The 70,643-nt window shown below is 50.3% G+C and overlaps 2 protein-coding genes across 2 annotated transcripts; both read right to left on the reverse strand.

Annotated features, from left to right (window-relative positions):
- Positions 1-2,619: 2,619 nt before the first annotated feature.
- Actr5 (actin related protein 5) lies at positions 2,620-19,116 on the reverse strand. Its single transcript, XM_021663792.2, has 9 exons — positions 18,519-19,116; positions 17,501-17,730; positions 15,655-15,824; positions 11,277-11,494; positions 10,464-10,646; positions 7,436-7,552; positions 6,672-6,811; positions 4,864-4,996; positions 2,620-3,190 (listed from the first exon to the last, which is right to left on the reverse strand). Exons 1-9 carry the CDS (start codon positions 18,891-18,893, stop codon positions 2,933-2,935), a joined length of 1,824 nt encoding a protein of 607 aa, XP_021519467.1. The 5' UTR covers positions 18,894-19,116; the 3' UTR covers positions 2,620-2,932.
- A 9,578-nt stretch (positions 19,117-28,694) lies between these two features.
- Slc32a1 (solute carrier family 32 member 1) lies at positions 28,695-33,722 on the reverse strand. Its single transcript, XM_021663654.2, has 2 exons — positions 32,833-33,722; positions 28,695-30,696 (listed from the first exon to the last, which is right to left on the reverse strand). The coding sequence occupies exons 1-2, from the start codon at positions 33,214-33,216 to the stop codon at positions 29,509-29,511; spliced, it is 1,572 nt and encodes a 523-aa protein (XP_021519329.1). The 5' UTR covers positions 33,217-33,722; the 3' UTR covers positions 28,695-29,508.
- Positions 33,723-70,643: the final 36,921 nt, after the last annotated feature.

Here is a 70,643-nt window from a genome sequence, read left to right on the forward strand (position 1 = left end):
CAAGAGCTCACCCTAGAGCTAAGGGCAAAGCTGGGTGGCCAGCCATCTCCACTATGGCTTCATCACACCAGGCTCTTGGAAACAGCTTCAAGAAGCTCTTGGGGGCATTGCTTTTTCAAGCTTGCAGGGAGAAGGGGGACATCTCTTTCTTGACAATCAGCAGGCTCTGCTTTCTGGAGGCCACTTCCGCTGTCCTTGAACTCTTACCTTCCTGGGCCGTCTTCTCCCAAGTACTGGTATTAGAGCCAGAGCTACCAGACTACTTGAAAATCTCCTTGAAGAATCTTCCACCAAAACATTTCTTGTCCCAGAGTATGCCTGAGCTGTAAGTTCCTCATCCAATGCTCTGAGGGAAGCACTCTCAAATTTGGCCCTTTCCCAGATTGTGTGAGGTAGTTCAGCTACTAATCCCAGTACAGAAAGGCTGGGGGGTGGGAGGACCTAGGGTTTGAAGCCAGTTCACCATACGCAGCAAGACCCTGACACAAAAACAAGGGAGCAGGGTGGGTGGTGACAGTGGTAGGACTGAGGCAGCACCATCTTGGTTTCATAGTGGGCCCTGCTTTACAAATAAATTTGGTCCTTTGCAAAAATCAGCCCTGAATTCAGAGAGCCCACTTTGCATCTGTGTCGTGTGGCTCCCCAGGACGCCACTAGGTGGCACCAGAGGACCTTTTGGCTCACCAGCCTATTCCCACAGTGAGGTGCTCTAGGACTGACTGACTGGTATGTTCCCAACTTTGCAGTGAGGCTCAGCAGCACTGTAATGTCTGAGGGCCAGAATGCGGGAAAAGATGTCAAGGACGGGAGGGAAAACTCTGACCAACCATCACCTGTGTTTATGCACCATGCTACTCCAGCATGAGAATGCCTACGCCAGCCTCCAGGGCTGACTGACGCTATCAGCAGAAGCCCCAGTCACAGGAGGATGTTCTGTTCTGTTACTCCGGCCTCAACCCACGGGCTCCTGCATGCAAGGCACTCGCTCTACTACTAAGCCACTCTGTGGACCTGTAATGGTACACCAGTGCCCCTGAGGCATGGGTATGACCAATGCAGCTGTCAGCCTCGCAGATGTCACTCGACGTGTGATGAGTCCAGGGCAAATCACTGCTGGAGTAGTCCGAGGTGCAAAGGAAGAGCAGGGAAAGAGCAGGTGCGCCTACCCACCAAAACTAAAACCAGTCCCCAGGAGTTTGTCTAGATTACAGAATGTCCACCGACCTCAAGCCCCACCAAGGGCCAGGTGATATCCAGGCTGGGATGGCTGACAAAGAAACAAACCCCAGCTTGCGAGGTGTTCACCAACCTCACAGGCTGGCGAGACCCAGGACTTGTTTCCTAGGGCTGCTCTGAAGGGAGGAGAGGGGACAGAACAAGATGTTTCTTCTTTCACAGCTCTGTAGGCCATGCCCACGGCCCCTCTGAACTGCATGAGCTAACCCCTGATGTTGGAGAAACATTGCTGCTTTTAGAAGGGACCAGCTAGGGTCTAGTTGTACATGGAGGATGATTGTGTGAAGGCCTAGAAGGTCGCAGGCAGCAAAGTCCTGGCTAGCTCTGGGAACAGGCAGGATTCCCTGTGGGTCATGTGGAGGCTGAACATAAAAAGTGATGGCATACTTCACAGGAGACAAAACTAGAGAGCTTGCAGCTCAGCCCCTTCATCCTTTCCTTGCCTTGGCTCGTCTCCTCCTGTGTTCATCACCAACCTAAAACCTGAACAGTCCAGATTACTACCTGCTTCACGGTGTGAAGTACGAGGGCCCTTCACCCCACGCCTGACCTCCACGGCAGTCTCATTTAAGCTGCAGACTGAAGATGACTGAAGATGAGACGGCCAGTGGCCAGCAGCATCTTGCCTTGGGTGATGCTATGAACACATCTCTCCTACGAGGATGGTCCAAATTCTTCCTGCCATCTCATTAGCCCCTGGCCCAGCATGGCCGACTCAGCAGGAAATGCCTTAGGAGCTCATGGGTCAGATGTCAGGGTCTTCTACCCCCTACCTACACTGGCCCTTCTGGCTAGCATCGTCTTAGACCCCGAGGACTGGTCTAGACATAGGGATTCTACGCTGCCATTAGCTCTGCAGCCAAAGAACTTAGTTCTTGTGTGTGTCTGAGAGCTAAAATTCTTACCAAGAATCTATAAAAGGGGGTGTTCAGTGTGGTGCATCATCAGGAAGAGTGAGCTGAGCCTGAGCTGTGCTGTGAGACCCTGAGTCCTCAAGCAGCCAGAGAGGAAGAGGGCACCTACCTGTCAAGACCATACTGTAAAGAGAGGTGGCTACACAAAAAGTCCTTAGGATGACCTCCCCTCCATCACTTCTGCAGAGTGGCCTGAAAAGGGCATGGTGCCAACAAATCCACAAAACAGAAAAGTTCTGGGAAGGCCTCATCACGTGGGAGAGTTCCCAGTGGGGTAGCAGTGAAAAGGCTGGGCTGCACCACCATCCATTCGGACTGGGTACCCCAAAGACACAGGGTCGGGGTGCGGGTGTCTTTCCACTCCTGAGACACAGCGGATGACACTCCCATAACTCCACCACCACCTCTGAGCACATCCTGGGCAGTGACGGGCCGGTGATACACGCGGAAGAGTGAACACCACACTGGGAACTTTCGAGCTTTTAAAACAGCAACAACAAAAGCTTTCAAGTGCAAAGAGGAACACTCCGTGCCTGTCCTCTTCCAGGGTCTGCCCGTCTCCCCTCCTTGCTGAGTAGAGCAGGGCCACAGCTTGCCCGTGGGTCTCCACCGGAGGCCACCCTGTGCTTCACTGAGGTAGATCGCCTGCTGTTCTCTGCGTGCTCCCCGGAGGACTCCAGTCAGCAGCCAGACAAGGTAGACAGGCAGCGACATGGGACAATTGTCCCAAATACTGCGTAGATGGCAAGGGTGAAGCACAGGCCCTCTTGGAGTGCCCTTTGCTAGGCCTGCTCACCAGCTGCACTTCCACTGGCCCCCGAGCCTCTCCCAGAAGTCTGGGTCTCTGAGGCACGTGAGGCCTGCTTAGGCAGGCGGATGGGGACGTAGGTGTTGGAGGCACAGTGCTCCTTGAGGTACTCGCCCCCCTTTTCTTCATAGTCCTTCCTGGTGACCCAGGCTCCACTGTCTTCCAGGTGGTCCAAGGCCCAGTCTCGGGCACCGTACCAGGCATCCAGCACAGGGTTCGAGGCAAGCTGAACCTGCAACAAGCAGCAGAGGCACTCTGAAGACAGGTCTCCTTCCTGGGCTCTACAGGCTCGGCCACACCCCATCTCTGCAGCCTCAGAAACACACAGAAGGTGGTGCTGCCCAGGTGATGCCTCTATTTCGAGAGCAGCCATTTGGGAAGAGCACACAGTTGCACAGGGGCGGGTTCACATGCGCGCAGATCTGTGTGTGGGTGTGTGTGCCTGAACAGGTGCCTGTGTACCATGCACATGTCTGTTGAACGTGTATCTCCAGGAACTTGATTTACAGATCAAGACAGTTGTGAGCTACCATTAAACCCAGGTCGTCTGCAAGAGCAGAAAGTGCTCCTAACCACTGAGCCATCGCTCCAGCCCCTCCAATGTTTTCTATTTTTACTCTGGCTCATTTGAGTTGTCTGGGACATGGCTGACTTGGTAGGGTACCTGCACAGCACGTAAGTGGCTCGAAGATCCACTGACAGTATGGTAAAACAATCACAAATACAGTAAAAACAAGCAAAAGAGAAACAATGCAATTTGTCCCGTTTGTATCATAAGGCAGACTGCGCTCAGAGCCTCAGGCATCCAGACAAAGGCTCCACACTAAGCCTGAAACCGTACACGTACATGAGCCACGGCTGTATTCGGCCTGTGGACTTGAAACTGAGGGGCTGCTGCCTTGACACTCATTGTCCTCCCCACTAAAAATGGAGCAGGAGGGTGGGGGTGGGGTATGGGGCAGCACTCTTACAACCAGGGCTCTCCCAGCCATCACAGGAGGCTTCTGGGCTTGCCAAATTGGAGATCTTGCTTCCCTGGCGGCCTCAGGCTCACACTCTGAAATGCCACTCCTTGGTGTCAACACTACTGTTCCCCCTCTCTCGCTGCCTCTCTCCTCGACTCTGCTGCGATGTCCTTCAGCTCCCAAGTGACCTTAAGGCTGTGATTTGGTTCTGGATCCTTGGGGTGACCCACTCTCCCAGGGGGAGCCCTAAGTTGCTCAGACAGCACCTTTCACCTTCTCCAAGCGCACAGCCACGGCTATGGCTTCCTGTGTGCCTCACTGGATGCTCAGCCCATCCGGGGACTTCCTCCACTTCTCTGATCGAGCATTGCTAATCTAGGGAAATCTCCCCCCTACCCCCAGCTTTTTGAGAATTTGTCTATGTAACTTAGGCCGCCTTGAGTTCACTCATTAGTTCAGGCTGATCTCATACCGTCTTCCTAAATGTAAATTAATCACATGACTCATGACTCCTGGCTCCTTCCTGGTCCTGCATGACCTAAAATAACAGCTATGCAGAAAAGAGCCATCAAAGCACCTTCCCGGTTACCAGAATAAGAAGACATGTCGGGAGATAAGCACAACGAGACAACAGCACTGTGGGGAAATGTTCAGATGCTCTGCCTGCGGGAGGGACAGTCCCCTTATGCTAAGGACACTCTTTTGATTTCAGAATATGTTCAACACTGTTAACTAATAGACAAACAGAGCACTAAATAAGCAGGATTCTCATCCTGCATCAGTTGAATGAGGCTGACAGACAAGGCCAGAACTGAACCGCTGCAGTAGATGACGGAATTGCCAAACCCAGCCATTCACACCTTTACATTGGCAGTCACCACTAATCAGCCAGTCCCCGGGATGCCAATCACTAACAGTGGGCGGGAAGAGCAGTCAGTACCTGGAAGGAGGACTGGAAGGGCCTCATCTCCAGCAGCTCCTTCTCCACTCTGGCCTTCATGCCCGGGTACATCACGTTCCCACCAGTCAGGAAAACGTTCTGGACCAGGGTATCCTGAATGGCCTCTGGGTACCTAGGAGAAGATGGATGCTCTGCGTTGGCTACTGGAACACACTGAAGACAGACCTGAAAAGGCAAGCTCTGGGTGCAGCACCTATCCGTGTCTACACGACAAACTAGAAGGGACTAAACAGTATTTTTGTCTTTCATTCACAGCTCTACAGGATGCAGCCCAGAGATTAGAATGTTTCTGCTTCTGTAATACTTTTTTAAAGCTGGAGGATCATTTTATTAAAGCTGAGGAGAAAAATAAAATAAAAATAAAAAAACCCTGGAGGGCAGGCAAGCTGAAAACCCCAGCGGCTGCGTGGAGAAGGGAGACGAAGGAGAGGGAGAAAGCTGTGCCTTTTGGGAGAGAGTTAGCTGTAGAAAGCAGGGACGAGCCTGTGCTGAACAATGAGGAAGCCCAGAGTACCATGGCAACCATGCTTAGGACCAAATGCCCACTGCCCCACCCTGTTATCATCAGGAGCAGCCAGAGAGCTGCAGGCCACTCTCCCCGTTCACCCAACTGGAGAGAAGAGGACTCAGGGTGGAAACACCTGGGTGAGTGGCAGGCACATTCAGAGAGAAATGTAGGCTCTGGAAAAACGGCTGCCTGCAAGAATGGGGATGTCCTTCCTAAGCACTGCAGTGCTGGGGGAGTGATGTGAAACCCACTAGACTCAGTAGGCGCTGGCGGTCCACACCTTTAATCCCAGCACCCAGCAGGCAGAGGCAGGCCGATCTCTGAGCATGAGGGCAGCCTGCTCTACAGAGTATAAGCACTAGAACAGCCAGGGCTACACAGAGAAACCCTGTCTCAAAAAAACAGAAAAGAAAAAAAAAATCAGTAGTCTTGGGGCTGAGAAGATGGCTAACTGGTTAAGAGTGCATACCACAAACACTAGTCGTTCTTCCAGAGGACATGCGTTCAAGTCCCAGCACTCACGTGGTAGCTCACAACCATCTGTAACTCCGGTTCCAGAGAATTCGGCACCCTCTTCTAACTTCCAAGGCACACAAACAGTCCATGTACATGCATGCAGGCAAAACACTCATAATCATACACACAAACACACACACTTTTTTTTTTTTTCAAGAGTATGCACTCCTTTTGCAGGGGACCCAAGAGGTCCCTGTATTCGTGTGTTCATACTGTCCCCATAATTAAAAATAAAATAAAATTTTAAAAAAATACTGGTTTTGCTGGGTATGGTGGTGTACATTTACGATCCCAGCTACTCTGGGAGCTTCAAGTTCAAGGCAACTGAATATACAGGGAGACCCTAACTCAAAAAATACATAAATGATCAATGTTTTGTTTGGTTTTTTTGAGACAGGGTTTCTCTGTGTAGCCTTGGCTGTCCTGGACTCGCTTTGTAAACCAGGCTGGCCTCGAACTCATAGCAGTCCACCTGCCTCTGTGCACCACCACCACCCACCCTCCCCACCCCACCCCCGGCTATGATCACTGGCTTTTAGCAATGTCAAGTTTCATATGAAAGCCGGGGCATATTCCCTGATGCTCAGACTCACAGGTTAAGTCCACAGAGCTCACAAATGAACAGAGCCTGCCCCTGCTCTGCCTGCTGGCCTAGGTCAGGTCGGTGCAGAGAGCTGCAGCCCTCCCCAGTGCCCATCAGCGGCCTTTCCCATGGCACACCCAGGAAGAGACTCACAAGAGGATGGGTGGCGTCACCGCTCACCTGTCCAGGACGTAGTGAAGGGTCTCCGCAATCCCCGCCTGCTCTTCTCCTATGAGAGATGGCTGGAAAATAATCTCAGGAGCACGAATCCTTTCTGTCCCAACAAACAGCTGATGATACGCTGCCAAGTTAAACACGGGCTTCAAACCCAAGGTTTAAAAGATGTTTTTAGACCATGATGACAATTCCTTCAGCTGTCAGTTTTCTCAAACCACATTTCCTCCAGCCCAGCTTCCTGGTTCAGGACAGAACCACCTTTCACCTCTCTTCACTTCGAGGCTCCACCTTCTACCTCTGCTCAAGCTCAGAGGGACAAATCCCCATACAGTGTGCCAGGCCCCAAGTTACAGGAGGGGACTCTGGAGAGCAGCAGTGAAGAGGCCCAAAGGGAAAGACCCTGCCTCTACCCACCCTGGTTTAGCCCCTCCTCCCACCAAGGGCTCAGCTCCACTCAGCTTATCCTGCTGCCACCATCACAACAGGGGCACGGAGCCCAGAGGGATGATGTTGGCTGAAATGTAAGGGAGACCCTGAGAGCCAGCGTGCAGGTCTGGAGATGCCTCTGCCATCAGCGCTCACATCCGGGGTGGTGCCGGCCCCTCAACCCACGGCCAGGGGAAGAGCCTCTGGCTGGGGCCGAGAGTAGCGGTGGCCCTGCCTGAGGCGCAATGGGGCTTCCAACGCTCCCAGAGAAGAAGACCGGGCCAGTCACTTATGCAACCGGCTTCAAAATGTATGTGTGGTCTTGGGGGCGGTAGTCAAACCTGGACTGTGGTGACAGGCTTCTCTGCTTCAGGTGTTTCCTCTGAGAACAAGGGCTCGAAATCATTGATGTTCTCCACATCCTCCAGGGAGGGCTCCAGCTGCTCCAGGTCAGGCGTCTGAGGACAGAACACAGCAGATGAGCAAGCACCAGGGGATCTGATCCAGCAAAGCTCAGTACAATTCTACCCTGAAAATGTTGGCGTCTCACCCAACATTCTAAACACCGTGCAGAAACCAAAAAGCAATTCACACGGGGGGTGGGGGGAGAACAGCACGAGTCAACTTTTAGTAAAGACTAAAAGACACCGGCAGACAGCTTAAAGGGGAGAGCGCTTGTCGCAAAACTGACAACCTGAGTTCAATTCCTGAAACCTACATGGGGGAAGGAGAGAGTTAACTGTCAAAAGTTGTCCTCTGACCTTCATGTTTGTGCGCTACAGCACGCACACGCATACACCAAACTCTTAAAAACAAAAAAAAGCCCAGGTGTGGTGACATACACCCCTAAGCCCAGCATCCAGGACGCAGAGGCAGGTGGAGTTCGAAGCCAGCCAGGGCTATCGAGTGAGACCCTGCCTCAAGAAAAGGGGGAGAGAGAGAGAGAGAGAGAGAGAACTAACAAAGTCTAGCCCCTACAGCATTCTCATGAGAGTAATTCTGCACTTCAGGTCTGTAGGAAAAATGGACACTAGGGGATGCTGGCTCAAACTCCCAGCTACATTACCAACTCGGCCTTTACTCCACAGTTGGGTTTCATATCTATTCTAGAGGGCCCACACCTAGTCACGTCACTCTAATTGAATTACACTGGTGGGAATACTGAAAAGGAAAATAGGTTAGCCGGTATCATGGCGGAGCTTACCCCAGGACGAAGAACTGTAACTCATTCTACTCACCAGCAGTCAGTGTCCAACAACAGAGTACTACAGCAAACTTGCTATACAGAGAGCAACCTGTGTGTGGGTGCAGGCATGCATGCATGGACAGATGACTGCACATACGTGTGGCCAGTGAGAGACTTAAGTCTGGTGTCTTCCCCTACTGCTCTCCATCTTACTCAGATACATAAAAAAATTCTGTGTGTGTACATCTGTGTGGGGCTGTGTGTGTGTGTGTGTGTGTGTGTGTGTGTGTGTGTGCGCATGCGCGTGCATCTGCCCAAAGAGCCCTGAGGCGTCAGGTTTCTGACGCTGGAGACAGAGGTAGTTGTGAGGCACCCAGTGTGGATGTTGAACAATGAATGAACTCAGGTCCTCTGAACGCGCAGTGTATGCTCTCAAACAGCTGAACCAGCTCTCCCGTCCCTCCACCTAACTCTCTGACAGTCTCTCCCTGAACCTGATGCTCACTGGCTGGGCTAGACTGTCTGGCCAGCGAGCTCTGAGATCCTTGGGCTAGGATTTTAGGCATATTCTACCATGCCCAGCTTTTTGCCTGAGTATTGAGGATCCAAAATCAACACTCATGCTTGAGGGGCCAATGCCATGTCTCCAGGCTCCTAAAACAAGTTCTGAAATACACCTAAAGCTTCCCAAGCCCGCAAAGATCTGCTGCATGTCCCCAGAGCACAGACAAGGTAAGGCAATGCTGTGATGAGACAGAGGAAATGGTGAAAGCTTGGCACGTAACTATCTAATGGACAATTAATCTGCACATAATGTAGGAAAAGAAACAGAGAAAAGCAGCTCCCTACTGCTGAGATCCCACCTTCAGCTGCTCCCCAGCAGCCCCAGCTGCTCCCTAGCAGCCTCAGATCCCACCTTCAGCAGCTTGTTTTCACTCTGGATTCAAAAGCCCTCGCCTACATCAGACCTTTTATGTACTTAGGAATATGTTTTGGTACTTTTATGTCTCAAGAATATGTTAATGAGCCTGGTGTGGAGGTGCACACCTGGAATCCCAGCACTCGGGCTGTGAGTTCAAAGTCAGCCGGGTCTACAAAGGGAGTCCAGAACAGCCAAAGCTACACAGAGAAACACTGTGTCTCAGAGAACCAAAAAGAGCATCTTAATGGATCAATGTTCAACAGACAATACGGTTCTGAGTTCCAGAAAGCCAGCTCCGGTCTGAACATTGCATGAAGCCTGGAAAAGCAAATGAAAATGCCCAGGGATTCAGTGGAAGCTGGTCTAGGGTGCCTGGTGACAGTGAGGGGAGCAGAGGTCCCTTCTTTCCTAGACTGAGGTAACCAGAGCATGTATATACATAAACATATACACGAATATACAGATCACACCTAGTCCCACGCTTATGCAAGGTAAAGTTCTCAACACCGACCGCTGTATAATTCGAGCACTGATCAACGAGGAACCACAGAGCTACTGCAGTTCCTCTGCGTCCCACGGTATCCACACTCGGCCAGGATTCAACTCTTACGTCAAAATGAAGACATCCTTCTCGCCGGTGTGCGGCTGTGCTTTCATTCAGTAAACAGCAGCACTGCACCTACACACTGGGGAACACGTCTCTGTGTTCATTGGGGTCCTAAGCAGAAAAGGTTTGAAAAGCAGTCACTGGAGGCTGAGACTGCCTCTGTGGTGAAGCTCCAGCTGTGAGCCTGCACTCCAAGAGCAAGCTCCACACTGACTCAAACAGCTGTGACGTCACTGATGAGCGCTACCCCATACCTAGCATCAATCGCACTGACCGTGACCTTTTCACTGCACCTATCATCCCCAAACGCCGGAAATAAAGAGTTTAAAGCAAGCTGACTAGAGGGCTGGAGAGAGAGCTTGGTTGACAGAGTGCATGCCTAGCATTCATCGAGCTGCCCGGGACAACTCCCAGCATGTCAGTCATACATGGTTGCAGCACACACTTAAAATCCCAGCGCTGGGGAGGTAGAAGCAGGTGGATCAGAAGTTCAAGGTCATTCATGGCTACATACTGGGTTCAAGGCCAGCCTAAGCTGCTGTATGAAACTGGGTCTCAAAAAGAGGAAGTTGAAGGCTGGAAAGATGGCTCAGTGAGAAAGGCACTTGTCATCAAGCTAAGGACCCAGGGTTTCCCTCCCCTGGCTCCAGGCACCTCTGGCTTGCTGTCCACCACATCCACCTCCAGGTTGGCTTCAGCCTGCAGGATTTTCTGTTTAGCCTGCTCCACTGCCAAGGTGAGCTTCTGTATGTAGGACTGCAGTTCTTCCGGGGAGTCCATGTTCAGCTCTATCAGAGCTTTGTGGAACTGATCCATCTGGCCATCCTCGAGGAGCTCCTGAAACCAGAGCAGTCACAGCCTACTCTCAGAGACAGGCTGGGCCATCATCAAGGGGAAAGGAGCTCAAAAGCCAGCAGAGACAAGCGGGGTCAGGGAAGAGGCCCTCAGGGTTCCCGATTCAGCCCCCAGCTCCTACCACAGAGTCACACTGGCCCTCCTCTCCAACTCTGGGCCAGCTAGCATCACATACGGGGCTCAGCACCATCTAACTCGGCAAGACTAATCTGCGGTAACAGACATCACGATGCCGCCACTTTTGAGTGGGAAGGAGTCACTAAGATGTGGTGGCGATGCTGCCTGACAGCAGGGACATGTACTCCTGTCACTTGTGGCACTCACTGAGAGGCCTATCCTAAGATCTGTGCACCGCGCACGCTGCACTTAGTGGAAAAGTTCAAAAACAACAAAATAAGCCAATAAATAGAGCTGGCGTCCACGGCGCTCTACGGACGCCTGCTGCTAATCACCAATCATCTCGATGAGTCTGGTCTCTGGACCCCGATTCCTAAGGTTACTTGCCAGCCAATGCGTGTTATAGCCAAGGGAACCAGAGGGGAGGGCCACTTCCTGGAAGCACCAGGCAGAGGAACGCGGGGGTGGGGGGGGCAAGCACCACGCTGCGGTCACCTGCACATACAGCAGCCGCTCCAGCCGCTCCTGATCCAGCTGCAGCTTCTCCTCCCGCCGCCGGGCGTTGAGCTCTTGCAGCCTTCGAAGCTGCTGCTGTCGCCGCTCCTGCTTCTCCTCCGCCGTCAGCGTGCTACCCAGGAGCTTGCTGGAGAAGGGGAGCTGCATCTTGTGGACATTGTTCTCATAGTAATCAGGACATCGCCACTTCTGCAACTCTTCAAAGAAACAGTTTGGGGGCGTTAGAGAGTGAAAGCCTTGTGAGCAGCAAGGCAGAGGGTCGATGCTAGGCACACGTGATCACACTCAGAACCCAGGCATCACAGACCTGCTCCAACAGGCTCCAGAGAGAAATCACACAAGGAAGCTGGAACAGCCAGAGTGAAGGAAAAACAGGTTTGATAACCTGAACTGAAAATCACATTGCCACCTTGAAGTGATCAACACCGAATCTGCACAGATGAGGAAAAGCTACACTTTGCTGTATTTCCTAGTAATCACCTAAACAATCCAGGCACAAGGGGAGGGAAAAAACAGAAAAAATGAAATGGAATCTAAAGAAGTCTAGCTGAGCGTGGTGATGCTCACCCTTAACCCCACGTATTGGTTCCGGGATCTCGCAGTTCAAGGCAAGCTTGGAGTAGACAGCGAGCCCGAGCCAGCCACAGCACAGAGTGAGAACCTGCTGCAGTGAGATGGAGGGTAAAGCCTCTCTCTCTGGCTTTGAGAGAAATGATTCAGCAAAGCCTTTGCTATGTTTGGGTCAGTCAGTAGAAGCCAGAGAATTTGTTTGGGGACTGTCTGAACCTCGAAGAAATGTCGTCTCTCTGGAAAATCTGTACCTGGTGCTGTGTGAGTTTGCAAACCTGGCAAACCTGGAGCTCTTTTGATTACGGCTAGAGATCTGTACGGGTCGTCTGCCCTCGCAGGCAGCAAGAACAAGAGAACTTCAGTAGCTGGGCCCTTTCTCAGCCCCAAATAACCTTGTAGATGTTTGAATAAAGTAAATGGAGCGAGCTAGCTGGATGTTAGTCTTCCCCCTCTGCTCCTGCAGAAAATGAAGGCTTAGCATCTTGGCGAGCTTTTCTCTCTAGAGAGCTTTACTCTCTACTCCAATACCTATGACCAACATCAAGCAATACCTTGCCTCAAAATAAACCCAAAAAAGGCAAGAAAAAAGGGAAAAAAATAAATAAAATAGCAGTTCTAAATTCAAACACAAATACATGGTCTCAGTACGCACAGGATGCTGCTGAGGAGCACAAGGCCTGACTGCCATCCCCAGTGGAATGAGAGTAATAAACATTTATTATAACTCAACAACTGTAAATGCACCTTAATTACAGAGGCAAAGTGGATTAGAGGTAAAGGGATGCCAGTCAAGAGTGGCAGGGCCTGTCCTTCTAAGCACTGGAGTAGAAGCAGGAGAATTAGGAGTTTAAGGTTATCCGCAGATATCCAGCGAATTTGGAGGCTAGCCTGAGCCACATGAGACCCTATTGCTAAATAAACAAATAGAACGATATGCCAATGTAAATTGTATTAAAGAAAGCTTGGGCTAACTCTTTTCTTTTCTTGAGACAGGTCTCACTATGGATCCCTGGCTAGCCTGGAACTTAACAGACCAGGTTAGCCTCAAAGTCAGAGATCCATCTGCCTCTGCCTCGATCTCCCTAGCCCTGGTACAGTGACTCTGAATGTTCAAGCAGTCTTCAAAGCAAGAATGTACACACACTGCTAAAATAAAAAGGAAGGCCACACAGTGGCAAAAGGTCAACCGACAAGAAGATACAGTGTTAAACATGCAGCTAACAAGACAATGCCAGAAAACTGACAGCATGGGTGACAGATCTGGCCAGGAAACACAGCTCAGAAATGGAGGGTTTACCTCTGTCTTGTCCTTCGTGACAGAACTGAAAGGAGAAATACGGATAGCCACAGTCACTCCCGGTGACAGCGGCATGCGTGTCCTGATTATCAGCAGAACCAGTAGAAAGAAGGTGATCAAGGCTACAGCAGCACTCACCATCATCACCACCAGACACTAAATGATACTTCCACACCTACCCAGGAGAGCACGTGCCCTTCAACTGTGTAAGGAACATCTGCCGAAGATGACTACATGCTGGGTCATACGATAAACAAGGTCAGCCAACGTCAAACACAGTTCTTTCACCACAACGGAATTAAACCAGAGATAAATCACAGAAAGGCATCTCAACATATTTCTAAACAATCATTGAAAGAAGCAGTCTTGGAGAGGTTAGGAAATATTTGTAAACTCAGAAACAATGAAAATGTATCAAAACCCATGGGAAGCAGATACTGCGGCAGTGCTGAAAAGGGAAATTTACAGAATTAAATGCTATTTAGTTTATTTTATGGGCAGGAGTATTTTGCCTGCATATATGTCTGTGTACCACATGCATGTAATGCTCATGGAAGCCACAAGAGGGCATCAGATGCCCTGAACTGGAATTACAGGCGTTTGTGAGTCAGGATTTCATAGTGAGACTGTCTCATAAAAGCAAACAAACAATGAACCTAATACCAAAGTATACCAAAAAAAGAGAGCCCACAAATTTTCTCTCAATTGTCTATTTCCACAACTTCTTTGTGCCTCATAAAATACAGGTGCTTAACAAAGGTGTTCTGAAGACACAGCTTGTAACCACCACTCAGAATGGGGTTAAAATAAACCATGCAATTGGGAAGCTAAGGCAGGAGAGCCAGGAGTCTGATGTCAGTCTCGGTTTACACAGGAAGCCTATCCAAAAAGCAAGTAATAAAAAAGAGAGAGAGCGAAAGAAAGAAAAAAAGGTACACGGTAAATTATATGTTCTGTATTTTTACCACAGTTGGGCTTATTTTTTGCTTGCTTGTTTTGTTGGGTTTTGAGTATACCTGTGTGTGACTGTTTTGAGATTACTTATTTACATTTTTTCTGCATGAGTGTTCTGCCTACCTGTGCATGCCTGATGCCCACGGAGGCCAGAGGAAGGCAGCAGACACCCTGCAACTGGAACTGGGGATGGCAGCAAGCCACTAAGTGGATGCCCCAAACTGAACCTCTGCGGAAGCAGCAAGTGCTCTGAGCCGTTACTCCGCCCTCCAGGTTTGTTTCTTCGAAGCAGGGTCTCATACAGTCTCTGAAGGCCTCAGATTCACCGTGAGGCAAAGGTGACCAACCTTGGATTCTGATCCTTCTACCTCTACCTCCCAAGTTCTGGGACTGAAGTCTGTCAGGTATACCTGGCTCACGTGGAGCTGGGGATGGAACCCAGGGCAGCCACTACTCTACCATCTGAGCTACAACCTCAGCTTCAATCATTTTTTTTTCTTTCACGTGTGTGTGTGTGTGTGTGTGTGTGTGCTTATGTGCATACCATGGGCTACATATGAAGTCAGAGGACAACTTGCTAAAGTTGGTTTGCTCTTTCCAGCATGTGGGTTCTAGAAGCAAGACCATGTGCCTGCTGAGCCATCTCACAGGCCCTTTTTCCCCCAAAGATAGGACATGTGGGTACAGTCTTCATTACCTTCTAGCACCCTGTCCTTGCAGTACACTAAAGAAGCTTTCTGTTGAAAGACTAAAGAGCAAATAAAGGCATTATACTACTTTGTCCTTCCAAAGCTCAGAAGCAGTCAGCTAAAGGCCAGTACCTTTAATGACCACAAGAAAACCCAGTCACACACTGTGGGAAAGAGCTGTCTAATAGTATTGACCATAGTTCTTGGGTTTTATCTGAATTATTTGCATTTGTAAGGAAGACATTATTTTCATCACGGTTGGGTAATAAGGAACATTAACCAAAAGAACATCAATGTAAACTACAACTAAAAGTTCAAGATACTCAGAGGCCAAGGCAGGAAGATGGAAGATGAGGGGCTAAATGGAGATGGAGCAGACCAGGCTTTATAAGGAGGCTCTGACTCAAAAACAAAAGCTCAAAATACGCTGAAAAACTAAGTATCCTGACATCACTCTAAGGATGTAATATAAAGCCATTTCAATTGGTCTCAAAGGTTTTGTTTGTTTATTTTTGAGACATAGTTTCTCTGTGTAGCTCTGGCTGTCCTGGAACTCTGTAGACCAGTTTGACCTTGAACTCAGAGGTCCGCCTACCTCAGCCTCCTCCCCAGCACTGGAATTTAAGGTGTGCACAAGCACTGCCTGGCAAAAAAAAATGTTATCTTTAAAAAAAAACAAAAACAAAAACCTAGCTGGAAGTTGTTCTGGAGGCACAAGTTACCATGTGTGACGGGAACCTGTTTATGACAATTAGTTTGCTGAATAATCTCACAGAGTGAGCACCAAAAGGGGAGAAGGGTGCTGAGCAAACAAGGGTCACACTCGTACCAAGGCCCCCTGAATCACCTGCCCCGTAGTCCTCAGCAATGTAGCTGTGCTCCTGCAGGATTTCCTCCATTCGGCTGAGCGTGATGGCGGCCAGATGCCCCGGATACTTCAGCTGGAGCAGCCGCTGCAGGTAGCCAGCCGCCTGACTTCCTCCAAGATTGATGCGTTTGCAGTTTTTGGCATCCAGCCTACGCCAGAGCAGTAAAGGACAACACTGAGATTCTGTGCAGCATAAAGGACAAAATGTGGGGCGCCTTGGGGAAAGCTGTGGAGAATTTAATGCAGACAGAGAAGCAGACTAGTGGGGGGTGGGCCCACCTAATACCCTACATCGGCAAGACCCCCTTGGTGAAACCTCTTAGCCAAGGCCAGAAGTCCTACTGCACAACCAGACAAATGGCCCTCAACTTCTGGCTGGAGGTAAAAAGGTTCAGACCAGCAGTGGTACATGCCTATAATGGGAGCACCTGGAAGGCAGACACAGGCAGAGGTCAGGCAGAGGTCTATATAGTGAGTCTATATAGACAGACCCTATCTCAGAAAAACAAAAACACCAAGAAAAAAAGACAGTTCAACAGGATGCACACACTCCCCAAAGCCAAACTGTCATGTGACCAGCCTGTACTTCCTGAGGGTCCTAGGGTCAAGTAGCCTGGAAATAATAGGGAAAATGGTCAAGCATGCCAGTTCCAAGGTCTACTTGCTCAAGCTTGCGGAGAACTGCTTCCCTCCACAATTGGATGCATCATCACACACATGCTGGCTACCGGAGGGGCCAGAGCCTCGTCTTAGCAGGACTGCAAATACAGGCGTCCAGCTGCAGAGCCGGGGCTCCTGACTGTGGCACATGCCTCTTCGAGCAATGTGAGGAACCTTCAAGGGCTCACTGCTAGCTTTATCACACGTGAAAAACAAGACTAAACTCTGAGACAGGAACGGACTAAAACTATCTCTGTCTCTGATTCAATTCCATTATTGCCCAGTATGTGTTAGGCAACATAACTGAAAATAAAAGTAGGGACCATATGAGCTTGCAATGCAAAAAACAATCTTAATTAAAAAATTATTCCAGAATACTAAGATGATCTAAATTAAATACATTCAAGCCAGAGAAAGAGAAATGGCTCAGAGGGTAAAGGCGTTCTGTCAAGACTGAGGTCTTTGAGTTCAATCTCTGGGACCCATAGAGTGGAATGACCTGATGTCTTTTTTTCTGTTGTTGTTGTTTGTTTTTCAAGACAAGGTTTCTTTGTGTAGCCATGTCTATCCTGACTCACTCTAAGACCAGGCTGGCCTTGAACTCACAGAGATCTGCCTGCCTCTGCTGGGATTAAAGGCGTGCACCACCCCTGCCCACCCTGACCCAACGTCCTTATACCATCCTCTGACTTCCAGATTCCTGCCAAGCACTCTAAAGTAGATACAGACAGACAGACACACAGACAGACACACACACACACACACACACACACACACACACACACACACGTAGGCGCATGCGCACTCACGCTCACACACAGAAATAGTAAAGATTTTTTTTAAAAAGGGAAATAAATATAGTCAAATGACTTATTAAACATGTTTACTAAAAGTCTTCGAGGGGCAGGTACTATGTTAACAATTCCCCCATAAATCAGAATTATAAAATTTTATAACTGTCAATTAGATTCAAGATCAACTTGAACTCCCTCCAGGAGGGCCCAAAAGATCGGTAAAATGACGTGCAAAGTCACAAGCTGATGTATGTCTGAGCTAGACCCAGCTCAGCCCATTATCTGGAACTTTAGACATTTCCAATAGGCACCTTTGCATTCCATAAGTCCTAAACAATGCTTCTCAAATGCCAGTCACAAGCAGAACTCACCTTCCTTCTAAGATGGGTAAAATGTGTGTGCACTGGTAGCCAGATGAAATGATGAGGCCACTGGAAAGGGCGTTCTTGGGCATGTTGTGGTAGAAACTGAACAGGCTGTCTATCCCATAGGCAACCTTAGGAATCCTGTAGCATTCAAAAAGGAGCTCCGACATCATTTGGCGGGAATAGAGTGGGTTGCACACGGCCTCTGTCAGAACTATGGGGTGATCAACGCAGCCCTACTTTGAAAGAAAAGCACAAATAAGATGAATGAAAACAAAACATGCATGAAACAGAAAAACAACCCCAAATCCTTATTGCAGGGCTGAATTTGCTTCTGATCTCTAATTAAAAACCTGACTGGGGGGTGGGGCAGGGAAGAGCTGGAGAGAGAGCATTACGGCTGAGGAACCAAGTCTTTCCCAGCACCCTCTTCGGGTCTGCTCATAACTACCTCCAGCAGCAGACCTCAGGCCTAAAGTACCTATTGTCTAGTACACAAACACGTCCATACATATAACTCTGAAATAATAAATCTTTAAAAGGGTGATCGAAAGCAATTTTAAAACATACATTTCCCCTCTACTGGATGATATTTTGGAAAGCATTATCACATGGTTAATTCAAGCTTTTTGTCTGTCTGTTTTGTTTTCTACCATAGGGTTTCTCTGCAACAGTCCTGTCTGTTCTGGAACTCACTCTGTAGACCAGGTTGGCCTAGAACTCACAGAGATCTCCCTGCTTCTGGCTTTGGAGTGCTGGGATTAAAGGGGTGTGCCACCACGCCCGGCTCAATTGGCCAAACTGTTAATAAACCACGTTGGTTCTGTCTTCAAAATACTTGCAGGATCGGATCTCACTTGGATTATTGCAAACTGGCCCCTTGTTACCATGGCAGCGTACCCTACGGAAGATGAAGACATCGCAGCTCCTAGCATAGGGCAGGCAGACACACTTGAGGAGCTTAGTTCTCGACTGCCTGGAGTGACGGCTGAAACTGAGTGCGCCCCGCCCCGCCCGGCCTCACCTGCGACGAGACGCCCAGGTGCTGGAAGCTGTAGTCCAGCAGCAGTTCCTGGAGTTCCAGGTTGACCGGTACGTTGCGATCGAAGGGCGAGCGCAGCATCCAGCGCAGAGGCTCCAGGCTGCCCAGTGCGTTGCCCACCTGCGGCCCCGGCCCGCCGCGCGCCCCGCCACGGCCGCGAGCGCACACGGCGCGGAACTGCAGGCGCGGCTCGGGGCCCGGATCCGGCCCGGGGCACGCCCACCCGGCCCGAGCCTGGAAGGACCCGTTGTCCAGCACCAGCGGCACCGGCTGCGAGCCGAAGGCCACCGGCCCGGCTTCCAGCACGGAATCCGGAGCGGCGCGTGCATCTCGGAAGCGGAACACATTCGTCTCCATCTTGGCTGGCGCCGCCCCGCCCCGACGCCGCGTGCGTCACGAAGACACGGTCGGGTCTAAGTCCGGGAGCCCTAAAGCGTCTGGAAGCCTCCTCCTTACCCGAGGACTTGGTTTCCGCACCCGATTCGCTCCCGGTGCTCCCGGGGTGGGTTTCTAGGCCCCGCCGGGCGTCCTAAGGCTGCTCTAGCCGGTCCCCAACAGCCTCCGTGTGGCCACGCCTCTTCGCGCTAACTGGCTGGGCAGGAGCCCCACCCCCAGTTCTGTGCCGGGAGCGAGGCCACGAAGCCCCGCCCCCCGCTAACTGGCGGCCCAAAGGCTCCACCCCCACCGGGCTGGACTCCGCCCCGCCCTGTCTCCTAGCCCGGTTTGGTCTCTGCTTGTCTATACCTCACCTTGGAGATCTAGTTCTTAGTTTTGTGACCACGTGAAGCTAATGTCCTTCCGCTTTGACTCTTCTTTTTCTGTTCATTTATTTACTGCATGATGGGTGTGGGAGCGTGCCAAGATGCACGTGTGGAAGTCGGTTATCTTCACCCAATAGGTTCCAGGGACGTTTGAACTCAGGACGTTCAAAGGCTGAGTCAAACTGCAGGACTCTGGGGTACTAACCAACTTAGTTTCTGGGCGTAGCGGCTCAGTATACACATTCATTGACCTTGGAAAAATTCATCAAGCTGTTTACTTGAGTACATTCAGCCGAGCGTGGTGGCACACTCCTTTAATCCCAGCCCTTGGGAGGCAGAGGCAGGCGGATCACTGGGCTCAAGGCCAGCCTGGTCTACAAAGCGAGTTCCAGGACAGCCAGAGCTACTCACAAAGAAACCCTGTGTCAAAAAACAAAATCAAAAGAGTGCACGTTTCAGTATGTGTATTACTGAACAAAATCCACAAATATATTTTTTCAATTCCCACGGGCTGTCCTCTCAGGAAATCTCTAATACTGAGAGAAGGACTGTTAATTGTTGATTGACGTGTGGTACATATAAATACATATTTTCCTTTCTTCCTCTTACTGATCTAACTGCCTCACGTGGTCATCTTGTTAGATGTAACCATGTCACCAAGTTCTGGCAGGTAGTGTGGGAGTGGAGGTGGTGAGCCATGAGTTTTAACAGAAAAGCGTGCTCTTCTTTACCTGTGTTCTTCTTTCTCCAAGTTATGGACACAGTAGTTGATGCATGCCTGCAATCCCAGCACTTGGGAGGCAGAGGTAAGAGGTGAAGAGTTCCAGGCCAGCCTCATCTGTCCATCGAGTTCGAAGCCAGCCTCCACTACATAATACCCTGCTTTAAACAAATATTAAATATACAACAACACACAGCACAGTATTGTTTCTGCTTCCTTGTTAGAGGCCCCTGTGGCTATAGCACAGCTGTCACGCTGAATTCTTGCTTTCCCATCAGTTCACAGTTCATTGACTATTTGTCCCGTCTCCTGACTATATGTGATTTCTCTTCATTACACCCTTTGTTTCCTAACTTGTTTTGGTTTGGGTTTTTTTTTTTTGACAGGGTTGCTTTGGTTGTTGTAGGTTTTATGGCAAATTAGGGGTCGATTAGTTTTCCATCTTTTTGTTGTTGTTGTTTTATTTAATCAGGTCTTACTTTGTATCTCATGCTGGCCTGAAACTCCTAGTCATCCTCCTGCCTCAGCCTCCTAAGTATCAAGGTTATAGACATCACACACACACACACCAGTTCACTTGTTTTGGAGTGCATTCTAAAGCAGCTTCTGGAACACAGTTGAGGGTAAGAGGGTAATTTTTTGAGACTAGATCAAGTGTCTTTATTTTATCCCGTTGCCTGACTGAACATTTGACTGGATTCCACCAGGAACACTCCATCCTAGAAGATTGCCCTGAAAGGCTGCTGACCCGCCTCTCTCTCCTCTGTTTTCTGGTCTTTGCAGCTGTTGTTTGGCGGTTGAAAACCCTGCTCCAGCCTCCAGTGCTTATGTGACAACTGCTCTAGTTTTCAGTTTGTTTTCTTTTCGTTTCTTTCTTTCTATCTGGAACTTGCTTTACAGACCAGGCTGTCCTGGAACTCAGGGATCTCTGTCTGCCCCTGCCTCCTGAGTGCTGGGACTAAAAGCATGCCCACCACCCGGCTGTTTTCAGTTTTCTTGACTGCTGTATTTTCTTTCTATCTTTTTTCCTTCCTTCTTTCTCTTCCTTCTTCCTTCCTTTCTTTCTTTCTAAAGCTTGGCTCCACATTTTATAGGCTGTTTATTTTGCATAATGTTTTAAGAAACTGGTAGCAGCCCACTGTGGTGGCACAAACCTGTGATCCCAGCACCTTTTGGGGTCAAAAGGATCCAGACTTTAGATCCCAGAGTTCATGACCAGCCTGGGCTACACAGTGAGTTGGAGGCCAGCCAGGTTACCTGAGATCCTGTCCCTGCCAAAAAAAAAAAAAAAATTAGCATTTTTTTCCTAAAAGGATTTGTTTATTTATTTTTATGTGCATTGGCATTTTGCCTGCATGTACGTCTATGAAGGCTCCAGATGCCCTGGAATTGGAGCCACAGGCAGTTGTAAGCTGCCATGTGGGTGCTGGGAATTGAACCTGGGTCCTCAGGAAGAACAGACAGTATACTTAACCACCGAGCCATCTCTCCAGCTCCCCCACCCCTTTTAAAGCACTTTTTAAAGAAAAAAAAAAGATAAATAAAAAGAGCCAGAAAGATGATGAGAATCATAATATAGATATCTGATATGTAGTATATCTGATAGCAACCCCTGTGAAAGCATAGCTAGGCTTCCCAGGGGGTCACGACCCACTTGTGGGGAACCACTGCCTTATGGAGTCCTTCAGTGGAGGCAGAACTCCACGGTTCTGTGTCAGCACTGCTGTCCTGGCAGACAGGTGTTCTTTCCTCTTTGTGTTCATTGTTCGGAGACCCTGGCCAGCATGACTGGGCATTACTGTATGGCATGGACTAATGTTTATAGATTTGCGTTTTTCTAAATAGCCCTTCTTCCTAGGGCCAGCCACTAACTCCATCTTCTAGAGCAAATATACCATCAGATACCATGTCTGTCTCAGAATGTTCCCACTCCACACCTTTGTCTCTGCCAAGGGGCTCCCCACGACCTCATGCAAATCAACTACATGGCCACACCACCAGAATTCTTAGCCGGAAGCCAGGACCCGGTGTGTACTCCCTCTGCGGGAGATGGGCTGGGAGATCAGCAGCACCTTCAAAGGTTCACAGGGTGTGAGGTTAGATGGCAGGCTGCCTCCCTAGAGGACATCAGCCACACCTTCTAGCCTTATGTTCTAGAACCTTGCCTAAAGCTTCTTAACTTCTAGCATACAGCAAGCCCCTAAATTACCACCTTATACATCAGCACCTCCACTGACTTTAGTACCTAAACTCAGAGGCCACCCCCTCCTCTAAAGTAAGGGATTTCCTTTGTTCTGTGGACTGCGGTTGGATCTCCCATCCCAGCTTCCCCCATGCTGAGTGGCTAGTGCTGCTAAAAGCCACTTAACTTGAGCTCTCAGTTACCACTGAGAACCTCATGAGCTTGTGGCCAACTGGTCTGGTTCTCATTTTAGTGTCTGGGGGCCTGTGTGAAGGCCTCTGTAACAAATGACGCGGGAGCCTGTGAACATTCTACTAGGCGTGGCTACGGGCACGCTTTGGCTCCTAACTGTCGGTGCCTGTGCTGTGCCTGTGCTGTGCCTAACAGCAATCTGTGACCACGGGAACACTTTGAGGGCTGGAAGGGCCCGCAACCTCCAGCTGGTGGAGGTGCAAGGCTAACAGTCCATACCCCGTGCTCCTCGAAAATAGGCTCACTGTGGAACCTCCGTAGCTTCTGGTGGACTGAGCTCCAGGTTCCCAAAGGAGTATACCTGCCGGCGTTGTCCTGTGAGCTTCCCTTTCCGTCGCTTACTTCTCTGCTGTGGCTCAAGTCTTCCTAGTATTGGCCCCCATATGTGCTGCCCTATCAAAAACTTCGGATGCGACGCCTGTGTGCTGGTCTGTGGCAGGGAAACCCCCACTGCAGGCAGCCAAGATCCCCGTGCACTTGAGCCGCCCTTCTCTCTCCCTGTCCCCTTCTGCTTCATTTCTGTGTAGTCTCTGACTGCCCCCTTCAGAGCCTTCTACAGAGATGGGCCCCCATCAGAACGCTTTTCAAGAACTTGCTCCACTGCTCCTTGTGAAGCTTCTCCCGTGTCTTTGCCTCTGGGACTCATGGAGGTGTGGATGTCCACACCTCCATGCCTGTTCCAGAAAAAAAAAAAATCTTTCCATTTCTTCCTTGAAGCCTGTTTTTCAATTCCAGCACACCAGCCTGTTTTCATTCCACCTCCCAGGCTACCTTTCACCTAGCTCGACTCTTCCTTTGCCTGATCTTTAAATATTGTTATTACCCAAGGGCCAAGATTTGGGATTTTTTTTTTCACATACTTCATTGGCTGACCACATGCTTGCTTTCCTGTGGTTTCAATATTTCAATGTCCTGATAATCTTTTTGTAAATATATGAATCTATTATAAAACACACTTAGGTAAGTTCTGCATATAAGATCTTTGTTAATGAAGACATATAAGAGAGCTATCTGCCTGGAAGTTTGCTATGCCTAAAGATTGTCACTGCGAGCCAAGTGTGTCGGCATGGACCTGTAACCAGAGTATTTAAGATGTGGAGGCAGGGGGAGCTCAAGGCTAGCTTTGGCTACATAGCAAGTTTAAGCCAGCCTGGACTAGGTGAGATTCTGCTTCAGATACTAAACAATCTAGGTATGATGGTGCATGCATTTAACCCTAGCACTCTGGAGGCAGAAGTATGGGGATTTCTGTGAGTTCAGAGCTAGCCTTGTCTACATGAGTTCCAGGCTAGCCAGGGCTACATAGTGAAACCTTGTTAAACAAAAACAGAAAATGATCGTTGCTATGAACACATTTATCCTTTGTTTTCATCCATTGATCTAGACACTGATCATTTCCTCCACTCCTCCACTGACTCATTTATCTATCTGTCCGTCTTTTTTTTTTCCATCCACTCATCTCCCTACCCATTTTTCATTCATCCAAGCACATTCACAACAGCACCCACCCACTGGTCTGTCCATCATCCATCTGTCCGCCAACTCGTTGCCTCAGTCTTCTTCATATCAGTAGTACCAAGTCAGTGGCACATAAGGAAGAGGAGGGAAATGAGGTTATTATATCTGAGTTTATGGGTGGAATAGGGGGAAAGCCTCTAAAGTACTTCCTGTTTGGTTCCACTTCTTCCAGCCTCCCAGAGGCGCCCAGGCAGTGCAGTGAGGAAACAGGGAAGGCAGAGGGAATCAGATAAAACATGTCTGATGAGCCAGCAGACCCCTCAGAATCCTTACGGGATGGAGCTCAAGTCATCCCACCAGAGGACCTGAGACCTCAGGGGACCAGGGATCACTAACTGCCTCAGGATTGGGGGATAACTGCTCCACTCCAAATTGTGTCTCAAGGTATCCTGGAAACCTTCAGGGAGGTGAGATAGGAGCTCGGGGGGCTTGGAGGAAGCAGAGTTCTAAATATGCACAGCTTCTGGGGCACTTGGATGCATCCAGGAGAGGATGGGGTGATGCTGACGATTGCTGCAGAGACCGTATCTGTGTGAGCTACTGCTGTACCCTCAGGGATAACACTGTAGTTAGGTCTCCATAGCCAGCAAGTGGTCCCCTGGCAACCCCTGAAGCAGGAGATATACAGCCCCAGCAATCATGTACCCACCCCCACCCCGCCATGCTTCCGTCCCTAGCCCAAGGCCTGCACCTGCCATCCCTTTTACAGCACCCTCAGTTTCCACCATGTTCCCACCCCAGCCCTTATAGCTGGGGTCTCAGCACTGCGGATTATCTTCCTGGGTACCTCTGGATGGAAGCTCATCCCTATTACCCCCTTTGGGACCCCACAGGGGGCAGGGGCACCCACAGCATCACTGTGGAGTCCCTTGTTGACTCTTGAACTCTCTGGAGGGCTTGTGCCTCTCTCAGGCTTTACTTCACACCCAGGGCTAAGAAGAGCCTAAGGCAAGGTAAAAGCATTGGCCTCAGGGGTAAAATTGAAGACGATGTTAAAAAAAAAATTGCAGGAAGCAAGTTGAATAGGTTTTTTTTAATTGATATTTTTTTGTTGTTATAGCTTTCTTTCTTTCTTTCTTTCTTTCTTTTTTTCTTTCATTCTTTCTTTTTTTCTTTCTTTATTTCTTTATTGAGGTAGAATCTTGCTCTGTAGGCCATGCTGGCCTAGAACTTGAGATTTTCCTGTGTCTGCCTCCTAAGCTGCAGGATCACAGATGTGCACCAACACTCCTGAGTTTCCGGTAGTTGCGGATGGAGGGTTAACATCAAGTATCTTCCTCAATCAATTCCCACCATATTTTATTCTTGTTTGCTTGCTTTGTTTTTGTTTTTCCAGACAGGTTTCCTCTGTGTAGCTCTAGCTGTCCTGGAATTCTCTCTGTAGACCAGGCTGGCCTCAACCCAAGATATCCTCCTGCTTCTAACCGCCCAAGTACTGAGATTAAAGGTGTGTGCCACCACCTCCTGGCTCACCTTATTCTTTCTATGGATTTATTATTATTTATGTAGAGGGTATTGGGTCCCATAGAGCTTACAGGTGGTTGGTTATGAGCCTTCCCACCATGGGTGCTGGGAATTGAACTTAGGTCCTCTAGAAGAGCAGTCTAAGCTCTTTACCACTGAGCCATCTCTCCAGCCTCATCCCTTTTTTTTTTTTCCTTAATTTTCTAAAAGGTCACTCACTGAACCTAAAGATCACCAGCTCAGCTCTGCTGGCTAGCCAGCAAGCCCTAGGGATCCTCAAGTCTCTGCCTCCGCAGTACTGGGAATTACAGGAGTGAGCCACCATGCCCCGCTTTTTATGTTGGAGACAGAATTCTGAGCTCAAGTCTGCCTGTCTTCACACTGAGAATTCTGTTGACTAAGCCATCTCCTTATCCCTTTTTAATATTTTTAAAATCTAAATCAATACAAAACGAAGCATGATATTCAAAATAATCTGGTGGACACAACAGTGAAATTTGGAATGAAGACAGAACCAACCATGGTTGTTTTCTTTTGCCTCAGGCTCCGGGACAGTTTGACTTAGTACTGTCCCTAAGCCCCCACCCCCTCCCCGTGTCACATCATTGTCCTCCTACTTAAGAACCAGACTGGTTTGTAAGCTTGGAGGGCATCGCTTTCAAAGGGGAGGGGTTGTTGTACAGAGAGAGATGCGTGGTAGGTAGTGTTGAAAATGGCCATCTTTCCATCTAGGTGATGGGTACCAACATGTTGAGAGAGTAAAATTTTTCTTTTCTTTTTAAAATTTTAGAAATTGCATAATATTTAACAGGGGGAAATAAAAGAACCCTGGGTTGCGGGGAGGTGGGGTCAGTATCAAGGCTAGTTCCCTGATGTCAATCCGGCCCCAGCTGGAATGCCTGGATGTCTGGCCTGCCCCACCCCCACTCATTTCCAGAACTAAGCTTTCTCCATCAAAGCCCCTCTCTGAGTCTTGTCTCTAATCTACCTCCCAACAGCAAGGCCTGGATCCTGTCCACTGCTTAATGGTTCCCCCTGTTTGGCTTCCTTCATCCCTTTAACGTCCCTGAGCAAGGATCATGTCAGTCTCTGGGATATGGTGCATCCTGTAACAAAATATAGCATATTAGAGCATCAACTCAGTTTGGCAAAAGTCACGTCACCAAAGGCCCACTATTGAAAACTGATACTGGAACAAAGCATTGGGAGATGGTGAGGGAGAGCAGTAATGAACTCCAGGGCTGGGGGTGGGGAAAGAGGCAGAGAGAACTCTGAGGCACGTGCCAAAACAAGTCACCCAAGCCATAAAGGGGAAAGCCTCCTTGAGGGGCGACAGCTGTGAGCTGGTCCCTGGGGAGGTCAGGTAGGGACACGTTCAGACCCTGTGGCTGGCAGGCATGGCTCTTGGTGGTTCTTCAAGGGCACAAGAATGGTACACCAACCTATCTCTGCTGCGGGGTGTGGGGGCGGCTTATTAGAGTCAACAGAGAATGGAGTTTGGATGCACTGTAAGAACTGATGGGAACCCTGAGTGTGTGGGGGTGGGGAGTGCTGATGCAGAGTCCTCATCTTCAATTCAGTTCAGAGTCTGAGCTCTCCTGGGGTCCAGATGCCCGAGGCTTCATGCACCTTGCAGAGAAGTGAGGGAATGTGGAGATGGGCCCCGCCTGGCCAGCATTTCTCCCAGGAGACCTACTCACTAAGGTGTAGAGAGTTCCACTTGCGACTCTAGGGGGCTCTCTGCCACTGCCGCTGTCAGGATTTGCCCTTGGGAACCTGGGCTCTAGCAAATTGAGCCCAAAGATGGCCAAAACCTACCGGAGGAAATGCAAGCTAAGCCCAGAGCCAGCAGCCGCTGTCCACAACCTGCCGCTACTCTCACTTGTCCTTCTGAAGAAGGGCAGAGCTGGCACGGAGGAACAGGACTACCACCCCTTTCTAGCTTTCTCTCAAGGCTGCAATGTGTGGGTCTGAGCACCCTCCTGGTCCACCGAGAAGCAGACACAGGCGGGAGGATGGGCAGGCAGTGCCTTCCTCCCTGGATTTGAGAGACAGGAACAGAATTCTTTGGTTTGTCCTGGGGCCTGAACACACAGCAATAGCGACAAAGGGAAATAAAGCAACGGCTGGGGAGGGGGACAGGCATCTCAAATGGCCTTCAGAGAGCTGCTTGGTAGCCTACTCCCTCCTACCCCTGTGCTGTAGCTGCAGAACCCCGGTGATAGGAGCTCACCTCTGTCACAAGTGCATCACAGCCAGAGCTCACCACCATCATGTTTACCAAGGTTTTTGTGAGGCAGATAACACCTCTCTCCCTCCTCCTCTCCTCTCCTCTTCTTCCCTCCCCTCCTTCCTCCTCTTCTCTCCTCTCCCTTTTTCCCTCCCCTCTCCCCCAATGCAGAGAATGACACCCAGCTTAGACACTAGATTCACTCTAAAAGCCTGTGCCCACAGTGAGGAGAGACCCTAGAGACCCCTGGGAAAGTTTCCCCAGATCTTTCCTAGCAGTCCCAGGCAGCCGCCCCTGAAGGCAGGCGGTACTGGAAAACAAACAAACAAACAAACAAACAAACAAACGAAAAACACCCAAACCAGTCCCAACCCTGATTCCTTGGATAAACCAGACAATCACAGTCCCAAGCGGAGCAAAGAAAACAACGATGCTCCAATGGCTTGTTGTAAACAGCCCTTGCAGCGGCTGAGTCAACCTCAGCTGGGGTTTGGGGCTTTGGGGTATGAGGTGCCTGCAAGGCAGTGGGTTTGGTGCCTGGTCCGGGGGTTGAGGGAGAGGCTGGAAAATTCCACAACCCGCTCCTTTACGGTTCTTGGCTCAGTTTGCAGTCCCACCTAGGGGTTCGTGCCTCCCCGGTCGTCTGCTGCCTAGCTTTCTCCTCTCCCTGAAATCCACCCCGGCCCCGCCCCTCACTGTAAGCTAGGAGTTCGCTCTTTCACCCAATTTAACCCTAGCCCCAACAGGCATTTGTTCCGTAAGCTCGGCACGCTATCCCCTTTAGGGTTGGAAGCTGAAAGCACCCACCACATTCTCCGTGGATTCTCCGAATCCTAGCCGTGAGGGGCCCCTGTTAGCTCCTGCATCCCGACAGCCCGGTGTGAACTTACTTACTCCCTTATTCCTGGACCCTTTATCCACAGTGGCTCCTTCCCTCCTCCCTTTTCTACTTGGCTCCAGCTCGGTGGTCCCCCACCACCTGCCTCCCACTTACCACCGCGCTGGGCAGCTGTGAACAGGAGGCCAGAAACGCCTTTGTTTCTTCTTTATTTGCGGATATAATTATTATGCACCGCACTCTAAATTAGAGATAGATTTTTTTTTCTGATATACATTTCATCTTATTCACCACGAGCACACCACACGCACAGAATACAGTTCCACAACCAGATACATTGCACAAGATGAGTTTTGGGTTCCTGAAAACTGGCAGGCAAAAAAAACGGCCCCTGCCGCGGCTTCTCCGGATGGAAGTCGCCCGCACGAAATGGATTTCCCGGTCAGCCTTTCAGGCCGCAAAGTTGAAAATGTCTAGGGCATGGGGAGCGCTCTTGCTGGAGATGGGCTGGGCGCTGTAGATTCCGAGCGCTGAATGGCTGTGAAATGTCCCCCACCCCAACCCCAGGGGAAGTTTCCGAGCCTGCGAGCTGCGTGCGCCCCTTTCCCCGCCCCTCCCACCCCCATCGGGTGTTTGGAGCCAAAGCTTCGAGGTGGAGGTGCTCCGGGGGGGACAGAGAATACCCTCCCTTCACAAATACGCTCCGCTCCCTACCCCTTCCCCCAAACCGGGGTGGCGTGGAATCGAAAGGACGACAGAAACGCAGACGCGGTGGCCCTTGGGCGTCTATCCCCTCCCCCACCCCCACCCCCACCCCATCCCCGAAGAATCAGCCACTAGGAACCGGAGGTGGTGAAAGCTCGGCCTCCCTAGCGCGGCGGCGCACGGGGCTGGGGGAGGTGGGCTCCGGAGGTGGGGAGGGGAGAGGGGGCGGAGATGAGGGGGAAGAGGGGCGGGCTGGGGCCGGAGCTGGGGGAGAGGGAGGGAGGGGGCAGGGCCCCGCCCCCTAGTCCTCGGCGTTGGTTCGGTAGGCCTCGATGAGGCCCTCGAGTGAATGCACGAAGCCGGACACGCTGCAGATGCCGCCGATGACGAAGATGGCCACGTCGAAGAAGACCTGGTGCCACAGCAGCTTGCGCCAGAGCAGGCGCAGGTGGAAGAGGCTGGGCAGCAGGAAGCAGAGGCCGGCTCCGGTGAGGCTGCCCGTGAGGCCCATGAGCAGGGCGAAGTGCGGCACGTAGATGGCCATGAGCAGCGTGAAGACGACCAGCGCGCAGCGCAGCGTCAGCCCCCAGGACTTGAGGCGCCCGTCGCCCCCGTAGCAGGCGGGGAAGAAGGCGCGGCTGCCCTCCTGGAAGAGCGACTTCTCCAGCACCTCCACGGCCGCGAAGAAGGGCAGCGGGTAGGAGAGCAGCGCCTTGGCCACCAGGAAGAGGTTGACGACGGCGCGGATGGAGCCGGGCAGGTTATCCGTGATCACCTCCTTGGTCTCGTCGGCCCAGGTGAGGTAGGCGACGAGCGCGAAGAGGCCCTTGAGCACGCAGGCGGCGATGTGCGTCCAGTTCATCATGCAGTGGAACTCGCTGGGCTGCTGCATGTTGCCTTCGAGCGAGGGCAGGAAGATCTGCGACGTGTAGCTGAACACGATGATGCCGATGGAGATGGGGAACTTCTTGACGTCGATGTAGAACTTCACCTTCTCCCAGGCCCAGTCGCGCGCGCGAGAGAGGCAGTAGGCGATGACCAGGATGTTGATAACGAAGTGGGCCAGCGTGCACAGCAGGCTGAACTTGGACACGGCCTTGAGGTTCTTCAGGAAGGCACAGGGCAGCAGCACCGCCGTGGCGATGATGGACCAGGACTTCTGCGACACGGGCAGCCCCGGGAAGCTGTTGTACATGAGGTTGCCGCTCACCACCACGTACAGGATGCACGTCATCACCAGCTCGATGATCTGCGCCACGTTGACCACGCGGCCGCCCAGCGTGGGGAAGCGAGGGGCGCAGCAGGCGTTCGCAATGGCCACGTACGAGTCCCTCACGCGCACCACCTCGCCGTCTTCGTTCTCCTCGTACAGGCACGCGATGAGGATCTTGCCCGTGTAGCAGCACACCACCGCTGCGAAGATGATGAGGAACAGGCCCAGGTAGCCGCCGTGGAGGATGGCGTAGGGGAGGCCGAGCACGAACATGCCCTGTGGTGCAAAGAGGCAACCAGACCCTGGGGCTCAGACGATGCGGCCTTCGAGGGGGACCCGGAGGAGGGGGAGGGGGGACAGCCCAAAACTATCGCTAGGGGGCGCTAGGGGAGAAAGCCATTCCTAAACCGGCAGGAGAGAACGAGGGTGAACGGTCGTGCAAGGGGCCCTCAGGCAGGATCCGGGTGTTAGGTCAGAAGGAAGGCCGGCGCCTGGGGAGTACGGAGGAGGCTGAGGGTAGAGAGGGAAATAGAGATGGTTTCTGTGGCTGCGTATAGATGGCGATGCAACCAGAAGGGATGGAGCACAGGGACTAGGGACTAGGTGCATGGACCCAGAAGGGCGCTTTGGGAAGCTCTGGGGAACTGGACGCTAGAATCGCCGTGGCCTGGAATGGGATGCTTATTAACGAGAGAAATCCGAGTATCTAAGGGCCAAACCAGGAGAGTCGAGGTCGGGTAGGGAGGAGCAGGCTGAAAACGGAAGGAGGCCAGAAAGGAAGAGACACGCAGACGCTTTGGGCAGGCACAGGTCTTGGGGGGACCGAGAGGGAGCGGGGATGCTGGCTTGGAAATAACAAACCCAGGGGCAAGGCTGGAGTTGGGACGAGGGCGAGCCCTAAAAATGGTATTAAGCGGGGTACGCTGGGGGGGGGGGTGTCACAGTAGGGACCCTTCCAAGCCGGGTAGCCCTGCCGCTGCGGAGAAGCCTAAGCCAGAAGCTCTGTAGCACCCGAGGAGATGGAAACGCCAAAGCTGCGCAGTGTGCTTTATAATTGACACGGAGAAGAAAAGCTAACGAAATCCAGGGCTCCCGACGTCTGCCAGCCTCCTGCCTACCTTCCGGCCTCTCTCCAGCTACAGACAGACCCCTGAAAGACCCGGGGAGAAGCTACCCCGCCGCAGCAAAGGCCCCGCGGACTCCAACCCAGTCCTGTGTTCTGTCAAGCCTGTCTTGTCTGTAGCTGGTGCGGTAGAGTATCCTCCGTACCCCGCCGAGCCTACGGTCCAGGGAAACCCAGCTGTTGCCTGCCATCCTCCCCCCCAAAAACCCTGTGTTCTCTGTCTCAACGATTCCACACTCAGTAGATGCGAGGCAGCCGAGACCCAGAGCCCAGGGGCGTCCAGAATCGAAGCCTCCTCCCTCCCCGAAGCTGGGACCCGCCAACCCCCGCCAGCCCCCAGGGTCGTTTTGCGAACTCCAAATCCTTTAGCTGCGGAGCCCGGTGCCCCCGGTGGGAACAGGGTTGGGCTCGGGGTCGGCAATAGGGGTCACAGATGGCGGGTTTCTCGGGCCCTGGAGCAGCCTGGCCGGCCCACGGGGGAGGCGCTCAGGCTTCTGCGGCGCAGCCGGGATTTCGCGCGAGAGGAGCTGGTCCTCGCGGCCTCACGGCGCAAACACCGTAGGGGCCCGCGCACACCGGCCTGCAAGTCTCCGACAGCGCTGCAGGAGCTCGGAGGTGCCGCCTGCCCTAATGTGCGCTGTGCGTGGATAATTGCTGCTGTTGCGGGGCGTCTCGGGGTACAGGCAAGTGTGTTTGGGGTGACTGCGAAATATAAACAGATGCGCGTCCTAGGCCTTTTTGCGGGCAGGGTAGGATGCTGATGGCGCGTGTCTGCCTCTGTACCTGTGCAGGACTTCTGCGCGCGTCGGGAGGAGGAGACTCCCAGCTCAGCCCCCACCCCCACCCCCCACCCCCGTCCTCTGGAAAACGCAGCTGTGACTCCATTCCAGAGCCCCAAGGCAAACTCCTTCCTTCGGATCCTGATTTTCTGTCTCCCTCATTCCCCTCCCTCCCTTAGGCCCTTCCCCACGGTCTCCAGCGTCTGCAGGATTTCTGGATTTGTGTTCCCCACCACCACCTCCCCCAAACCCCAGCCGGGCTGTCCTGCAAAGGGAGGGGGCGCAGCAAGAGGAGGAGAGTGAGGAGAGTGTGTGGATCTGTGCAAGACACCAGCCGGGGGGCGGAGATCCCCGCACAGCTAGGAAGGTCGGAGAAGGGGAGCCCTGCCCGAGGGGAGGGGGCACGGCAGCCCAGAACTCCGCAGGACTCCTGCGGGGGCAGCGCCTGGCGAGCAAAGCGAGGGTGGGGGCGAGGGTGGGGGCCGGCGGAGCCGGGAATCCCGCGCTCACCTGAATGGCGTTCGTCACGTTCCAGCCCGCCTCCCACGCCGTGATCTTGGGCTTGTCGTGACCCCCGAACTCGCCACCCACGGCCTGGTCCTTGGAGCCGGAGGGCGGCAGAGGAGCGCCGCCGCGCTGGTAATGGATGTCTCCCTCGACGGGAGGCTCGGCGCCCTCGTCCCCGCAGGGCTCGCCCTCGGACTTCAGGATGTCCATCTGCAGGCCCTGGCGGTGCTCGAAGTCCAGGTCGTCGCAGTGAGCGAAGCCCACCGCCTCCTCATCCGTGGCCGCCTGAAAGCCCATCCTGGCAAACATGCCGCTCACCTTGGCCTGGGACTTGTTGGACACGGACGTGGCCACGTTGGTCAGCTTGCTGCGGAGCAGGGTGGCCATGGCGGCGACCGGACGGGAGGAAAGGACAGGAAGGTCTGGGGACGCGGCGGGCGCGCGTCAGGGCAGCTTGGGCCGCTACCTCCGCTGGCTCTCGGCGCGGCGCCCCGGGGCGCTCTGGCTCATGACCCTCGTGCAGGGCGTTCGAGGCGGGCTCCTCCCGGCGCGCTAGGCTGACTCTCGGTGGGACCGGCCCGGGAGGCGACGAGTGCACTGCAGAGCTGGCGCGGGTGCCGGCTGGGCTGCGGAGGGCGGCGGCGACGGCGGCGTCAGAACGGCGACGCGAGGCTGGCGCGGCGCCCCCACGCGGGCGCAGCCCAATGCGCCCGCGCCCCTCGGAGTCAGGCGGTGCGTGGGCGGAGGGCAGCTAGGGGATGCTGCCCGAGCCAGGGGTGGGAGTGGGGGTCCGGACGAGGGGGGGGCACGGAAGGTTTCGGAAGCGCGACAACGGCTGGAGAAGGGCATCCCTTGGGGAGGCGGCGGGAAGGGGCACGCGAAGGCCGGGATGGGGGCCCCCCAAGTGCTGCATTTCTGGAGGAGGTGCTAAGCGGGCGTCCTGGCCCGTCCCACCTCGCCGCCGCCGCAAGGAGGGAGGAGTTCGTTGTGGGCTGGTTCTCAAGGTTCCCCCACCCCCGGACCAACCCTCTAGAGTCCCCAAGCTGTACGGGCCCCAGATCCTTTAGCTAACCGTCGGGATAACCAACAGGACAGTTGCGGGTCTCTAGAGGAGCCAGCCGGGCGGGCCGCTGTTTGCCTCCCTGCCATCTATCATCCGCTCTTAAATCTGGCTGCCAAGTCCATCTTGATGACAGAAGTGACCGTCTTGGATCACTTTTAAAGACGCTCGGCGCCAGACTGGACCACCTGAGCTGTTTCTGCCGTCCAGGGGTGCCGGGATGAAAGCGGGTGGCTTGCCACCAATTGCTCTCCAGATGCACGCAGAGTGGAGGGCTGGCTGTTGGTCTTTTTTCCCCTTTCTTTTTTTTCTTTCATCTGAGGGGAGGACCGGGGAGGAACTCTTGAGGATGCCTCTCCGTAGCCAGTGCTTACGCTGAGAAGGGCAGGGTAGAGGAAAGGCGGGCTTACGACCCTGCGGACCAGGGCGCAGAGACGTGGGCGCTCTCCGCCAGGCTCGGATCACCGCCCCCCGGACTGTGAGAGTTCGGATATTTCTGTTGCGTGTGCGCGCGCGAGCACGAAGACGAAAGAGATCCAGAGACAAAGACATCGCATCAGATACGGCTGTGGGTTGGCGCTGTGTGAACTCTGAGCGTGAGGTTTGGAAACCGTGCGTATTCCGTGTGGGGTTTTGTGCGCAGTGGATTCTCCGGGCGGAGATGGTGCTGCTGAATAGAGTTGCCTGCGTGGGTGCGGGCGAGAGCCCCTTTGTAGTCCCCAGGAGGTGCGGGTCGGCTGCGGCTGCTTCGCTGCTCCGTGAGGGTCCCTACCTAGGTCCCTAGCTGGGTTCTCTCTCTAACTCCCGAGCCCTAAACCACCGGATGGGACCTGCCCAGATAAAGGAGGAGTGGCGTCGTCCCGGGCCAAAGAAAGCTGAAGGAAATGAAAATGACTCCCACCCCTCTTCCTCCCTCTCTCCCTGGGAACCCGGTCTCCACTTCCCCTGTCGTATTTTTAGATTAGCTCAGGTCAGCGCACAAGTAGGTCGGCCTGAGGGCTTTGACCAGCGAGTAGAAGCTGCCAGGACCGGACGGGCTACCCCTAGCCCCTCCCCCTTCGACTCAAACACCTCACATTCTCTGGAAGAGGTCTGCGTCCCGGGTAGGGGACCTCCACACATCGGACAGAATGCTCCCCATCTCTCCCCAGGCGCCCCTGCCCTCACGAGCTCACTGCAAAACCTTGACCGTCTGCCAAACCAAGACCCAAACCCTTCCTGCTAGCATGGCGAGTTCTGCTCATCCCGCGCCACTTGATAGAAGCAAAGACAGAACAGAGAGACTCTTTGACTGTAAGGAGTAAGCACAGGCACCTCACCTTCCCAAAAGGCTTTGAACAGAAGACCCTCCCTCCCATAGGTTCCCCCAGATAAGGGTTTCATCGCCCTGACCCCTTTCCTGAAGGAATTCCTTTGGCCCACCCCACCTGGAATATCTGTGCAGAGAGACCTAGAGCCTTTGTAGTGACCTCCTATGCCCCTCAGCTTACACCTTAAGAGGCCCATGGATCCCTTCTTTGACAAGCAGGTCCAAAGTCCGTAAGTTCGCTTTCATTGTTTTCCTAAGGTGTTTTTGTTAGAGCACCCAGGGTGGCATGGAGGATTCTTTCATCGTGAGAAATGGAGCCATTTATTTAGTCACTTGTTCATTGCACTTTTTTTTTTAACCACCCTCACTGTGCATGGCTACTCTGTTGAAATTACCAGAGCAAATGGTCCCCCCCCCTACTCCTCACCCCCAGTTCTTGGCTCTGAGACCCAATTGTGAGACAGCACTTGACTTATCCTGTCTTTCATCTTGACAGGGCCTCTTTTCATTCCTAATTGTACAGATAAACACACCCATGTCCCTGTTATGCAATGAAATGTCCTGCTCAAGGTCATCCAAGAGAAATCCAAGAGAATCCAAGAGAAAGCCAGGAAGGTAGGACCCAGGAAGTTAGATGATCTCTCCAGAATACCTTACCGTATGTAAACTCCACCTCATCCCCACCCTGGCTGTTGCTTGGTCTTTGATCCTTCACTGCTCAGAGAGATGAAATCCAAAATCAGATCTCAGATCCTCTGGCTAAAACGAGCTGCCTGCAGTTGGGGAAGGAACTTCTTTTCCTGCTGTTTGCAATAAATGGTTCTTCCCAGGCAGGAAGTGGCTGTGGCAAGCTCCCAAGCATCCCAGTCACTTACAGGATAATCCTGCTTCATCGTATCCCAGCTCTGGGTGTTGGACTATCTCCCTAATTCCTCTTATCCTCATTTTCTCATCCCTAATGGGTGAGGGCAGCTTCATATAATTACTCAGAGAATAAAAAAAAACAAAAACAAAAACAACCTCTTGTATACAAAATGCTTAATGTATTTTGTAGCTAATATGTGGCCTCTGGTTGTTACCATACCCAGTTGCCACTTATTTTTCTGTGGGGGAGGGGGAACGTTAGGTGTACAGAAAGCATGCGGCTGGGTCTGAGAGTCTGAGCAAACAGGACTAGAACATTTTTTGTCTTAGTCCCACCTGCCTCCTGTCCCTGCCCTTACTAGTTCTGAGTTGATCTGGAGATAGATCAGGGAATGGTGGTAAGAAAGAGGGCTGGGAACGTGAGACTTGGCAGGTGACCTCAGGAGGCCAAAAGACTAAGCTAATGGATGATGAGTTGGGCTGTGCTCTAATGAAACCAACTCTGTGATCCTTAGTAGAAACACAGCATATATGCATACATGCTCTCACATACATACTCATACATATACTCATGCACACACATACAATGATAAACCAAGTGATAGAGACAGGGAGAAATGAGGACCAACCTATAGATTCAAATACATTGAGAGATTCATGCCGATTGACAGAACTACATACAGATCAAGGACAGCCCAGCACACAGACAATACAAGATTTGTACCAAGACTGGCCACCATACAAAGAAACAAAGAGGACTCCTTGTCATAGGCAGATAACGGGATCAGACACACGTCAACACAAGGGTAGAAAAACACATGGAGAATCATACACAGGAAGGCTCCCAGACATGAGGTCATGAACATACAGAGAGACACATGATTCACACTGAGAACAACACTCAGGAACACCCTTACATGATCACTGATTGTGAAGAAGTGAGAACAAAGGAGGAGAGGGGAAGGAAGACAAAAGGAAACAAGAAGTCAAAGAGACTGCCAGGCAGAGCTGTTAGCCAGCAGGGCACAGAAGAGGCAAAGGTGCCACAGTTTTTCCCTCTGACCTCAAATCCTGTGACTAGGAAATGGGGAGGGAGGGCTTGTGGGGGAGAGCTGGAGTGTTCGCTGCCCTGTCTGAAAGCTGGTAACTTCTCTTAAGTCCACCATGGCTTCCCACTGCCGTGGGGGAACCTGGGTTTACTGACAGAGTATACATGAGGATTCCCAGGACTCCTGAGAAGCCTAGCAATTCAGGGACTATGGATCAAGATTCTGGGGTCCAAGTGAAATGTGCCTCCTCTCCTGATGCATGGGCACCATCCATCATTAAAGCCTTTTGGTACCCAGGGAGTTAAAGGTCTGCCTGTTTCCCCAGCAGAGATGAAGACACTTTGGGGGAATAGGTAGGGTTAAATAGAACTGGGCTTATCTCCCAGAGCAGGCAGTGACATGGGGGAGGGGGGCCTGGAGCCCTTGAATTAATGGCCTGGAAAGCCGTCATCATGAGCATCATTTCGGGGCTGAATGGTCACAGACAGAGCCCCCTTTCCCAGCCCCCATTGTGGTGCAGAGCCCTGCTTTGCCTTTTCTGTCCATGAGCCTTTCCCTGCTGAGGGGACAGGCTCTGACACCCTGGGGTTGAAGCATTTTAAGGTTTTTCCAATGGCAGCGAGGAGCCATGTGTTCTTGCCCAAAAGCAGAACCTAATTTCCTCCTGTTATGTCCACAGATACAAAGGAGGGGGGCAGACAGCCAGGCACAGTACACACATGGAACAAAGATCTGACTCTGTCTTCTGAGAGACAGATAGAGGGTGTACGGGCCGGCTGCCTTTGCTGGTTCAGGATGAGATGCAGTCAAGTACATTAGCGACCGTAAACCTAGAAGGTTTCCTTGCTGAAGGAGAGATATATCCTTTCCCAGGGACAGCCAGACAGAAGCTGAATGTTGTATCAGGGACAATGCCCAAGAGGGACTAGATTTCATGACCACTGGGCTTCTATGTTCCTGCTTCCTGTGATGGGAACTCTGGGAAGCCACAGAGGGGCAGTGGGAGCAAGGAACAGGTGGGCACAGTCCTTGCTCTTGGCAGTCCTTAAAGCCACAGGAAGCTGCCCAGAATTGAAGGAAGAGCCCTGGACCTGACTGGTGGGTAAAACCAATGGTGCTCTCGTTTGTGAAAACACAGCCTTCCTGTCATGTGGGGGCAGGGGCAGGTAGAATGAAAACATGTCAGTTTTATTTCTCACTGTCTCCCACACTCAGCATAAATACTTATTTCGGGTTGATTTAAATCATCAAGGAAACAATGTAACCTAAAGGTTTAAGTCTGGTCCTAATTTCTGACTTTTCTAACTCTTCAAAGTAGATGTGGCTTTCTATCCTCACATTATCTTCTGTGTGGCTGAAAACTAGTCACCCCCCCCCACACACACACACAGATGTGGTTTTTGTTTAGACAAGCTTGGGGACCACGCTCAGGTACAGGGAATTCCTTATGTGTCTGGGTGCCACCAGACACCTGAGAGAGTACGACCCAGGAGGTCATGTGACACGGACCCTAGACTCCTAGAGTTCAAAAGTACTGTGGTTTAGCATCTTACAACCCTGGGCCTGTTGGGGGCAGAGCTATCAGGGCTTTGGGTGTGTTTGATGCCACTGAAGGACTCTCCGAGGATTGTTCCTTTACTGTTTCTCGTTGAGACGTATTCAAATACATCTGTGACCACCAATATCTTCATGTCCTTTTGCCACCACAGGTGATTTCAAAGCAGAGCCTGCAGAGATGATGTTGGAGAGCTAGTTAGTGGCACAAACAGGGAAGGGGAAGGCTGAGAGAGAAAGTGATGGGGGCGTGAGGTGCGTTGGATTACCAAGGCTAAAGGAGTGGGCCTTGCTTTAGCTAGAAGTTTCTTTGGTCAGCTTTTACTGGGCAAAACCTACACTCAAGTTGGGTCTGATGACAAAGGCGATTGGGATAGGGACTTGGAGGCTAGTCTGAGTTACATAGTGAAATTTTCCCTCAAAAAAAAAAAAGAAAAGAAAAGAAAAAATCGGGCCAGTGAGCTGGCTCAGCAAATCTCTCTCTCTCTCTCTCTCTCTCTCTCTCTCTCTCTCTCTCTCTCTGTATCTGTGTACATCCACAATGAACAAGACAAACATGGTGAGGCTGTAGCTAGCCTAGCATGCACAAAGCCCTGGGCTCCATCTCCACCTCTGATAAACTGGGCAGGCCAAGATCTGCCTCTGCCAGACCCTGGCAGCTCAGGGACCAGAGGTTTTCCTCAAAAACAGTCCTTGTGGACACCTGACAGGGCCCTATTCCCCTATCTAGACTCAACCCTGGTGGGTCCATGCTCTGAGGACTCACTCTGAAAGCTTCTACCAGAAGCTTCTTCCAGTTCTGCTGAAATCTGGAGTTAGCTGATATATCAAAAGAAACATTTAGGGCTGATGAGGTGGCTTTGCGGGTACTTGCTGTGCAAGCCTGGTGACCCGAGTTCAGTTCCTGGAACCCACAGTGGAAGAAGAGACGCCACTTTTGAGTTTTCCTCTGGCCTCCACACATTCACTGTGACATGTGTGGACTGTCTCTCTGTCTCTGTCTCTGTCTCTCTGTCTCTGTCTCTCACAGACACAAAAAAATATTACTAATAAAAAATTTTATCCAGCCTGGTCTACAGAGTGAGTTCCAAGAGAGCTGGGGCTACATAGAGAAACCCTGTCTCAGAAAAAAAAAAATAATAATAAGATTTATTTTATGTGTTTGGGTGTTTTGCCTGGATGCATGTCTGTGCACCACATGCATGCCTAGTGCCGGCAGAGCTCAGAAGACACACACTGGACAAGATTAGGTAACTTTCCCAGTGCCTCATTGCAAGGCGGTGGTGGATGCAAGATCCAAACCCAAGACCAGAATAGCTCTCACGGTTTCAGTACGCAGGCCAGTCTGGCAGGAAGGACTTTGGTTTCATCTGGTATGATTCCCTCTGGCCACACACATCAACTCTTGAGCATTCTGCCTACGCGGACTGTACGATGCTCAGAGGAGCTTGAGGACATCTGGCCTCAGTGGCCGTCTTACGTCCTGGGCTTTCCAACTTAAGAACCCATAGCTCTTCCCACAGGGTAACTTAGACTCACGTACCTGATAAAGGGTCCTGGGATACTTGCTGTGTCCTAGAATGGCGTGTGTGAGCTCAGTCTGAGAACTGCCTAAGCTCCTATTGTATGAATTTATATCTAAAGCATCTACAGCAGATTCTAAGTCTCTTGGAGGACCCAATCCTGCTGTAATTGCCATGGGTCTTAGAATAAAAGAAACAGCGTGGGGTAAATGCTGAAGCAGAGGGGGCCATAGTCACCCAGTGAGTGTGCAATTTAATTCCAGCATCACCCCCATCCATCACATTGCATTAATTGTGTTACTTCAAATTTTCTAATTTCATAGCCCTATACTGAAGTATTATATTGTATCTGCATTTCCAGTTGTATGTTGCTAAAAGAATGAGACATCTCTTACCTAGCTTTCCACGTGTGCCTATTCCGGTAACATTAAAATGAAGATAATGTGTCAGCTGCTGGGAATCAGCTGTGGATTGTTCTCCCATCCTCCCCTTAAAACTGGCTTATGTGTTCCCCGAGTGTGAGGAGCATGCGTTTAATTCAGTCTGACCAAGTAGAAAATAAGCTCCGCACACTGGTGCCCCCCACCACAGCCCCTGCCACCTGGACGGGCCTCCATCCTCCATTCGTCTCCCCGACTGCTGCCTTCGAGGGGAAATATGACAGCATAATGAACAGTTGTACGACGTGCTATAAAAAGGCAATTAAGGGAACTATCAGACTGGGACAAGCCAGCGTGACCTGGTTAATAGCTCTGAGCTCTGAGTGGGGCCGTGGGGAGGTAGGGCTGAAGGAGGGGGGGAGGGGGCTTGCTGTTTACTGTGAGGGGCTGAAGTTATTCTAGTGACTGTCAGGTAGCAAAGGGCACCTAGCTGCCCTCATGACCTCTGGGTTTGGCGACAACCCTAGGGTCATGTTGGTTGAGAGTAAAGCTCTCCAGTCAACCCGTTGCTGGTGGCCTTCTCCTAGACAAGTGACCCCCAGTCTCTTGGCTACAGTTCCCTCTTTTGTTAAAATGGGATGGCCACCCTGGAACTGTGCTCCAGCAGTGGAGAAAGGACGCATTCATTGTTTCTGTTTAGCATTGATGAGTGTGTATACATGCACATAAAGGGCATTTATTAGAATCACTTACGGGTTACAGTCTAGCTAATCCAACAATGGCGGGTTATGAACAGAGGTTCATATATAGAAAGGGGATTTATTAGTATCACGTACAGGATAGCTAATCTAACAATGGCAGGTTATGAACAGAAGGTCCAAGAATGCAGAAGTTCCTTAGTCCACAAGGCTGGCCTTGTCAGCTGGTTTTTCAGTAGATGCTGGAATTCCAACAGAGTAGGCTTTAGTGCAGTGGTCCCCAACCTTCCTGATGCTGGGACCCTTTAATACAGTTCCTCATGTTGTGGTGACCCCAACCACGAAGTTATTTTGTTGCTACCTCATAACTGTAATTATGCTACTGCTATGAATTATAATGTAAATAACCAGAGTATCTTATATACAACACCAAAGATGTCACGACCCACAGAACTGCTGCTTTGATGCCAGCAAAGGAATGGCTTTGTTAGCAAGGGGAGAGCAAGCAGACAAAGAACAAAAATGTCCTTTTTCCATGTACTTACACAGGCTTCCAGAAGGAGGTATGGCCCACATTAAAGGTGTGTCTTCCTGCCTCAAAGATCCAAACTAGAAGTGGATTCAGAAATAATCTGTGTGTAGACTCATTCTCCCCACAGAAGCTCAGTTTCCAAAGTGCGTCCTCCTCTTCTGCACTGTAGTTGATTCCAGACGTAGTCAAGTTAATAACCACGAACAGCCATGCTAAGGCTCTCAGTGAGCTAGCTCGCCTGCCCGGCCAGCTCTGGAATCTACCTGCCTCTGCTCCTCAGCACAGGGTTAAGGTGTGAGACGCCACTCCCAGCTTTAAAAGATTTATTTATTTATTATTTCTTTATACAGTGTTCTGCATGTATGTATGCCAGCAGGCCGGAAGAGGGCACCAGATCTCATTATAGATGGTTGTGAGCCACCATGTGATTGCTGGGAACTGAACTTGGGACCTTCGGAAGAACAGTCAGTGTTCTTCACCTCTGAGCCATCTCTCCAAACTCAGGTGCTTTGCTCAGCAAACACTCTACCCAGGGAGCCATCTCCCAGCCCTGACGGGGAGGTTTTCATTGTTGAATGTCAGTGCAGGGAGTTGCCTTTAGCATCCAAAGGATTTTAGGTGGAGGCTATATGTGGTGTTCCAGTAGAGATTTCCAGCTCCAGAGTCTCTACTGGTGATGAGTATTAGAGGCCGATCTGCTCGCCTGGCCCCTTCACCCTCCACAGGATGCCAGCTCTCTGAGAAGATCTCTTATAGTCGCCCGAGGGTCATTTATTCCCCCCTTAGGACACTTTCTCTCACCCCCTCAACCCCTCAGTCTCTGCTGCCTTCCCACTTCCGGTTTGTCATTCACGTTCAACATAAATGACCTGCAGGATGGGAGCCGAGGGAAACACTCTTGCTTGCCCCAGTGCCTGCCCCACTTGGCTTCACAGTGCTTGTGGGAAGAGTGACAGGCCTTCATCCTAAGGAGGTGGGGAGTCACCACCCGGCCCAGGGGAAAGGCTCAACAAGAGCTCATTATTAGATCACGAGGCTTTAGTACACATGCTGGCCAGAGAGTAAGTGCTTGGTAGCTGTCTGTTGTCTATCAGGTCTCTGAACCCATTGTCCATCAGTCCCCTAGGGAAAGGACCTTGCCCAGTGCTTAGAGAAGTGTACCATCCACGGAGTGGTTCCTACACATCCCCACACCCATCCCGGGTCTGAATTTCTCAGAGCTTAGGGGGCATTCAGCTCCCCCACCACACGTGTTTATCTTAAAATAGGAAACAAGTGTGCTCAGGGGTCTGCACAGACCGCATCCCCACCCCCACCCCTGCTGCTGCCTACGGAAGTGGGTCTGACAGCCAGCCCAGTGACAAAGGAGCAATCAGCAGTCATTAGGGCTTATTTAAGGACAGCTCAAGGATTGCTTGAAAATCCCAGCATGCTCCTCACTCCAGATGAAGAGGGGCTGAGTCCCTGGGCTCTTTCTCTGTAACACCCACCCCCGAGGAGGGCTGTGCAGGCAAGTGGCCCAGGACTGTGCCACCTGCAGGCCCTTGTGCTGGCATCCCCTACCACTGCAGGCTGCCTCTGAGGGTACAATGTCACTCAGAGTCATTTGGTCCTCCTCATCAAGCCTTCTTCATTTCAAGAGCAAACTTGATCCCCATCCCCAGAGCAGAGCAGAGGCCGAATCTCATTTCCATGTGGCAGGGAGACTCATTCTACCCACAGAACCTCAGTTTCCTTACCTGTTCACTGGGCATAATTAGACCTCCCTCTCACAGTGACCAAGAGGATTAAAGGAAACACACATCTTTTGGGTTTATAGGTAATATGAGCATATATACGTATTCCACAGGGTCCCTACTTAGAGGCTACCCCCACCTTGCATGTAAGCTCTGATTCTTCAAGTTTCAAGTATGCATTCTATTCTGAAGTATTTTGTCACCCTCTGTGTATTTCCCTGGCAAGTTGAACATACGTGGGGTGGGGGCAGGGGGGCTGGGCCTGAATCCAGGTGCTCAGCATGAAGCTATCAATGAGGAGGCTCTCCACAGAACTTCAGAGAACCCACTTTGCAGACAGCCAGGCAAGGACTGGATGGGGTTGCTGAGCAGTCATTGGAAGCAGATTTCACATTAGCCTGGACGTGGGGAGGTAGGAATATACTTCAGCAAGGCTTGCCTTTTTATTCTCACTCCTGCTGGGATTCTTTCCCGTCTCTTTGGAACCCCTGTGCTTGTCCTCGGTGTCTTGCTGGGTCATCAGATACAGTGGTCTATAGAAAAGAAACCTGCCTTTCTCCAGCCATAGACTGCCTCTCAGGGGATACAGAAGGGCCTACTCTGTGTTCTCTTCCCTGTCTTTACCATAGATTGTTCTCATGGATCAAGGGTTCTTTTCATCTAGTGTGCTGTGTCCCCCATGTGTCCCCTCCTTGTAACCTCAACTTCAGCCACTAACTCCAGCCCAAGGGAGCCTTCCTGGAAGGACCCTGAGGTTTCAGGGCACTCCAGGAAAGGTAAGCTTGGCTTCAGGAGAGCTGGGACCAGGGCCCCTCTCTGCTTCTCTCAGACTACAAGTCTCTTGGACCAGAGTTAGATGCTTGCTGCCAGCTGGCCAAACTCCTTAAAACAAGGAGAAAGCCCCCCTCCCCAAGGGAAGCCATCTTTGAGATGGGAAGTTCAGGAGCAGTTAGCACTGGCTTTAAAGATGCCTTGCTAAGGCAACTGGAAAGAACTCACCCCCGGTACCTGCTGCACCGTACATCAGTACTCACAGTGTCACAGTTGCCAGAGCATGACCCCTGAAGGACTGCTGGGTGTCTCTTGACAAGACATCGGGTCTGCCTTTGCTTCCCCAGGTGGGCGTAGGTAGGCAACAGAAGCAGAAACAGGGTTGTCTCTTTTTGCCACTGAGCCTCCGGGGTGTGTTCGGGCCTTCCCACTTCTCCTCTTCACCCTCCTTCCCAGCTTGGCCTCTGCCCTCACCCCGGAGGTTTTTCTTGATGTCTTTATTGCTGGCAGCCATGCCCAGCTCTGCCCCTCAGCCACTACGGGAGCACACGCAGGGACCACAGGAGACACACGACAGAGATGTGTAGTTTAAGGAAATGACTTTGAAAAGCCCGAGGCTCCTGGGAATCCATCCAATGCTTCTGGCCTAAGATCAATAGGTGAGGAGACCCCCAAGCTCATAATTAGCTTGAGTCATTGAGGAGAGGGGCTGGAAGGAGGTATCATTCAGCATCCCCGGTCAGCAGGCGAGGGACACAGCCTCTTATTTAGTCTTTTCCCAGAGCAGAAAGTTCCTATGTTTCCTCCTTTTCCAAATTCACTTTTATTTCATATGACTCAGAAATGCACGTGTCTGTGTGTCCTTGGTATAAAATGCATGCTATGAAAAGCTTTCCTCTAACTCCCGTTTTCTGCACGCCTGATTCGAACTGCTTGTGGCGTTTTCTGGGGGGGTGACATTTGCCCCTGAACACAGAGTGAACCATGCAGACAGATGTCCCATTTGCCCCTTTGGTTGCTTATTTACTCGCTTGTTTGTTTATAATCCCTTTGCTTCTTCTTCTTTTTCTATATTAAAACAATTTTCTAAAAAAGTGTTTCATGCGTATGTGCATTTGCGTGCACAGGCCATGGCGTGAGCGTGGCGGTCAGAGGACAACTTGTGGGAACAGCTTCTCTCTTTGCCAAACATCAAAGTCAGGTAGCATCGGGTTTGGCAGCAAATGCCTCTATCTGTTGACCCATCTTTGCGGGCTCTTAGTGCTTTTATTAGCATGTATTAATTATACATAATAATGTGACTTATATAATGTATTTTATCTACTCACTTCCCCATTGTTTCTCTCTCTTGTCCCCATCCCATTGATTTTTTTGTCCCCCTTTGACACTGGTATCTTTTTAAATTTTGTTTTGTAACCTGAAGAGTTTCATTACAATTGCTTACAGGGGCATCAGTGAGAGCAGCTTACCACTGGCTACACCACTGAAGAAAATGTCCCTTCTCCCATAGCCATTAACTGGTGTAGGTCCTCACGGAGGGATGGAGTCTTATGCTATCTGACAGGAAGTTGATGGGACTGATGTTCTGCTGGCTCTTTCATCTATTTAATTGTTATGTAAAACGCAGAGAACTCTCCACTCTTTGTGCACCTTGCTTTTTATAAGTCATCATTGGAGTTCTTTAATGAAGAATGCAGGCATTGGGGTAGGGGCAGGGCTCAGAGGTTAGAGCACTTGCTGTTCTTCAGAGGGCCTGGGTTTGATTCTCAGCACTAAAGTGTCCATAAGCCAAGGTCCAGGGAATTGAGCAGGAATCCTTTCCTGGGCTCTGTGGGCACCAGGCATGCATACAGTGCACACATATACACATAGGCAAACATTCAGACACACAAAATAAAAATAAGAAATCTTTCAAAGCAAAAGTTTCAAAAATGTGGAAATCATTCAACATTTTTAAGGAGCTGAGAATAAACAGTGGTCTTTATTTTTCCTTCCCTTCCCTTTCCTTTGGAAAGCTTTGTATTCTATAGTCCCCAAATAGATTTTTTTTTTCTTCCTCCTCTTCCCCCACTTTCTTTTTCCAGTCTCTAATGCCCTACCCTGCACCAATCCCTTAAAGATGGGCTATAAAAATGAGCTTACTCACCTTCATTCCTCGGAGAAAATGGAGCAGACACAGCAGCCTTAGCGAGCTGTGACAGAGGGAATGGAAGCCTTCACCTTCTTTCATATCTGTGCCTGTGTGTTTTATGCCACTGATGTGACTGGAGTTCTCTCTTTTCTTCACTCTGTTGAGCCTTAATCCTTAGGTGCCAATCTGCCCATCTAAATGTCCAGGGCTATCAACTGTCGCTATTCGGAGGCAGTAATGGTTCAGCCAGGCTGAAAGATTTCTAAGGATCTCTAACAGGAGGGTAGGTCTAAGATTATTTTAAGTTAATTTTTTTTAGGGTACTGGAAACTTAGGCTTTAATGCAGGAGAAAATGCAGACAGTGGAATAGGGGGAAAGGAACACAGAAAAGATGGCTTCTGTCCAAGCAGCAAAGCTCCCTTTCCAACAATCCAAGCCCACCTGTGGGAACCTTGGGGGCACTGTACAGTGTGGCGTAAGTTTATCACAAGACTTTCTCTTTCTTTCCTTTCTGTTTTTGACAGTTCCATGGAACACAGGCAGTATAAGCTGGCTTTTGCATCCCTTTGTTCTAGTGTGGGCACGCATGCATGTGCACAGCCATGTGTGTTCCCTGCTGTGCACGTGAAGGTCAGAGGACACCTGAACTACGTCATCATGCCTGTCTAGCAAACACTTTTATCTGCTGAGCTGTCTCTCTTGACCTCTGTCGTGTTCCTAATACACAGAACAGAAAATTATGTCCAACCAAAGCTTGCTAGCTGGGGGAGGGATGCAAAGGTCAGGGTGAGAGAGTCCTGTGGGCCTGAAATTGCCTGAATGACATCGTTTAATTGCGTGTGATGGCCGTGTCCCCGGCTGGGAGCGCCTGACACTTCGAGTCCTCCTATGCTAGCTAGAACAGGCCTACAGCAGCACCTACCCGCCAGACACACAGTCACTGTTTATCAACCGCAGTCAATCACTGTCCCAGCAATTATCCAAGGTGGGTGTCCTGCCACTCCCACTGTGTAGATGAGGAAGTTGAGGCACAGACAGTGAGTGGCATGAGCAGGAGCGGGTCTCCGTGGTTCCAGAGTCTGTCTTTTCACCACTGTGTAACACCATCCCCTAGGGACTGCCTCACCTCTCTGGGTCCCAGTGCTTCTTATCTGCATAATAGGTTTCACAGGACATCAAAGTCCTGCTCTGAGGATTTAAAGAGACAGTGCTTATGGAGTGTCTTGCCTAATGACTGCTATTAATATGATCTGAGGCTATTATCAGCAATGCCGCCATTTTCAGGCTGCTGGGAAGGGGTCACTTCAGGGCAGAGCCTTGAAAAGACTGTCTGTTTTGCTGCCAGGAGGTGGGGAAGGTGAGGATCAAAGAAAGCTCATTGTTTTAATAAACTCACTCTCTGTCTCAATCCCCCTTCCTGCTTCTCCCCAAAGCTGGTCCTCTGCTGGCATGCGAGGCTCCCTCTGGGCAGGGGAGTCTGTTCTGCTCCCATTTCCATTACACACTCCATTGAGCATAGGAGAAGGGGAGCCAGCGGCCAGCCGGCAGTAATTAATTGCCTATTTGGACTCCTGCTGTGGCCTGGAAGGGAGGATGCTGGAAGCCCCCTCCTGGCCTGGGCCATTCAATATGAGAGCAAGGGTCCCTGTGAATCTCATCACAACCATCCACTCTGAATCCATGCCCAGGCTGGGAGGGACCTGAACAGCATGGAGGCCACATCTGTTCACTTGGGGCAAAGTCAACAAAGCTCTCACTAGTGTTGCTTCCATTACCTCCTCAGAGAGTTTCACTCACCCTGGGGCTTTCTCAAAGGCTAAGAGGGTGCCTCTCAGTCTGAGGAAAGGGGCACCCCAAACCCAAAGTTTGGAATCCCTGGGTCTCAGTCTTGGTTTTTCCATACTTTGGCTGTGTGACTTTGGGCAGAAGACCAGCCATCTCTGGATGGCCACTGTCCCACGTCCCCTTAGAAATAGGGACAGCAATGACAGCAGGCCCCCTTACCAATCATTTCACTCTCTGGGGTGTAGTTGCCTGAAGACCACTGAACTCTGAAAATCTTTTTTGTTTTGACTCTCTCAAGAGAGGAGAGCACACTCCCTTTACTGCGGTATGCATTAGAACGCTCAGGTTGATCGCTATTGTAACTAATCCTTGTGTTTCATTTGTAAACTAAGCTGTCCCATATCATGTATGCACACCGAGAGACCTTGCACATGAATCGGAGGCTCAAGGCTGATGTTTTAAGTAGCCACTGGGGGCTTGGAACATCTCCCTCACAAACAGGGCTATTGACTCTCTGTTTTGTGTCACTCCAGAGTCTGTTCTCTTGGAGCACTTCACACTAATTCCCCTCCATCCGTGTTGTCTAGGTGAGGTCCACCCTGTAGGCTTTAGGGACAGATGTATGCTGGCTTAGACACCAACAGGGATTTTTCTGTAAAACTAAAGAGGGTGTGTGGGGGGGAACTACTGTTACTTTCAAGTTACAAAGGACTGACCTAAGTTTGATGCCAATTACCCACATCAAGAGGTTCATAACGGTTGTAATTATAGTTCCAGGGCATGAGGGTATGAGGTGCCCCCTTCTGATTTCCAAGAGCATTGCTCTCTCTCTCTCTCTCTCTCTCTCTCTCTCTCTCTCTGTCTCTGTCTCTCTCTTTCTCTCTCTCTGTCTCTCTCTCTCTCTCACATACACACACACACACAGACAGACACGCGCATACACACACCACCCAAAAAATTAAACATAACACAAACAATTCTTAGAAACAACAAAGGCAAAGCATATGGGTTATGGCAGCACATATGTTTAATCCCAGTACTTGGGAGGGAGAGGCAGGCAGATTTCTGAGTTCGAGGCTAGCCTGGTCTACAGAGTGAATTTCAAGACAGCCAGAACTACACAGAGAAACCCTGTATTGAAAAAAAAAAACAAAACCAAAACAACAAAGTCCTTAGCAATACCTGACCTTGATGAAAATTAGGATAAGCTGTGGAAAAAGATAAGCATAACTATAGTTGTGATCGTTGTCATCGTCATCATCATCATTTGCTGAATTACAGATGTATCTCTCAGTCTTTTGGCAGCATCCTGCAGGCACCCAGGAGTCTGAAGGCAAGTTTACCTGGGTGGGAAGAATTACCACAATTAGAAATGGCAGCCCTGGGTACATGATGGGGTGGGGACTCATGCAGTAGAATACTGTAAAAATAATAATTATAGGGGCTAGAGAGATGGCTCTGTGGTTAAGGGCACTGTCTGTTTTTCAAAAGGACCTGGGTTCAATTTCCAGCATCCACAAAGCAACTCACAACTGTCTGTACCACCAATTCCAAGGGCTCTGACACCTTTACACATAAAATAAAATTAAATAAATTAAAATAATAATAATAATAATAATAATAAATGCTCGGGGAGCTAAGCAGTGGCGGTGCACACCCTTGATCCCAGCACTCAGGAGGCAGAGGCAGAGGCAGGTGGATCTCTGAGTTTGAGGATAGCCTGGTCTACAGCACAAGCTTCAGAACAGCCATTGATACACATAGAAACCTTGTCAGGGGTAGAGGCAGAGCTCGGGGATAAAGACTGGAGAGAGAGCTCAGTGCAGAACCCATGTTTAGTTCCCAGAACCTATCTAGGGTGGCTCATGAGCATCGATGACTCCGGCTCCAGGGGATCTGATACTTCTGGCCTCCATGGACTCACACACACACACACACACACACACACACACACACACACACTTATGAATAGAATGAGTCTTTCAGCAACACTTTCTGTATTAGAAGTAAAGGCGGAACCCCAAACTAGAGAGCAATAGGGCTCACTGGATGCAGGCCTGCGTTTATCCATCCCAAGCCAGAGTTCATTAGAGTCCTTCCTTTCCAAAGGTGGGGTGGAGGCTTGTTCTTCTTGTTTTGTTTCTGTTTGAGACAGGGTCTGTCTGTGTAGCCATGGCTGTTGGGACTCACTGTGTAGATCAGGCTGGCCTCAGACTCACAGAGATCCACCTGCCTCTGCCTCCTGAGTGCTAGGATTGGAGGCATGTGCCACCACACCTGGCCTCAGGTGCTATGCTCTTAACATCTGGAGTAATCCTGGATGGAAGAATGAGCAAGAGGCCCACAGGAGGATAGCCAGAGGTCTGTGGCTGAGCCTTCTAGCCCAGGTGGGAATACTTTTATCCTGCCATTGATGGCGGATGGCTCCACATCCTCCCTCCTCACAATGGGGCCTGTGATTTGGCTCTATCATCCACTTTGTGTTACTGTCAGCTGACTTCTTGCCAAAGGCTCCACTCTAGGCTCTCCTTTGCCCCACCGCAGTTATCACCCCACACAGAATTCAGGATGGCTCCAGGTAAGGCTGATCCCATCTCATCCTGTGGCTGCCCTCTCATTCACAGCAATGGCTGAAAATTTTCCTGAGGACCTCAAGGTCCTGTGCAATCCCCCAGCTCCTCTGGTGTCTTCCGCAGTCTCTATTACACGAAGCCCGATTATACTTGTTTCTCATGTTCTCTCTTGCTCCATGGATTGGCAGTATCTGTGCCCCACACCTACAGTATTCTCTCTTCCACTGTCCACTGGATTGCCTCTGACCCTCCTTAGCTTTCACTCAAAGGCTGCACTTTAGCACTTCCATGCATCTAATGAATGAATGGCCCCGACCAGCTTTCAGGAGCAGAGGAAGCCTCAGCCTGAGAAGTGTGAACTGGGCACCCGAGGCAGCCATTGATCAATGGAACTGTCCACCAAGGCTTGAGATCAGCTAAGAGGGGGGAATGTGTGGGCAGGCCTCAAGAGCCTGGCTGAGGATACCACGGAACCACTCCATGACCCTACCTTCCAGACAGCTTCAGGGTCCTGGTCATTGTGGTGCTTGAGACAGCCACACGTTCACCGAGGACATTCAAAATGAAGTCTGTTTGAGGCTCTATGTCCCTATCTCTGTGTGGACGAGCCTCCGGGGCAACGAGGCTGGGAGGGGGTGGGGAGCAGGCTAGAATGGTGACCGATGCTATATGTAGTGAGACAAACTGGGTCCTGTCAGGAGCTGTCTAGAGCTGACCCTGAGACAAAGCCTGACCTCCCAGCACAGGGGCTGACCTTCAGGCAGCTGGGTCCCATCAAAGAGGGGTCTTTTTTTCCGCCATAAGTTCTTGCAGAAAACTGCCAAAGCAGATGGCAGGGCTGCCCGAGGGAGGCAGGCAGGGTTTAACGGAGAGCAGGGCCATCTGATGGCGTCCACAATGCTTTCCGCCCAGCCTGAGCGGAGGAATCCTGTCCAGATGGAGCCGCCAGCCCTGCAGCTGCTTGAGGCCTGGGCAGGGTGTGCCAGGTCTGCTGCTCCCCAGCCTTGGGTCTTCATGGGTGGCCGCAGCAGGATGGTGACTGCGGGAGGAAGTGCTCGCTGCTAAGAGGTGGGGGCGGCGGCACAGCCTGTGGCCTCTACAACAAAGCTTCGGAGATGGAGACTTCAATAGGTTAAATGAATCAGGCACCTCAGAGGTCAAAGGCCAGATGTGCTGGCGTCTATCTGTAATCACAGAACTCAGGAGGTCCAGGCGGGAGGATCAGGAGTTCAAGGCCAGCCTTGGCTACATAATGAGTTTTAGACTAGCCTGGGTTACAGAAGACCCTGTTTTTGTTTTGATTTGTTGTTGTTTCATTTTGTTTGTTTTGTTGTATGCGCACACACATTTAAGGACACAGATACACAGAAAGGACATTTACCATTCAGTCTCCTCTTGTCCTCTTCCACAGTGGGGAGGGGTCTCTGGCGTCAGGGTGGAAAGGAGTGTCGCTCCCTCCGACGACCTCCTTCCCTCTCACAGCTTCACCCAGCAATCCTTGAGCCTCCAGGCTAAGGGGACTTATGAGTTCATCTATTCCCCTGTCTTAGGATCAAGCCTCTGCATCTGCTACCTCCTGGGTGTGTCACCTCTGCCCTAGATGGCCTGTGCTAGCCTTGCCCCCTCACCCTGTTCTTGTTAACTAAGTTATGTCAACTCCGGACATTTGGGGGGGGGGTGCTTAAACACTCACCCCCAGGAAGACTGGGAGCTACATTTAGAGGCCTTCCCAGAACTTATTACATCTTTGTTTTCATTTTAGTGGTGCTGTCTACATGCTGAGTTTTACAGCCTGAATGGCACTTGATGACATGGAGTCAGACACACACACACACACACACACACACACACACGCACGCACAGTAACTAAGCCCATGGGAGCATGCAGACTCCTACACACTAGCAAGAAGAAATCCACCCTAATCATAGCCTCCACGAACATGCATAGTCAAAGACATGACATAAAAAAACAATACATCATTTTCAGTGGCATGCTATCTTTATAGCCTAGGGTAGAAAGCAGGAGTAACTTACAGCCCGGACTTAGCCCACAGAATTTAGCCCACAGAAGCTGAAGTAAGTATGGGGAGTGGATAGAAACTGATGTGAGGGCAAAGAGCGGCTTTGTTTGAACAGATGTCTCATAAAAAAGCCCCATATTATTTAGCTTCTTTACTGAGCTAATGGATTCCAGTAGCTCAGGAGTCTGGGGGATTCATTAGTGGCCCCAAGAGCAATTGCTTCCACCCTCACTGATTTCTTATTTCCTTATACTAGCAGCAACCTCCACCCCCAAAGTGATGCCCTGTTTGAAGAAGAAGGGCAGAAGCCGAGCAAATATTTGTGCCTCCAGGCCTCGCTTGGCACCCGCTGCATTGGAGTTTTCTGCTGGGACTGACAGCAAGCCCTTGCAGGCAGATTCTGCTTGGCATGGCCTGGGAGAGATGCCAGGCCCCTGGCTGGGGTCTGTCCTGCACCATTCATGGACTGCTGGGATGGTCTCTCTCTCTGCCTCCCTCACTACACCGCCTCCTCTTTGTTCACAGCACGCTTCTTCTTCAAAGAATGGTCCGTACTCAAGGCTGCTCCCCGCCCGCGGCGAGGCCGCTGTAATGTAACTGCCGCTCCATCCTCCCACGCTGTTTCCCTATGGATCTCTGATGTCATCCTCATTCCCTTCCCCTCATAGTCTTTTCTGCTTGTAACTAAATTCTTTCCTCTCTGACTTCCGGTGTATACCAACTCCTGTTGCTTTTTCTGCCTCTCAGACCACCTCTCCCATCTTTTCCTGAACTTTTCTTCGGTTCTAACCTACACCCTCTAGACATCAGCATCGCTCAGCAGGCTTGAGCCAAGGAAAAGACTAGAACTCGGACATCTTGGTTCCCGACTTTATGACCCTTGACTTTATGACTACAGAAAGGGGGGAGGGAAAGAGCATCCATGCAGAGAGGGTGCCAGGGGCAACAAGCCGCATCTCAAAACTAGGGCTCTAGTGTGGGCTCAGAAGCTTTGCCCCATGGGCAGTAGACAGGTGTTAATAGCCAGGCAGCAGTGGCACACGTCTCTAATCCCAGCACTTGGGAGGCATGGGCAGGCAGATCTCTATGAGTTCAAAGCCAGCCTAGTCTACAAAGTGAGTACTAGGACAGCCAGAGCTATACAGAGTAACTTGCCTCCAAAAACCAAAAAGGAAAAAAAAGAAAAAGAAAAAGTGCTAATGGGGAGAATCTAGAAAATTCAGCTTGCAAGAGCCAGGGTATGTTATGTTCTAGTTAGCATTTCTATTGCTGTGACAAAGCACCATGACATAAGCAACTTGGGGAGGAAAGAATTTATTTCACTTCCACTTCCACATTACAGTCCATTACTGAAAGAAGGCAGGGCAGAAACTCATGCAGGGCAAGAACTGGAAGCAGGAGCTGGCGCAGAGGCCATGAGGAGTGCTGCCTAATGGCTTGCTCAGCCTGCTTTCTTATAGTACCCAGGATCACCAGGCCCAAGGGTGCCATCACTCCCTCATCCTCCGTCAATCAATAAAAGGAACCACAGGCTTGTCCACAATCAATCTGTTGAGAGCATTTTTCTTAATTGAGGTTCCCTCTTTTAAACCTACTCTAGCTTGTGTCAAATTTACAGAACACTATCTAAATGCAGGGTACTTGCTTAGCACACACAGGAACCTGGGTTCAATCCTTAGTACCTGGAAACACAATTTGAATCACTCAGACGCTGCTGAGGTGAGTGGGTTGCTGAAAGTTTGAGGTCAGCCTTGGATGTGTAGTAAGTTCCAGGACATACAGTGTGAGACCCTAGAGTGGAGAGAAGGAGAAGGAAAAAGAAGAGGAGGAGGAGGAGGAAGAAGAAGAGGAAGAGAAGGAGGAAGAAGAAAAGAAGAAAAAAAGAGAGATGAGAGGAAGGAAGGAAGGTAGGAAAAGGAAAGAAAAGATGAGAGGAAGGAAGGAAGGAAGGAAGGAAGGAAGGAAGGAAAACAAAAGAAAGAAAGAAAGAAAGAAAGAAAGAAAGAAAGAAAGAAAGAAAGAAAGAAAGAAAGAAAAAGAAAGAAGGAAGACATTGATTGTCGTAGCTCCTCTCTGGGCATCCTTCTGCCTGTTCATGACCCTGGAGAGGCTGTCGAGGCTTAGTCCCTGGCTTAGATAGACCCCTTGGTTTATCCTGCTTGTTCCACTCTATTTTCTGGGCAGGCTCTGTGGGGCAGAGATATGGGGAGGAAACCTCTTGTCTGCTATCATTCATTAACACCTGTGCTCTAGAGATAACATGATTAATCTCTAAGAATAGAGGCAAGAAGATTTGGCTGTGTAATTGGTCAAAGGGCCCCAGAGTGGCAGGAGGCAGCTCTGGAGGACCTCAGGGAGGATGGGGTCCTGGCAGCTGTACCGGGTCAAAGACCAGCTTAACTTCTGCTGTTCCTCTTTCCCTAGGTAGAGGGGCAGCTCTTTGTTCCCTTATCTCTTGGAGCCAGTGACAGTCTGTCCTCTAAGGCTGCTGATCACATGACATGTTATCACTCGAGCCTGTCATCGCCAGGGCTGTGGGGCTGTTGATGCCTGATGAACAGCACCTGAGTGCCAAAGGGACCCTGTTCTTGGCCTTATCTCTGGCGTCTGTATCCTGCTTGGGTTCCACGTTCTGGTCCCTATGGGGCAGTCACTGAACCCACAGCATTCCCTGAGGTACTTAGATAAGGCACTGTCTGAACACTGGAGCTCTGAAGTCAGTGTCTGGGGGAGGAGCAGTGACCAGCTGGCATCGCTGGTCCAGGCCATTGTCTTTTGGGGCACTGTGGCTGCTCTGGCCACATCAGAGGTAGAGAACTCAGTTTTCAGGATGTTCCGGGATTCAATGCTCAGCCCCTTTGGCAGCCCATGCCTTTCCATTGTAAACTGTTTTCTCCCCCAGCCGAAGGGAAGAAATGTGGGTCAGGACCAAGGACAGCACTCTGGGAGAGAATGAATGGAGGGAAAGCTGGGGGGGGGGGAGAAGAGGGCAAAGGAGGTGAGAAGGGGAGGGTGTGGTGAGGGAAGGGAGGAAGAGTCTCTCCAAAGGTCAAATGGTGGTGAGTCATTTATGAGTCTCTACTTTAAGCTTACCCAGTGGTTGAAGAAAAGACATTTCAGCTAAGACAAGGAGAGACTAAAGGAGTCAGGGGCACTTAGACACACCAGTGGACACTGAAAAAGGTATAACTGAATGCCACAGATTTACACCATGAATGAAAGCTCAAAAATAGCTCTCTGAGAAATAAAAGAATAGCAAAAAAAATTTTTTTAAAGAACAGAGAAATATTTATTAGCTGTAGTGAGCAAGGAGAACACAGAGTTATTTCCAAAATGACCCTCCCACACACACAAAATGTGACTGTTATGGTCATAGCTAAAAGACAGTGTGCTTAACTCAGGGTCAAGGAGTTCGTGTTCACAAGGCTAAAATGATGGATGGGAGAACGTTGGGGCATGCCTTTGATTGTGAAGATGGAAGGCAGGAACACCTCTGGGCTTGTTTCGTTACAAAGTTACAAAAAAGGAAAGGACACCTTAACAGTATACCAATGCAGGAGACGTCCCTAAAGGCACCTGCCTCACTTGGCAGCTAGTAAAAGGACTGTGGGAAGCAAGGACGATAAAGCAAGTGCTTACTCTGCCTTGCCCAGGGATAAAGTATTTGTCGGTTGTGTTCTTCGATTCACTTAGCCCATCACTAACCTTGTGGAGTAGGTGCTGTCAAAGCTCTCATAAACAGAGAAATGGGTACCAGGGATATTTAATACTTTGCCTGGACAGGACATCGAATGGCAGCAGCATCTGTGACTTTTCGAGGAAGTAGTTTCCTGCTTAGCCCCCTCTTCACCCCGCTGCCTGCCTATTATTTATTTTGACTGTATGATATCTTTAATTGGTGTATGTGTGTTTATGTCTCTGTGTGCTGAATGTCCATGAGTGTGTGTGTGTGTGTGTGTGTGTGTGTGTGTGTGTGTTGAATGTCCATGAGTGTGTGCACTCAGAGGCCAGAACAAGGTATCAGGTGTCTTTCTGTATCATTCCCCACCTTGTTCCTTTTGAGGCAGGGTCTTTCACTGTCCCTGATGCTCACTAACTTACGTAGGGCTTCGCTGCTGTGAAGAGAAACCATGAGGCAGCTCTTATAATAAAAACATTGAATTGGGGCTGGCTTACAGTTTCAGAGGTTTAGTCCACTATCCTCATGGCAGGAAGCATGGGCAGAATGCAGGCAGACATGGTGCTGGAGAAGGAGCTGAGAGGTCTACCTCTTGATCCGCAGGCAGCAGAACAGGACTGTGTTACCTTGGCCAGACCTGAGCATACATCAGACCAAAAAGCCCGCCTCCACAGTGACACACTTCTTCCAATAAGACCACACCTACCCCAGAAAGGCCACACCTCCTAATAGTGGTGTGGGTCTATGAGAGCCAATGACATACAAACTACCACGCTCACATTTTCAACCAGGCTGGAGTTACAGGCATACATGGATGAGCTTGTAGAGCAGCTGCTGGGATTCAAACTCTGGTCCTCACGCTTGTCCCAACAAGTGCTTTTACATACTGAATCATCTCTCCATCCCTCTTTTTGAACTCTAATACAGAGTTCCCTCCTTTAACGCACCAACTGAACCCTGTTTGTTAAAACAGAATCATGTTTTCTGTTCGTTGGCTTACAAAGCTCTGGGGTTTCCCTGAGCTCGAGTCATCCGGTGCGTGGTGTGGCTCCCTAAGGCAAAGAAGTTGCTGTTGAGAGACTGACCAAGGTCCATTGTCAAACTGCAGCTGATTCCCAAGGAGCAGGGAAGACATACATCCATGCAAATGGACCTATCTTGGTTATCTCAGCGATAGCTAATATACATCTGGCCATTCCAAGGTGCAGAGAATAAGTCACAAAGTGGTGGGATCAAGTCCCAGCTGGCTGTGAACCTGCCATAGTCCTGGGGAAACATCCCTTCACTCCAGGCTGCAGAGGCCCCAGCCACAGACTGGAAATCGGTACACATTACTACTTTTCTTAGGAGAGCAGAAAGGGCCTTGTCACTCTGTAGCCTGGCTCCATCTCGTCTCCTGAGCCTGTATTCCACTCTAACACTGGGCCTCAGGAGGGTGGGTAGGAGGAAGCCTGGTGGCTTCAATAAGTGAGAGTTGCTACATCCTAACTCCTGGGGGTAAAATTGGAGCTCATGGCTGGTAATCCTCACACACTGAATCCTTGGGGACATTCATTCCTGAGCCACGGGAATTAAGAGGGACCTAGAACTTTGGGGGGAAGAGAAGATACCCCACAGTGCTCTCTAATCAACCCTGTCTGCCCCCACCTCACCCTGCTAGCGGCTTCTTTCTTGGCTGTGGGGGCCCAGGCTCTCTCCAGGACAGGGAAGAGTTTGTGTGGCTCTGTGGGAGTCACAGTGGTCCAGAAGTGAGAGGGGGAGGGGCTGGCAGAACTGTGTGAGCAGAGGCTGTAGAGGGGATTTTTAAATTAATTTTATTTGTGTATGTGTACTTACGTGTCCCATATATAAGCACATGCGGGGTGTAAGTGCCCACGCTTGGCAAAGAGGCCAGAGGAGGGTATTGGTGTCCTGCCCTACCCTCTCCATCTTATTCCTATGAGGCTGAGTCTTTCTTTCCTGAACCTGGAGCAAAGCTGGAGGCCAGAAAAGCCCAACAATTCTCCTGGCTATAGACATTACTGTAAGCCATGGGAGTGTATGGCTTTCTGTGGGGACGGAGGGTCAGTTGGGAAAAGGACACAAGTCACTTTGAACAAGCCGATTGAGGTGTGCCTCGGTTTTCTCACCCGCAAGATAGAGGCGCCAGTAACACTTATCCCCACCATTCTGAGAATAAGATTGACATTTCTGGGCTTTACCTGTTCAAGGTCTGGAAAACGCTCCACAAATGAGGAGTGCCCCATCAATCCTTAGCAGAACTTCAAGGCATTTCCTCATATATATATATGCATCTGCTGGAGATATTAAGCAGTTAAGAGCATTGAGTACTCTGCCAGAGGACTGGGGTTCAATTCCCAACCCCCAAATGGCATCTCATACCTCTCTGTAACTCCAGTTCCAAGGGATTCAGCATCTGTCTCCGGCTTCCCTGAGTATTACATGCACACAGACACACAGGCACACAAAACACCCATATACATGAACATAAATCTTAAAAACATAAAATCACATGCAGTTTCATTTTATTCACGTTTCCTCCAGTGCTAGGCTTCTAACCCAGGGCTTTGGCCATGCCAAGCAAATGTTCTACTACTGAACTCAGCCATCTGCATTTCAGATGTGGGGAGCTTGAGGCTAGAGCCAAACAGTTCATTGCTGTACAAGCAAACTCCAAGCCACATTTCCTGGCCTCCTGGAGCAGTACTAAACAGACACTTTCATTTAAAACTCAGAAAGGGAGCATATGAGTGTGGCCAGAAGAGACAAGGCTAATTCTCAAAATGACACTATTAAGGGCTACGGACTCAACAGTCATGTCTGGCAGAAACTAGTTCCCAGAACCGAGCCTGACTATAGTTCCCAGAACCGAGCCTGACTATGGACACACTAGCTCCCCATGTCATGTGTATGGAAACCTTCTAGGTGGGCAATGATGCCCCAGCTCCTTCCAAGTCCCTGAAGCCAATAAGAGCAAGTCTGTGCCAGACATTTGCTTCCTCAGATGAACCAGTGAGGCAGAAAATGCAGATAATAAAGGGAGCTAATGACAGGCTTCCCCAGCTGCTGGAGCTGGCCCCTGGGGAGGGAGGAGTCAATGAGCTCTTAAGCTGGGAGTCTCAATTTCTTCATCTTGCACAGACCCCATCCTGGGCTGGCTTTCTGCCTGGGACAATGAATGTGGAAATCCGTGCAATGAAACTAGCCCCACCAGGCTCTGGGAATATCTGTGGCGCTGTGGTGGGAGGTGGGGGTTGGGCAGGGGAACTTGGTTCCATTGAAGGAGGTGACATAGCATGACCAGCGGCTTCCCAGAAGGAACAACCATGGTAGCCCTCTATGGAGGTGGTGAGCATGCAGCAGAGTCCTGCTCTGAACCTCATGGTTAACAGCAGCACTAACAGGAAGTCACAGCAAGGAGGAGGATGCGTGTCAAGCACCGTACCGAGCGCATTGTATATGACGACCCAGTCAGCCCCAATAGCAATCTCTTCTTTTAAAGAATTCTTTTAAATTTGTTTCATTTTATGTATATAGGTGGTTTGCCTGCATGTGTGTGTTTGTGTATGTGTGTGTGTGGTGCTCAAGGAGGTCAGGAGAGGGCTTTGGATCTCCTGGGGCTGGAGTTAGAGCCATTTGTGAATTGGCATGTGGGTGCTGAAATCAAACCTAGATCCTCTACAAGAGCACCCAGGGCTCTTAACTGATGAGCCATCTCATGAGCCTTTTAGTCTCGGTGCTATTCGCATTCCCGTCTCACTGTCGGGGTTAAGCTCAGAAGCGATGTTATTTCAGTGGGAGAGAGCCTGCCTGGCACAAGGCCTTAAGTTCAATCCCCATTACTTCCGAGAGAGGTTATTCTGTATGCTCCTGGTTGATGGTGTCTTCCATTAACTAAGAATTTAGTCCTTGACAATTGAAGTTCACGGAAGTCTTCCACCGCACAAAATCAACTCTGAGATTCACTGCGAGATCAATGAGTTGGGGTTCATTTCAAGATCGATGATTTTGGGCGGACTTCCTTTCCGTTTTCGGAGGTGTGGTGGCGCCTGCCTGCCATCCCAGTGCTCTGGAGGCAGATCTGGTTAGATTGCCAGCTCAAGGTTAGCCTGAGCTAAAGGGAGGCTGTCTCACAAAGCTGAAACCAAACCAAATCAGAGGAGCAGGCATTGCTGTGCGTGGAAAGGACCATTAGCTTTAACAACACGGTATGGCACCTGCTGGTGTGTTTCTCCTGGGCCAGAAAAGAACCTGTGAAAGACGCCAGGCCACCGGAGACCTCAGGCTTCAGGCCTCTGCCTCTGGGAGGGGTTGATTCGACCAAGAGAGCCTCTCACCCAGCCGTCAGCACTTCGGACAGCTCAACCGCAGTCACAGGGGCCTCCGAGGAAATCTAACTAAACAGAACCGCATTTTTACATTATCTTTTCTCCACTTCGTTATTTAAACAAGCGCCCCAGTGCACACACGCGCCTTCTCTTTACACTCTTAAGCCTCGCTCTCAGACTGTTTGCCTCCCAGTCTGCAATTCCCCAGCAAAACGACCAGCTACCATCCAAGCTCCAGAAATGCCAATTTTAATTAAAAGTGCAATTTTCAAATCTACCCAAGGCCCAGACAGGATAGGGAACGTTTGCCGCCCTGTGATCTTTCCGGCTTCTTTGTTGATTAAAACAGGTGCTGTGCTAACTGCTTTGTCAGATCTTCACCAAAAAGGGGGTAGGAAGTTGACATTTACACCTTTATACTGCAAGACAAGTGATATATTAGATTCACCCCTATTGCTACAAACTCAAGTATGGCTTAAAGAAGGTATTAGGCCAAAAGGTCCACAGTGACAGCTCTGTTTTGATGCTTCAGCCTTTAGAGCTCTTGTTTGGCTGCTGCTGCTGCTGTGGATTGTGGTGGCGGTGGTTGTGGTGGAGATGGGGTGATAGAGGTGGGGACTGGGAGTCACCATGTCCTTTCTGAATTTGTCTTCCCAGTCAGTGTCCTTTGCTCCTATCTAAGGGCCTTGAGTAGGGACATAGTTCTCTGCATTAGTGAGTGCAAGAAGAGCCTTCCAAATCTTGCTTCAAGCAGGGTGCAGTAGCACACACCTGCGATCCCAGCACTCAGAGAGCTAAGGCAGTTTGAGGCCAGCCTGGTCTACAATGGGAGTCCAGGACAGCCAAAGGCTACACGGAGAAAACCTGTCTCACAAAACAAAACAAAACAAAACAAAAAAAATTCATTTCAAATGAAAAGTTTTTGAGTCCACTTTTAAAGACTCAGACTCAGTAGTTTGGCATATGACCATAGGACATGGGTGTAGTGCGGTGACGGTGGTGTGTGTAGACCAGAGGTAGACATTGGGCAATGTGATGGCTAATCTTGGTTGACAACTTGACCGCATCTGGAACTGACTAAAACCCAAGCTGCTGGGCACTCTGGTGAGGGGTTTTCCTAATTAGATTACTTGGCCCAAATCTGGGCCACGTTTCTTGGTAGCAGCCCATATACAAGCACACAGAAGCAGGAAACTTTAATTTTACCTGCTTGCCCTCACTCTCACTGGCAAGCGCATCTGTCTTGTCCCTGTGGCTTTCTGTCTCAGTTCAGGGTTTCATTGCTGTAAAGAGACACCATGACCACAACGACTCTTATAAAGGCAAACATTGAATTGGGGCCGGCTTACAGTTCCACAGGTTTAGTCCATTACAATCATGGCGAGAAGCGTGGCAACATGCCGGCAGACATGGTGCTGGAGAAGGAGCTGAGAGTTCTCCGCCTTGATGTGCAGGCAGCAGAAGGAGACCGAGCCACACTAGGCCTAGCTTGAGCATATGAGACCTCAAAGCTGGCCTCCACAGTGACACACTTCCTCCAAGAAAGGCACACCTATTCCGGTAAGTCTACACCTCCTAAGTGTGCCATTCCCTATGGGCTAAGCCTTCAAACACATGAGCCCGTGGGTCCCTTTCTATTCTAACCACTACACATTTCTCCACCAATATTAGAAACTATTTCTTTGGGATTCCAGCACAGACTGAAAACCAGAAGCTCTGCAGGAATCTGTCTGTCCTTTAAAGCCATGAGACACCCAGACTGAACAATTACTAGAATCTCAGCCTCTCTAGTGTGAGACAGTCGTTGTTGAAATACTGGGACTGCATCCTATAAGCCAGCCTCATCAACGAACCTTATATATCTCACCAATTCAGCCTGACTGGTTGGCCAGCAAACTCTGCTCCCCCCCTCCAGTGCTGGGGTCACAGGCCTGCACTGCTATGCACAACATGGCACAGTGCTAGGGACCCTAACTCAGCTCCTCAAGTTGCTTATACGCACTTTACTGACGGAGCCACCTCCCCAGCCTTCAATTTCAGCGAAGCGCCTAGCGACCCCAACAAAGGAAGTCTTTAGATGATGCTCTAAGAAAATCTGCTTTCATAACTCCCAGGCAATAGACCTGAAGGGTCTGAGCTCAGGCATGGTTTAAACATAACCCTCTGCAGGGGACCCAGAAGCTCCTCTGGAGCTTCGACACTTGCATTCTGGGGTCTATGAGAAACTCACTGCCCACAGCCCTGTCAATATAAATGAAAGATGGTACACTGGACATCAGATCAATGACTGTGGTTGTTTATTTTGAGGAAGAGTCTTATATAGTCCAGACTAGCCTGGAACTCACTACACACTTGAAGGTGATCTCACACTTCTAATCCCCCTGCCTCCGCCTCCCAGGTGCTAAGACCACAAATGTTCACAGTAATACTCTGTTTTTGTTTTTGGATTTTTTGTGTGTATGTGATATTGAGGACTTGACCCAGGGCTTCATGCCCACTAGGTAAGCACTCTGCCAACTGAACTACATACTCAGCCTTGGGTTCATGCTGTAAACACACACACACACACACACACACACACACACATCTCCTATCATGTAAAGAGAAACCATTTTACAGAAAGACAGAAAAGTAATGAGTTAGCATCCCTGGAGAAGAAAATAAAACAATAAATAGATGCAGGAGGAGATAATCAACCGTCATAGTGGCTGGGGGCGAATTTTAAAAATACTAATTGTTTTGGTGTTGTTTAAGATTTTTTGTTTCTGCATTTTTTTCTTCCTTGCTCCCTTGTTGATGATATTACACAAGGTGAGTGGGTGTGGGGAGCACCCCAGAACTGCTAACACCCAGTGTTGAAAGGTTGTAGATAAATAAGAATCTCCCGTGTCTGCGGTGAAAGTGTAAATGACTGCCATCTTTGAGAGAGTGATGTGTCAGGGTTTGTTAAAATCAAAACGTGAATTCTTTCACTTGGCAACTCAGCTTTGGGTGTCTATTCTGCAGAAAGAAAGGCCTCGGGATGTGCAGGTATAAGCAATGGACATCTACTGGACATTGTTTGTGCTGATGGAAACTGGAAATTGCCTAAATGTCAATAAACAGGAACTGGTTGAATAAATTCTTCCCCATCCAAACTGAGGAATATTCCACAACTATTGGGAAATAAAAAAAAAACCAATTGCTTCAGAAAAGCTGATCACAAATGATGTCTATGGTAGGTGAGAACATGAGACTATCAAATCACAGAGGAGTCCGAATGTACTGGCTAGTTTTATGTCAGCCTGACTCAAGCTAAAGTCGTCCGAGAGAAGAGTTTCCATAGGATCAGGCTGCAGGCAAGCCTGTGAGGTGTTGTCTTAATTAGTGACTGATGGAGGAGGCCATCGTGAGTGGCTCCATCCCTGGCAGTCCTGGGGTTTAGAAGAAAGTGGGCTGAGCAAGCCTTGATGAGAAAGCCAATAAGCAGCGTTCCTCCATGATCTCTGCGTCAGCTGCTGCTCCATGTTCCTGTCCAGTGAGTTCCTGCCCTCACTGGTTTTGATGATAAACTGTGAGCAAAATAAACCCTTTCCATCCCCCCAAGCTGTTTTAGTCACGATGTTTCTTCACAACAATAGTAGCCCCAACGGAGACAATGTGATACCATTTTTAAAAAATATAATCCCTGGGCTGTGTTTATATGTGTGTTGGGGGGGGGAGCTTGGCATGAAGAATATACACTGATATAGTTTGTGGCTTGTTGTGTGTGTTCTGGGGTATGAACCTTGGTGCCCATGACTGTGTAACAAGCTGTTTTAACCTCTGGGCCATGCCTCTAGTGCTAATTTTGGTTCCTTTATAAGACAAGGCTATGAAAAGGATGGGTCATAACAGGGCCTTCCATATGTATGTCCACATAACATCACTTGTTTCAGAAGAGCAGATAACTCTTATAAACTCTGTATGGTTTATCAACAGTCAAAGAGGAGAAGGCCTGGATCCAAGTAGACACTTAGTTCCTCTGAGCGCCACCTCCCTTGGGATATTCACGTCCTTCCCCAACCCTGCTTCAAGCTCATTTGTGTCAAAGATCCCGAGTCACCAGAAACAGAGCTTCATGGCAACACCCATCTTGACTGTGACCATTGATTGCCACTGTTAGGGTGATCAGATTTAGAACTGTCTAGGAGATTGGCAAGGCACACCTATTGATTTGTCCTGAGAGTGTCTCTAGATCACCTGAGGGTGACCTAGACAGAACAAAAAAGGAAGGAGAAGAAGAAAGCTAAGAGACTGTCATGGTTCCTTTCACGACGTGAACTGGGATGGTCCACCACGCTCTCCCTCCATGATGGACTGACCCTCAGAGACCGTAAGCAAAAACGAACCCTTTCTCTCATCAGTTGTTTCTGTCAAGCAGTGGGTCACGGTGATGGGAAGTAACTAGTGATCTGGCGTACCCCCTGCAGGCCCTGGGCATGGGGGGTGGGAAGAGACCCATAACAGGGTCCTGCAGTTAAGTTCCATGATCACAGTGCACAGTTAGGACTTGCATCCCAGAGACTTGCAGGCAGAAAGCCAGGGCAAAGCCATAGCTCCCTGGAGGCTCACCAGGCATCACTTAGCTCCTTTATTAGTCTGTGAAACTCTCGGGCCATTCTGGGGCTCTCTGGAGACTGAGCCACGTTTATCTCATAGAGATGGTTTACGAGGAATATAAAAGACTTCAGGTCTCAGGTGTGCAAACACACGTGCGCGCACACACACTCACATACACGCTCACATGCATTCTGTCTTTGTCTCTCTGTCTCTGTCTGTCTCTCTCTCACACACACTGCTGCCTCCAGAAGGTTTCTTGAGTTTCTTTCAGCCTTTCCACCATCGCAAAGGGCTTCTTATGGTTACGTGCAGTGTAGAGAACCCTGACATATTTGTTACTATTTTTATATGTGTAGATATTTTGCATACAAGCATGTCTACGCACCATCTTCACGTCTGGTGACTGCAGAAGCCAGAAGAGGATATTGGAGCCCCTGAGACTGGAGTTATAGATGGTTGGGAACCACCATGGGTGCTGGCAGCTGAACGGGGTCTTGAAGAGCAATCAGTGCTTGTAAACACTGAGCCATCTCTCCAGCTCCTATTCTTTAGGTGGAGATAGTTTTAAAATGTAGACAAATGCACATAGCTCATCCGATAATGAAAGCACCATCATAACTGTAACTCAGATCCGTAGCTAGAACCTTCCCTGCTCCCGTCATGTGATCCTCCCCTCCTGTGCCCTCTTTCCCTCTCCAGAAAATAAGTCACATTCTGGCTTCTGCAGTCAAGAATTCCCTCGCTTCCCGTTAGAGTCTGCCGCTGCTGTGTGCATTCCCAAACAAGACTTTATTTACATATTTAGTTGTTTGGTTTGTTCTGCGGCGCTGAAGTTTGGGGCAGGGCCTTGCCCGTGCTAGGCAAATGCTCTACCACTGAGCTACGTCCTCAGCCCTCTGAACAATATCCAGTACAGGGCTGGATGTTGTTGAACTTGCGTCTTTTGTGTTTGTTGGCACTGCTATAAGGAAGACCTGCCATGCTGATGTGTGGTCTGCTCCACTCATTTCCACTGCTCTTCCATGCTCCATGTGTGATCACTCCACAGTGTGTCCTTCTACCCGTGTCACTGATTTCGGTCATTCCACGCATGTCATCTTCTAATGAGTCTTCTGCCCCTAGAAAGATGCGAGACTTCTGGTCACAGGCCTTGCACACCTCCAACTTTATCAGACAGTCTCTAGCTGATTTTCCAAAATGGCTGCACAGCCCTTTGTGAGCGCAGCAGCAGGAAATGAGAATTCTCAACAACCCAACATCTCACCAGTTGTTTTTTTTTGTTTTTGTTTTTGTTTTGTTTTTTGGTTGATCTTTACTTCAAAGTCTTTGAAAATGTTAGTCCTACTCCCTAAAGGATGCCTTTTATGAAGATCAAGGACTCTGCTTCCCAGAAGCCTTCTGTGACCCCTTCAGTCTGTAATATTTGCCAACCTCGGTGCTCCCGTAGCTTCCTACACTTTCCACACCCCGGTAGGCCTCACAGCGCTTGGTTACAGCCCTCTTCCATCCACCCTGCCTCCCACCAGACTGGTTTCCCTGAGAACAGGGTGTATATGTAGAACAGCATTGATTCCCAGTCGGCGATTGGTCCAAACTGTTGAACAAACCAGTTACAATCCTTTCCTTCCCCCAACCCATGGTTCTCCTCAACCACTGGGAGGCCAGGTGACTATTAAGGCTTTTCATGGAATTGTTGCCAAAACAACAAATAATAACTCTGGGGAAATTAATTGTCAGATCTGCTCTTTCATTAGTGGCTCATCAAAGGACTGTGAGCCCCCAGGGGGACTCTTAAAAATAAGTAACAGATCAGCGTGGAAGGAGGCATCTTCTCCCTGGAAGCTCCCTCCACCAACACAACATGCAAACAGACACACCTCCTGTGAATTGCCGGGCCTGGCCATTTAACACAGTTATTACCAACTCCCCCTTAGCGAATTACAGGCAAGAGCCTCGAGAGAGCTTTCAGAGATCTTCAAATGGATGTTTAAAAGCCTGCGGTTGCTCCGACTGGCTTAGCTAATGGCATTTATTACTCAGAGAACAGGGTATTTACATAAAGCTGGATTTTTATTATTAGAGTGGTCAGGTGGTTCCTGTGAGGGAGGTTGGAAGGAGGGCGAAGGAAGGAGGTGCAGGCATTCTGCTTCAGCTTCAGATGTTGTCAAGCTCTTGATCCCCACGGGAAGGCTGGTGCTGTCACATGCCAGCATGGGCACAAAGCCTAAGGATTGAGTATGGTGGCCTAGGGCAGGAGGGCACAGCGCGGAATGCTTACGATTTTTTTCTGGAGGAAAGACTCAGGACCAGGGACAGCTCATAGCGCAGGTCATTGATTCCCTTGGTAGGCACCACTCTTCGTGTGAAAAAGAAAAAAAGGAAGAAGGAAAAAAACAAAAACAAACAAACAAAAAAAAAAACAACAAAAAAAAAACAAACCTATTGTAGTTAGTTCTTTGAAGAGTTCACACATTTATATAATGCATCTTGGTTACTCTCTACTCTCTCTTATCTCCCTCCCAGTCCCATCCATTCTTACTGCTCTCTACCAGTCTCTTTCCCGGGTTCAGGACTTTCAGCTTTGTTTTAGTACAACCAGGGCCGTCTTTGTGAGCACTGGATTGGTGCTCTCCATTGCACCCTCATGGGGTCACACAAGGGCTCTTCCTCCCTCTGAGTGTGTCAGTAGGCAGTAGTTCAGCAGCGTGGGCAAGAGCCTCCTAAACTCACCTTTCCATCTGTGCTTTGCTGCTGATGGGCTCATTCTTGTACAGACCCAGTGTAGTCACCACACTTGTTGGGAGTCATCATTGCAGTGGCTGTGAGGTTCCTGGAAAATGTCCTTGTGTGGCCCTTAGTAAGGTTTTTAGTCGAAGATTTGGGGAAGGTTCCTCACTTCTTCCAACCATAGTCTGTTTTGGAGATAGCGAGCCACTGACTTTGCCGGCAGTTGGAAGAGGGGTGTTCTGTATCCTCCTCAGCATTGCATGTTGAGGTGAAGGCAAACCGAGGCCACCGGATGCCGGTTCAAGGAGCTTCTGTTAATTGTCTGTTGCTTGATTAAGCCCTGTTAATCATGGGGCTTGAGAGATGGTTCAGAGGTTAAGAGAATGTAACACTTGCAGAGAATCAGAGTTCAGACACCAGATTGGGTGGGTCACAACCAGCTGTAACTTCAGCTCCAAGGAGATTCTGATACCTTATTCTGGTCTCTGTGGGCACCTGTATTCACATGCTGTACTCACAGACACACACACACACACACACACTTTATGTTTTTAAAATATATTTATTACACTTGGGGCTTAGAGCAAAGCACCTTGTTGTTTCCCATGAGTCTGTGGATGATCAGGAGATTCCTCTTCTGGACTTGCTTGGATAACCCATCCAATTGCAATCAGCTGCCAGATCACTTGGGGCCAGAGGGTCAGATTACAAGTACGGATTTAATGAAGGAGGTGATGAAAGGGACCGGCCTGGAAGAGGAGCAGGTGTTTGGTAGGTGGGCAGCCCTGAGGAGAACATTTTAAGAAGAATGAAAACAAATGAATGACACAATGAAGGAGTTGTAGGGGAGCCATGGGGATTGGTCAGTGGTTCTGACGAGAGAATACAAGACAGAACTGAAAGGTGATGGCTTCGGTGACTCCAGAAGAGCAAGCAAGGCACTGGATGCCTGGTAGCATCCTATAGATTAAAGCCCTGGAGTGATAAATATTGAAATAGCTGCCACCTCTGCCATAGATACAGTGATGGGCTTTGCAGGCACAGTGTTGTGCTCTTTTTTCCTCTCAGCGTACCCGTTCCACACACGAAAAACCCCGAGGCTCCCCAGCGAGGCTTCAGAACTGGTGGTTTTCATTACAATACCCCACAGCCGTTCAGAGCACTTAAAGTACACACACCTGACAGCACACAGATGTGCAGGCACCACAAAATACACCCGGAGCCAGGGCAGAGTGGATACACCTAGAATCCCAGCGCTCTGGAGGTGGGGTATTGTGGGACTTCTCCTGAGGAGAGGGCACCAGCCACAGTGTAAATAAATCACCTTAAATCTAGCTTAATGAACCAATGAGTTTATTGGGGTTACTTACGGGATTATGGGGTAGGTGAGGGGTTACCTGCAGGGGCATGGATATTCTCAGAGGCAGCTGTATCGCTGGCAAGCCACCTCTGCCTGGGTGACAAATAAAAAAGCCACAGGAGGTGATTCACAAAACCTGCATCCTTGCTGCTCCCTGTTCAATCTGCAGGCTGCGAGGCCGGCCAGAGAGGTCAAGAGCTGCTGTCGGTCCCCAGCTTTGGTCACTCTGTCCATCCCTTTGTCCACCAAACATGCCCTGCACTTCTCTGATCCTCCCTCAGAGGAAGGGCTGAAGACATCGAAGGCAGCCAGTTTTCTCCACCCTTGTTCTCTGTGGGGCATGAGCTGACAGCCTTGACCTGGACCCAGATCTGGAGCACATCCTCTGCCTTCCCAGGGCATCAAGGGTGACATCCCTTGATGGGGATAGTGGATCCCTTGATGGCAGTGGATAGCATCACCTGTCAGAGGGAGACCCAGACCCTTCCTACAGGCCCTAGGCAGTCTTCCTGGCGTCCAAGGTTCTAAAAGTGGGTGTGCCGACTGTACACACCCAAATGAGACCAATGCAAAAGCATCCTGGTGAACAAGCAGTTAAAAGGGAGAGGCCGCTGAAATGTGTTGTCTTTTATCGGTCCAATTCTCCAACACAAACTGACCGACCAGCAGGCTTAATTCACATGAAATGCACGTAGCCGGCTCTATAAAAATGACTTTATCACAGCGAGGAAGCATGATTAGGAGAAATAAATATGTGTGTGATTGAGGACAGGATGCCCAGCGACAGGAGATGGAGGATGCAGATCGCTATCTTGCCTCAGCCGAGGCTGGCCTGCGGATGCTCCCGGAGGCTGTCTCCCTCACCCTCCAGAGAGAGATGGCCACAGAGTCAACCCTGCTCCAGCCACACCTGGCAGAAGACACCTGAGACATGAAACGGCTAGCCTGGACCACCCTAACCACCCTGGCCTCTTGGTGTAGTCAGTGCAAAGGAAGCAAAAAGGGAAGATAGCGAGTGGACCCAGTCTGTCTGGGTTTGGACACCAGCTGTCCCAGTGACAGCCGTGTGGCCTTGGGAACACTGCTTAATGGAATCTCATCATAACCAACAAGAAATGGAGCTAATGATAGCAATGTGGAACTCATTGCTCT

The sequence above is a fragment of the Meriones unguiculatus genome, chromosome 4, assembly GCF_030254825.1.
Source record: "Meriones unguiculatus strain TT.TT164.6M chromosome 4, Bangor_MerUng_6.1, whole genome shotgun sequence".
NCBI classification, from domain to species: Eukaryota; Metazoa; Chordata; class Mammalia; order Rodentia; family Muridae; genus Meriones; species Meriones unguiculatus.

Excerpts from the sequence above, each read along its gene's own strand:
- Actr5 (XM_021663792.2), bottom strand. The coding sequence starts at position 18,893 with ATGGAGACGAATGTGTTCCGCTTCCGAGATGCACGCGCCGCTCCGGAT. Across the intron at positions 11,495-15,654 it reads TGCTGAGGACTACGGGGCAG|AGTTGCAGAAGTGGCGATGT; the intron begins GTGATTCAGGGG and ends GTTTCTTTGAAG. Across the intron at positions 3,191-4,863 it reads CCTTCCAGTCCTCCTTCCAG|GTTCAGCTTGCCTCGAACCC; the intron begins GTACTGACTGCT and ends TGCTTGTTGCAG.
- Slc32a1 (XM_021663654.2), bottom strand. The coding sequence starts at position 33,216 with ATGGCCACCCTGCTCCGCAGCAAGCTGACCAACGTGGCCACGTCCGTG. Across the intron at positions 30,697-32,832 it reads ACGTGACGAACGCCATTCAG|GGCATGTTCGTGCTCGGCCT; the intron begins GTGAGCGCGGGA and ends TTTGCACCACAG.